The sequence below is a fragment of the Henckelia pumila genome, chromosome 2 (assembly GCF_033568475.1).
Source record: "Henckelia pumila isolate YLH828 chromosome 2, ASM3356847v2, whole genome shotgun sequence".
In the NCBI taxonomy this organism is placed as follows: domain Eukaryota; kingdom Viridiplantae; phylum Streptophyta; class Magnoliopsida; order Lamiales; family Gesneriaceae; genus Henckelia; species Henckelia pumila.
Window position 1 is genome coordinate 193827408 of NC_133121.1, and position 72089 is coordinate 193899496.

The 72089-nt window shown below is 36.7% G+C and overlaps 4 protein-coding genes across 4 annotated transcripts; 3 read left to right on the forward strand and 1 right to left on the reverse strand.

Moving 5' to 3' along the window:
- The first annotated feature begins 574 nt into the window (after positions 1 to 574).
- Positions 575 to 2275, forward strand: LOC140879288 (uncharacterized). The gene is made up of 4 exons (XM_073282966.1): positions 575 to 758; positions 861 to 937; positions 1049 to 1192; positions 1301 to 2275. The coding sequence occupies exons 1-4, from the start codon at positions 575 to 577 to the stop codon at positions 2273 to 2275; spliced, it is 1380 nt and encodes a 459-aa protein (XP_073139067.1).
- A 12403-nt stretch (positions 2276 to 14678) lies between these two features.
- LOC140879289 (uncharacterized) lies at positions 14679 to 15337 on the reverse strand. Its single transcript, XM_073282967.1, has 2 exons — positions 15332 to 15337; positions 14679 to 15203 (listed from the first exon to the last, which is right to left on the reverse strand). The coding sequence occupies exons 1-2, from the start codon at positions 15335 to 15337 to the stop codon at positions 14679 to 14681; spliced, it is 531 nt and encodes a 176-aa protein (XP_073139068.1).
- Positions 15338 to 19831: 4494 nt separating this feature from the next.
- LOC140879291 (bidirectional sugar transporter NEC1-like) lies at positions 19832 to 23508 on the forward strand. Its single transcript, XM_073282968.1, has 6 exons — positions 19832 to 19880; positions 20277 to 20313; positions 20460 to 20670; positions 21023 to 21181; positions 21535 to 21654; positions 23344 to 23508. The coding sequence occupies exons 1-6, from the start codon at positions 19832 to 19834 to the stop codon at positions 23506 to 23508; spliced, it is 741 nt and encodes a 246-aa protein (XP_073139069.1).
- A 22246-nt stretch (positions 23509 to 45754) lies between these two features.
- On the forward strand, positions 45755 to 51869 carry LOC140880265 (sugar transporter ERD6-like 6). The gene is made up of 18 exons (XM_073284563.1): positions 45755 to 46213; positions 46969 to 47031; positions 47119 to 47208; positions 47286 to 47345; positions 47436 to 47501; positions 47595 to 47660; positions 47742 to 47817; positions 47946 to 48010; positions 48080 to 48172; positions 48309 to 48389; positions 48493 to 48577; positions 48888 to 48934; positions 49049 to 49111; positions 49191 to 49250; positions 49389 to 49454; positions 49636 to 49695; positions 50352 to 50466; positions 51601 to 51869. The coding sequence occupies exons 1-18, from the start codon at positions 46019 to 46021 to the stop codon at positions 51711 to 51713; spliced, it is 1464 nt and encodes a 487-aa protein (XP_073140664.1). The 5' UTR covers positions 45755 to 46018; the 3' UTR covers positions 51714 to 51869.
- Positions 51870 to 72089: the final 20220 nt, after the last annotated feature.

Genomic DNA, 72089 nt, shown 5'->3' on the forward strand with positions numbered 1-72089 from the left:
AAATAGAGCCACGAGGGCGAAGGAGAGGAATTCGGTGCGCTTTGAAATGAAGCCCTCGCACCTATATTTATAGACAACGATCGGAAGTTCTGTTCCCTGATCGGAAGCTCCGAACGTGCAGATCGGAAGCTCCGTTCCTCCGATTGGAAGCTCCGATGCCACGTGTCAATCTTAACCACATGCAACCACACACCTGTCACCGACAGCCGATCGGAAGCTCCGATCGCTGATCGGAAGATCCGATCTCCTTGCTTCCGATGTGGTTTCGATTTGGTTCCGATGTCACCAAGATCGGAAGCTCCGATCCTGGATCAGTGGTTCCGATCCCACTCGAGTCTTGGGTCCTCTAAGCCATTTTCGAGTGTCCTGAATCCATTTCTGAACTCCGTTAATCCTTCTGGAATTTCCTTAATCATGTTTTACTTAATCTAAACATGATTACATGATTAATATACTCATAAATCATCAATTCTGGATACGGGTTACTACACAAAGCTTGGTCGATTGCTTAAAGAAGAACAAAGATGTTTTTGCTTGGTCTGTTTCAGAGCTTCAGGGGGTTAGTGCAGACATTATGGTTCATCGACTCAGCATTCTTGTGGGAGCAAGGCCGATAAAGCAGAAGAAGAGGCACTTTGGACCTGAAAAAGATAAAGTTATTAAGAAAGAGGTGGATGAGCTCCTTAGGGCAGGTCACATTAGGGAAGTGCAGTTCCCTACTTGGTTGTCGAATGTGGTCCTTTTCCATAAGAGTTCAGGCAAGTGGAGGATGTGTGTTGATTTCCGAGACTTAAATAAGGCGTGCCCAAAAGATTGTTATTCACTGCCTCGAATTGATCAGTTGGTTGACTCTATGGCAGGTCATCAATATTTGTGTTTCATGTATGCATATCAAGGGCACCACCAAATTCCTTTGGCAGAGGAAGATCAAGATAAAGTAAGTTTCACCACCTCTCATAGAACTTTCTGTTACAGAGTGATGCCTTTTGGTTTAAAGAATGCAGGGGCTACTTACTAGAGACTCATGGACAGAGTGTTCGCTTCTCAGATTGGGAGAAATGTGGAAGTTTATGTGGATGATATCCTGGTAAAGTCTCAAGATGATGAGGGATTGACGACCGACTTGAAGGAGACCTTTGCCATGCTTAGGTCTTACGGAATAAATCTCAATCCCGAGAAATTTGTGTTTGGAGTAAGAGGAAGCAAGTTTTTGGGATACATGGTTACTAAAAGGGGAATTGAGGCTAACCCGAAGAAAGTGCAAGTTCTCCGATCCATGTCTCATCCTTGAAATCTGCAGAAAGTTCAAAGGTTGGCAGGGAGGATAGCGGCTCTATCTCGGTTCATATCCAGATCAGCTCATAGAAGTTTATCTTTCTTCAGGGTTCTTCGGAGAGCTAAGAAGTTTGAGTGGGATGCTGAATGTAGGAAGGCGTTTAAGGATCTAAAAAATTATTTAGCCGAACTTCCCGTGTTGGCTAAGGCAGTTCCGGGTGAACCGTTGTACATCTACCTATCAGCTTTGGAAGGGGCTGTCAGTTCAGTTCTCATCAGACAGGAGGGTACAGTTCAGTACCCCATCTACTTCTTCTCACACGCTCTTAATGGTGTTGAGCTCCGGTATTCAGAGGTCGAAAAGTTGGCCCTTGCTCTTGTTATGACGGCCAGGAAGCTCAGACCTTATTTCCTATCACATCCTATTGTGGTGTTAACTAATAGTCCTATGGAAATGATATTAACTCATGTTGACATTTCGGGACGATTGGTGAAGTGGACTACTGAACTCAGCGAATATGATATTCAATATGAACCAAGAGCAGCGATTAAAGCTCAAGCATTGGCTGATTTCTTAGCTGAAACAAAACACATGGAAGAACAAGGCTTATGGAAGGTGTATGTTGATGGTTCTTCTAACAGTGATGGATGTGGAGTGGGGGTGCTGCTGATATCCCCTCATGGAGATGAGATCAGGTTAGTAGTTAGGCTGGATTTTTTAGCTTCCAATAATGAGGCAGAATATGAGGCCGTGTTAATTGGCCTCCGAGCAGCTAAGCAAGTTGGAGAAGCTAGGGTGCACCTCTACTCTGATTCACAATTAGTAGCTCAGCAGGTGAATGGAACATATGAAGTTAAAAATGAAAAGTTGAAGGAATACATGAGAGCGATAGAGGAAGCTTGGGGTCTCTTTGATGAGGTAATGTTTGAACAAATTCCAAGGGAATGTAATGAAAAAGCCGATTCTCTTGCCAATATGGCTAGCTCACTTCATAACTAAAAAAACAGAGAGGTATTCATGCAAGTGGAATTAACACCTTCTACTGAGCTCACACCATTAGCTCAGGAGGAGAGTGACTGGAGAAAGGAGCTCTTGGAATACATGGAGAAGGGTGAGTTACCAAAGGATCCAAAGAAGGCATACCGGTTGAAGCAGAAGAGTCTCCGCTTTGTGATGATGGAGGGAGTTCTTTATAAGAGGTCATTTTCTAGACCTCTTCTCAAATGTTTGAGCCCTAAGGAAGCTCGTTATGTCCTGAAAGAGATACACGAGGGGTGTTGCGGAAATCACTTGGGTTCGTATTCTTTAGACCGTAAAGTGCTCTTAGCAGGATATTTTTGGCCTACTATTCTAAAAGAGGCTCTATCCTTGGTGGCTTCCTGTGATAGTTGTCAGCGACATAGCAGACTTCAGCACCAGCCAGTGGCATTAATGAAAGGGATAGTGGCAGCATGTCCCTTTGATCAGTGGGAAATTGATATTGTGGGTCCTTTTCCTCCAGCCCCAGCTCAGAAAAAATTCTTATTGGTTGCCATTGATTATTTCTCCAAGTGGGTAGAGGCGGAGGCCTTGGCGCGAATTACTGAAGGGAAAGTTTTGAAATTTCTATGGAAAAATATCGTGTGCCTTTATGATTTTGTCTAGATTAAGCTAAATAATTAATTCTTGAGAATTGACTACAGTCCCAGTGGGATCGATACTTGGACTCTCAGTCCACTTTACTATTACTTGACCTGGTACGCTTGCCAGTAGATTCATATCACACCGATTTAGCCGGTCAAGTTTTTGGCGTCGTTGTCGGGGACTGTTTAGTTAATATTATGATAGATTATTTGCTTGAGACTAGACATTTTTTTTCTTGAATTTTTTTTATTTTTAATTATTAATAATTTTTTTTTCTTACTTGTGAGGTACCTGGAGATGGATCATCGACAGGTGTTCACAAGGTTTGGCCAACAATACTCAGAGTCATTCTTTGCTGCTTGAGAGAGATTCAATGATTTGGCTAACAGGTTTCGATGTCATGATTTTTCGAACTACACTCTAACTCAAATTTTCTATGTTGGTTTGGATGCGCCAACAAGAAGCTGGGTAGATTATGGAGCTTTGGCCACTGGCAGTCACTTGTTTCACAGAGATTACGACAGTGCTATGCAATTGTTAAATGATATGTCAGATTTCGACTAACATTGGCATTGTGATCCTTCATTGCAGGGTTGGAGTCACCAGTATCCTCCAGAATTCAGCTCCACAAACAAAGACCTGAACATCAAGAAGAGTGTATAGGGCGTTTTGAGGATCATGTGGCTCAGTTGGAGAGCTTTGTGCGACAGCAGACAGAGATAAATCAGAAGTTCTTAGAAAGCCACAACAACTCTTTGAGTTTCTTGGATGAGAAGATTGTGCTTCTCATGGAATCAGTTCCTGCTACTCGCCAAGGGAATGAAGTGATTTGTGTTGATCAATTAGTAGAAACTTCATGGAAAAGTGATCTTGCAGCAGAACTTGAGCTAGATCAAGAGAAAATATTTTTTGATGAATCTTCATGTGAAGATGAGCTAAAAGTGACAGTGGAGGAGGAAGAAACATTCAAGGCGGAGGACTTGAACTCATCAATGGTCTTTACATGCACACCATTAGAAGATCTGTTCTTGTCATTGACGCCAACTCCATATCATTACATTCTCTATGAGCTTCAGCCAGAATTCCGAATCCCTTTCCAAACTAATCAGTTCATGAAAGTATTGTTGGACCGACGAGCTTCCCATGTCAATATCACGCCAAGCTTGAGGGCATAGGAAATCAAGACTCATACGTAGAGTCGTATGATTCTTACTATGGGTGGCAGCCGCTCTTTGATGGTTACTTCTAAATAGTCGGGCTGTAGAGTATAAACTTAGCGCTGACTGGGAGGCAACCCAGTATTCTTTCACATGATCTTTTAGTTTAATTTTTTGTTTTTGTTTATTTCTATTTGATTTTTGTTCTTTCCCATGCCAGTTTGCCGTGAATGCCGCTATACCCAGTCTGCTATTGTCACCTCAAAAGATGTTGCTGCTAGAGTGTGAAGAGGAAGAGAATGATGGAGATGCCAACGAATTAACCAGGGGAGTTTCAGTTTTCAGTTTCATTCTGTTTTTGTTGTTCGTTTTGCATTTGTTCTTTGTTTTTGCATACTGTTTGTGTTTCTAGAGCATTGAGGGCAATGCTTTGGATAAGTATGGGGGGGTAGATTAGTTTTGTTTGTGTTGTTGTTTGCATTCATTTGGTCTAGTTTATTGCATATAGTCCGTAATCATGCATATCATTTTGTTTTGTGTTTGTGTTGTGTGAATAAGTAGAATGATGATTGTTGGCCGATGATGATAGAGTTAAAAAAAAATTTTAAAAAATGTTGTTTTTGATTGAACATGAGAAACTGTTGGTTGAATCGTGAATCTTTTTAAGCACGCATGTTAGACTAGTGTAGTGTAGCGATGTAATTGATGAAGTTCATGTTTGTTTGACCATTGCACGGCAATAGGTTCTTGTTGATCGTGATAGTATCTTTAGATTCTTTATGATTGTTAGACATTGTATGTATGATCTTGGGCATACCTATAAAATTTTTGAAAAAACTTTTGTTGAAAATTAAGTTAACTCCATTCGGGTTACGAGCAGAGATTGAAATCCTAATCTCTTGTTCTTGACTAAGTATGCGGATTTTATGGGGTTGAAAATTTGAAATTTTAAAATAACAATTCCATCCGGGCTTGGACAATGATTGAAATCCTAATCATTCTTTCATAGCTAAGTTTGCGGGTTAAATGGGATTGATGCTCCATCCGGGCTATAAACGAGGGGATTGATATCTGAATCCTATCATAGTTATAACTAAGTTTGCGGGTAATTATTGGGGCTTATTAAAAATATCGGGTGCAAAATCCAGAGGTACGTAATTAATCTCAAGAAAGTGCATGTTTTTGTTTGGGATTGTTGAGATGACGGAGTGCTGGATTGTGATACTTGCATTGAATTTTCATAGGTCGCTACGCATTCTTAGGACAGATTCTTTTGAAGTTGCACAAAACTGGAATGACATGACACACACATACGTTTATGTTAAACTGACAGTGTATTGTGGACAATCAAAAGTGTTAATGGTTTTAGTTGTTGAAGTTGAAACTTATCGGAGGCTATGTTGTTCATGATTCATTCTTACTTATGTCGTTGTTTGCATATTGTTTTTGCATGTCTTGCTCGAGGGCGAGCAAGAGTTAAGTATGGGGGTGTTGATAAGTGCATTTTGTATGCATTAGTTTGTGATATTTTTATGTCTATTTTGTGTGCATTCATATTATTTTTATGTGTTTTATGTGTTTTAGTGCATGTGTGTGTATTTCATTCTCCCGGTTGATTTTGTAGAAAAATGGATTTTTGAAGAGTGAATTACGGAGCAGCCTTGGTCAAAAAATTATTTTTAATTTTAGAGAAAACAAAATCCGATCTCTACTGTTCAGAATAAATTTCAAAATGTTTTGAAGCTTCTGTCCAAATTTTAGCACGATCCGACGGCTAGAACTCAAGGTATAAATTTTTCAAAATCATCGCTCGCAATAGAAATTGTGTGGCGCGCGAGCGAGATTTGAGCTCGCCTGCGCGCGAGTTGCATTTCCAGAATCCTGCTTTTCATTGCGCGCGCAAGCGAGAATTCCACTCGCCCGCGTGTGGGTTCCGGCATCAGACTGTTCCGAAAATTCCTTGTGTTGGAAGGAAATTAATTGGTATGAGTTATGGACCATATAAATAGAAGATATATCATATTTTTGAGGGTTCAGAAAGTCCAGAACGCAGACAACCCAAGGAGGTGGCTACAAGGCTTGGGAGAGAAGATTTCTCTTTTCTTTTCTTCTTCTTTTTTTTTTTTTTCTTCTAGTTTTAATTATAGAGTAGTTTTTCTTCAACCAAGATGGCGTGATTGGGCCGAACAAATTTATATAGAAAACTTGGATGTTTGTTTGGGATTTTTCAGAGTTGATTTTATTTTATTGATTGTCGAATTTATATTTGTCTTGTGAATAGCCTGATCAACTGTTTTCTTGCATGTTAATCGATTCCAAGTCGACAGAGGAGGTTTTGATTTTGATGAAAGAGTGGGTGCCCGGTGAGCCAACTTGTGGCTAAGGGCTTTTATGACTTTATGTATAAACAATCTTTTGTTTAATATAATTTACACTTTTATAATGGCATTTACTTTATCTTTTATCATATTATTATGTTGTGACATACTATAAGATGTTTAGATGAAGACCTTGAATATACTATAGTGTATGTAAGATGTGGTGGCACATGGGGATGGCTATCATGAAACACATCTTATAGTCACTGTATATTCTAAACAGTTCCTAGTCGATTGAGCCGTCCGTTAATAAGGATAAGGATCGCTCGAGATTGAGACTAGCATTTGCGATGCCGAGTACCACGTTTCATTGGTATGGAACATAGAGATGTTCAAAGCATGCAAATGGATATTCATACGATGAATGATCGAACTACCCTATCCGGACTTTCCAAGTGGTTATCACTTATCGAGTGGATAAAGTCCGCGGTTTTGGTTGTACACCATTAGTCCTTACTACTTGAAATATCATTGAGACTCTATATGCTAGTAATGTACTTTGACTCGTTTACCGACTCTATTGGGGTCATCAGGTGTCGGGATTGGGTACAGTTACGACACATATAGGAGTCGATGCTTTGTTGTCAAGGATTCACCACATGCTTGCTAGTGTGGATATCCTATGCAATCTGAGGAGATATTAGTGTGACGAATCTCTGGACAGAGTACATGATGTGTTTTAAGAAATGGTTTCTTAGTAGCACATGCGATGTCACTATTTGATCTTCAAGATGTATTGCATAGTTATCGAATCTCGAACGACTCTCGATTTACCAATAGTTGTTGATTCGATCGGGATATATGGATGAAGGGACCGTACTGTACGCTAACCAAAATCTATTGGTTCTTGCAGGCACTATCAGTGATACCTAGGGAATCATGGGGCGATGTTGCTAGGCGCTCTTACCATGATTCGATGGGCAAGTCGGAAATTGTTGTTCCGAGTCACAAGGAGTTGTGAGCCCAAGGCTAGCTGTATCCCTGAACCATTGAGGGTCACACAAGTAATGGATTTCTAATTCCCGTTGAGATAGTTAAATTTAAAGAGTTAAATTTAATGAACAAAGAAGTAGGACTTCTTATATCAGAGTAGAAGAGTAAGATTTCCTAAAATGACATAGGGATGGGCATTTTTGGAAATCACTGAATTCGGATTCAGAAAATTTATCTTGACTTTAAAAGATGCAGAAATGGTTTCTGTGCACATTGGTGAAATTGGTTTATCAATCTGAGTCACGATGAATTTTATATTAATTTCTGAACATGCGGGCTTTGCTTGTCAGGCTTGAATGACTAATGGGCCCTAAGCTGTTAGCAGCCCACATTATAAATAAGTTATTGCAGTACAGAAATTACACAACAGAGGTCACAAAAATTTTCGAAAACCCTAGCTGTTCTCTCTAGGTGTGGCCGCCCCCTCTCCTCTCTTTGATCGAAAATTCCAGCCTGTGAATTTCGAATTTGCAGTTTGGTTTAACGGATCAAATTCGTTAATTCTCTTCGTAGAAACTTCTGATAGATTTTCTAGTGCAATCTATCAGAGGGATTAAACTTCTGTTCGTGGACCTGATTGAAGAATTGTTCGTCCATCAGTTCCTGGGATATACAACAAGAGCAGAGTTATCTGTTGGTGTCCATAATCTCGTTTCGAGATTCAAGGTAAAAATTTAATTGTTATTTAATTTTTACACGCACAATTTAATCGTAAAGTTTTGATACCCATGATATGGAATCGTTCCATATAAAATTTTAAAACTTCCGCTGCACCGGGTATCAATTCTGATTGATCTGAACACCGTTTTCCAACAGTTGATCGCTTTGATAATCAACATATTTTAAAATCGACTAGAAATAGAATTCGGTTTCAGTGTGCGGTTTGGGTGTAAACTGAATTTTCACAAATATTTAATGCATTCAAATTTGATTAGAATTACGAAAGATTAATTCGTAAATATTTGAGTAGGTTTGATTGTTCTAAAAATAGACCTTTGAACAAGATAGGAGAATTCCCGTGATCTAAGACTAAATCTGAGTCCTGAATCAACTACATGGTACATGATTTATTTGGTACCTACGTGTGTCTTGGTTGTCGCGTTTTAATTAATTTTTCCTTTCAACTATTTTAATTCTTATTTTTAAGCAGTTTTTTTATTTTATATTCTTATTTTATTTAAATCAAATTGCTCTTTATGATTTTGTCTAGATTAAGCTAAATAATTAATTCTTGAGAATTGACTGCAGTCCCTTTGGGATCGATACTTGGACTCTCAGTCCACTTTACTATTACTTGACCTGGTACGCTTTCCATTAGATTCATATCACACTGATTTAGTCGGTCACTTGTCCACATGGCATTTAATTCATGAATCATTTTTCTCATTTTGCCGACATTTCTCCCACTTGGAGATTTGATTGAGAATCAAACACATCTCCATACATCTTTTCGATCTTGCCTTTCCATGTTGCTTACGTTTCTGCTATGCCACTTTGAGGATCTACACCATTCAAACTTCTCCGTGCTCACTGGCTTGATCAGAATATCAGCTATGTTATCCCTCGTATGGATCTTCTCTATATCCATACTTCTTTCCTCTACTACTTCTCGCACAAAGTGAAATTGAACTCCAATGTTTTTAGTCCTGAAATGAAAGGCTGGATTCCTTAAAATGTGCAAGGCACTCTGACTGTCACAAAACAGAGGAATATTTTCTTGTTTGTTCCGAAGCTCCTCCAATAACTTTTTAATCCATATTTCCTCCTTGCACGCTTGTAGTGACCCTCCAATGAATCACCTACTAATTGGTAACTATAGCATGCATTAAAATTAATTAAAACATAAGTACTTAACAGAGTAAAACGTGCGAAAACATAACTCATAATATTACAAAACCACTGAGTACAAAAGTTCAAGGCTTAATACTATAGTGATGCAACCATATCGAAATAACTTAAAGTAAACATTATACAACTATATCGAATCCTGCTGTATAAAATATCCCCTGTAGGCTCCTGCTCCCTAGTCCTGCCTCAAACTACCGGCTCCATCCATCCTACGACATGTCCCATGGAATGGGGTGTCCAAGATAACAACTAGGACGTGAGCGCTAACGCCCAGTACATATACATGAGTAAACATATATATATAATGCATGCAACCGTGATAACTGGTAAAGGGTCATCTGACAAGTCATGCTCAGTACAGGCACCATATGAGTGATGTAACCTCACGGATCAACCTCTGGGTACAACCACACTCGTCTAGAACACCAGAGTAGTCAGACAAACATGTCCCTGCCATCGCGGTACTCTCAATGACATACTATCAAGTATAGAGCTGAGCGGCTCTATAATCAGGGTATAACAAGGTACAAGCTCAACTGTATGTGCACATGACATATGAATATAGAAAGCGGTAAAACATATATCATGCCACATAATAATGCCAAGTAAATGCAACATATAAACATGTATTCTCGTTGACAATCTCTGTCAATGTGTACGTACCTCTAGGCTAGTTCAAGTATAGTAGGATCCTAGGTTCCAAGCCTATATTCAAAAGTTCACCATATCACTACACAAATTTTATAAGCCTTAACTAAGCTAATGAATACTCCCAAAACTTAAATAGATTATCGGACCATACCTTCGTCCAAAGTAAGCCCTTTGGAGTCGCTAGTCTCGAATGACTATAACCATGCCTTGGTTATTCCAGAACTTCTATAATAACTGATTGGGCCCTCAAGTGTATATCTCATACTATATAACTGAAGAAAGAAACTCGGGAATTTGTAATTCAAAATGAATTCTGAAGACCCCTATTTATAAGAAAAATTCCCGGTCAAGTTCGGATCGTCCGATCCAGCTCCATGCTTCCATGCATAACATGTCGAGTCCGGACCGTTCGATCGTCACTTCGGATCGTCCAAAGTGTTCAAATTCCGACACTTGTCAAAATCCATGGCTGAGTAATCCTGCCTGCTTGACCTAGGGGAGTTCGGACCGTCCGATCGTGGGTTCGGATCGTCCGAACGTGCCTTCACTCCGAAGTAAACAAGCCCTCTTAGGAGCCCCCGGACTGCTGAGTTCGGATCATCCGAAGTCCTCTTCGGACCGTCCAAACTGGCCCAAACATTAGAAGCCCAATTCAAAATTCTGAAGTCCGATTAAGCCCTGAAATTGGTTAATTATCAACCCTTAATCATGTTTAACATATTATTATTTTAAAATTGAATCTGGGTTACTACATTCTCCCCACCTTTAGATATTTCGTCCGCAAAATAAAATCTAAAGACAAATCAAGATAAAAATATGAAACATAAAACCGTGTTTTATTACAACAACTGTAATTACATCTTTACATGGTAATCAAAAGTGCAAAGCAAACAACTCAGGATATTCTGCTCGCATACGACTCTCTGTTTCCCAAGTTGCTTTATCGATGCCTTGGCGCTGCCACTGTACCATCACAAGTGGTATAGTCTTATTCCGAAGAACTTTATTTTTTCTGTCTAGGATCCGGAGTGGTCGTTCTACATACGAAAGATCTGGCTCTAGTTGAACATCAGTAGACTGGATAATATGAGATTCATCAGCTATGTATTGTCAAAGTAACGACACATAAAAAACATCATGTATACTGGAAATATATGGCGGTAATGCCAAACGATATGCAATATCTCCAATCTTCTTCAGTCTCTGGAAAGTCCCAATATAACGAGTGATAACTTGCCTTTCAGACCGAACCTTGTCACCTTCCTGAAAGGTGACACTTCCAAGAACACATATTCACCAGGCTCAAACAGAAGTGGTCTGGGATGAATATTCGCATAACTAGCTTGTATATCTTGAGCAGCTTTAATCCTCCTCTTGATCAAATCTACTTTATCTACAATCTACTATATCAGCTCGGGACCCTCAACTTGTTGTTCTCCTATCTCATCCCAGAATAACGGAGTACGACATCGTCGACCATACAATGCCTCGAAAGGTGTCATATCAATACTAAGATGATAACTGTTATTGTAAGCAAATTCGATCAAAGGTAACTGATCCTGCCAAGATGAACCGAAATCCATCGTAGAAGCATGCAATATATCTTCAAGAGTATGTATCGTCCATTCCGACTGACCAACAGTCTTCGGATGATATGCATTGCTCAGACTCAGAGTGGTATCCAATGCCTGTTGAAAACTACCCCAGAAACGTGAGGTAAACCGCGGATCCCTGTCACTGACTATGATCACCGAAATCCCATTTAATTGCACTATCTCCTGGATGCATAAGCGTGTCATGCGATCATAAAAGTACTCCCTGTCGTATATGCTGATTTCATCAAACGATCAACAACGACCCAGATATCATCAGACTGACGTTAAGTCAAAGGCAAGTGGGTGACAAAATCCATAGTCACATGCTCTCACTTCCATTCGGGAATCTCAAGATTCTGCAATAATCCACCTGGTCGTCGGTCTTCAGCCTTGCTGGTGACAAAATCCATAGTCACATGCTCTCACTTCCATTCGGGAATCTCAAGATTCTGCAATAATCCACCTGGTCGTCGGTCTTCAGCCTTGACCTGTTGACAAACAAGACATCTAGACACAAATTGATACACACTACGCTTCTTTCCTTTTCACCAAAATGTGGTTCACAAGTCCTTATACATTTTCATGCTTCCAGGATGAACTGATAATCGACTCCTGTGAGCTTGAGATAGAATATCATTTCTGAGCTTCGTATCATCAGGTACAACCACTCGATTCAATAAGCATAATAAACCATCTGTCTGATAATGGAATCCAGATATATTAACTCCATTGGCTAGACGTGCCAAATGCTGAGTTTTAACATCAGATATCTGAGCTTCTCTGATACGAAAGTACAATGCTGGCTCAGATAAAATAGTATATAAACGAATAACATTTCTCCTTTTCTTGTGCTTGAGTGTGAAACTCAGTGAACAACATTTCTGGATCATATGGGATAAATCACTAGTCTGAAGTTTAGAAAGTCTTACCTGCCGACTCAAGGCATCAGTAAGGTTAGCAAAACCTGGATGATATTAATCTCGTAATCATAGTCTTTCAATAAGTCCATCCAGCGTCTCTGTCGCATATTTAACTCCGCCTGAGTGAATAAATATTTCAGACTCTTGTGATATGTGAATATTTCAAACTTCTCGCCATAAAGATAATTCCTCCAAATCTTGAGAGCAAATACAATGGCGTCTAACTCGAGATCATGCACTGGATAATTCACCTCATGCATCTTCAACTGCCTAGCAGCATAGGCGATAACATGTCCATGCTGTGTCAAAATACATCCTAGCCCCTGACTAGAGGCATCAGTATAGACAATATAACCTCCTGATCCAGAAGGTAGAGCTAGCACAGGTGCAGTAGTAAGACGTCTACGCAGATCATGAAATGACTCCTCACAATCCGAGGACCATATGAAGGCAACATATTCCGTGTAAGCTGAGTCAAAGGCCTGACCAACTATGCAAAATTATCGATGAACTGACGGTAATAACCAGCGAGACCCAAGAAACTTCGAATCTCAGCAACCATCGTCGGACGAGACCAGTTCAGCACTACCTCAATCTTACTTGGATCCACAGATATTCCTTCACTAGAAATCACATGACCGAGAAACACTACCCGATCAAGCCAAAACTCTCACTTGCTTAATTTCGCATATAACTGCTTATCTTGTAACGTCTGCAGTACAATTCTCAGATATTGTGCATGCTCATCCCTGTCATGAGATTAGACAAGAAGACCATCAATGAAGACGATGACGAATCTATCCAGATATTCTCCAAATACTTGGTTCATCAGATTCATAAAGATTGCCGGTGCATTCGTCAAACCGAATGGCATCACCAGAAATTCATAATGCCCGTATCTGGTCCTAAAAGCACTCGTAGAAATATCTTAGTATCATACCCTCATCTGATGGTATCCAGATCTTAGATCAATCTTTGAATAGATAGAAGTACCCTGTAATGATCAAATAGATAATCAATTCGCCGCAAAGGATACTTATTCTTGATGGTGACACGATTCAACTGCCTGTATTCAATACATAATCTCATCGATCCATCCTTCTTCTTGACAAACAACACAGGTGCTCCCCACGGAGAAACACTCGGATGAATATGTCCCTTATCAAGAAGATCCTGAAACTGCTATTTCAATTCCCTCATCTCTGACAGTGCCAGACGATAAGGTGCTTGGGATATAGGCGTTGTTACTGGTACTAAATCAATACAAAATTCAACCTCTCGAACCGGAGGAAAATCAGGAATCTCATCAGGGAATACATCAGAAAACTCGCTGACAACCGGTAATTGATCAATACCCGGACTACTCGTGGACATATCAACTGCATAAATGAGGTAGTCCTCCCCACCTGACTCTAAGACATGACATGCCTTCAGAGCCGATACAAGTGGCATCGGAGGTCGTTCTCCCTTACCGTAGAAGTACCAGCTATCACCCTCATTCGGATAAAACTGTACCAGACGTTGATAATAGTCCACAGTAGCGTGATACAAAGTCAGCATACCTATTCCCAAAATACAGTCAAAATCTGACATCGCTAGAATCATCAGATTAGCAGACAACACGTTACCCTCAAACTCTAGAAGGCAACCCATCACTAGACGCTTAATTACTATCTCTTGCTCCAGCGGAGTAGATACAACTAAATCCAGGTCTAATGATACAAATGGTAATCTATGTCTCTTAACAAAGCGACTAGAAATAAAGGAATGCGATGCTCCAGTATCAATTAAAACAAGTGCAGGAATACCACATAACAGAAAGGTATCTGCCAACATGCGATCGCTTTCCTTAGTAGCCTGCTTCTGAGACAGAGCAAATACCTGATCCTGCGTGTGTGGACGGAAATTGGAAGAACTAGGTGGCACTGGCTGCTGACGTGGATGAGTAGAAGCCTGAGATCCCATTTGTGATCCTGATCCACTCGTAGCTCCCATACGCTGAGGACAATCTCTCTGCAGATTTCCCTGCTCACCGCAAATAAAACATGCACCAGAAGCCTTCCGACAAGAAGCTGCAGAATGTTTCCCACCACAGTGACTGCAAAATTCATCTTTCTTCTTCTTCTTTCCGAACCGGAACATACCTCGTGAACCATGAGATCCAAATGAAGTAGTAGTAGAAGACGTAGAACCAGATTGCACAACAAATTGAGCTCTAGGCCCAAGATGGAACTAGGCTATCCGAACATCATCAACTGTGCTCGCCTGTTTTTGTTCTCCACTTGACGGCACCGATTAACCAGAGTCTCGTAAGATGTCGGATCATCACAGACAACAAACTGTGAATAAATGTCCTGATTCAAGCCTTGAAAAAAGATATCATACTTGGATGTATCACTTTCATTGATATGGGGACTGTAAGGTGGCAGATCAATGAATCGCTGCTGATACTCATCAATAGTCATAGATCCCTGCCTTAGCGTAAGAAACTCCATAGATCGCACCTGATGGACAGCTGGAGGAAAATATAACTTCTGAAATTGCTGACGGAAATCCTCCCAAGTCACCCGTCCTCTCTCAGTACTCGCCTGAGCTGCCTTGGCATCCCACCATAAGCGTGCACGTCCATCAAAAAAAAACTCTAGAACCTCCATCTTTTTCTCCTCTATACATTCGAAAGCACGAAAAGCACTCTCAATTCTGAACATCCAGTTCCTCGCTTCCTCAGGATTCTCGCCTCCCAACAAGGGTTTCGGTGCTATCTGCAGAAGTTTATTGATCGTATAGCGACGTCTACCCTCGTGAGGACAATGTCAATCCTCATGATGATGACGATGGTGACGACGCTGATGACCACATCCCTGGCCAACACTACCATGACTCTCGTTACCTCCATCAGCCATTATCTGAAAAGATTTGCACATTTAAAATCCCAAATGCGCAAAATCACTCAAAACTAGGTTAAATCCCAAGTACTAATCCCAAAATCTAACCATGCTCTGATACCAAAAATTTAGTGACCTTGCAATGAATCACCTACTAACTGGCAACTATAGCATGCATTAAACTTAATTAAAACAAAAGTACTTAACAAAATAAAACGTGCGGAAATATAACCCATAATATTACAAAACCACTGAATACAAAAGTTCAAGGCTTAATACTGTAGTGATACAACCATATCGATATAACTTAAAGTAAACATTATACAGTTATATTGAATCCTGATGTATAAAATATCCCATGTAGGCTCCTGCTCTCTAGTCCTGCCTCAAACTACCGGCTCCATCCATCCTGCAACCTGCACCGTAGAATGGGATGTTCAAGATAACAACTAGGACGTGAGCGCTAACGCCCAGTACATATACATGAGTAAACATATATATATAAATATATATATATATATATATATATATAGAATGCATGCAACCGTGATGACTGGTAAAGGGTCATCTGACAAGTCATGCTCAGTACAGGCGCCATATGAGTGCTGTAACCTCACGGATCAACCTCTGGGTACAACCACACTCGTCTAGAACACTAGATTAGTCAGACAAACATGTCCCTGCCGTCGCGGTACTCTCAATGACAGACTATCAAGTATAGAGCTGAGCGGCTCTATAATCAGGGTATAACAAGATACAGGCTCAACGTGTCTGTGAACATGACATATGAATATAGAAAGCGGTAAAACATATATCATGCCACATAATAATGCCAAGTAAATGCAACATATAAACATGTATACTCGTTGGCAATCTCAGCCAATGTATACGTACCTCTAGGCTAGTTCAAGTCTAGTAGGATCCTAGGTTCCAAGCCTATATTCAAAAGTTTATCATATCACTACACAAATTCTATAAGTCTTAACTAAGCTAATAAATACTCCCAAAACTTAAATAGATTTTCGGACCATACCTACGTCCGAAGTAAGCCCTTTGGAGTCGCTAATCCCGAATGACTATAACCACGCCTTGGTTATTCCAAAACTTCTATAATAACCGATAGGGCCCTCAAGTGTATATCTCACACTATATAACTGAGAAAAAAACTCGGGAATTTGTAATTCAAAATGAATTCTGAAGACCCCTATTTATAGGAAAAATTCCCGGTCAACTTCGGATCCTCCGAACTCGTGTTCGGATCGTCCGATCCAGCTCAATGTCTGCATGCATAACACGTCGAGTTCGGACCGTCCGATCGTCACTTCGAATCGTTCGAAGTGTTCAAATTTCGACACTTGTCAAAATCCATGGCTGAGTAATCCTGCCTTCTTGGCCTAGGGGAGTTCGGATATAAATTTTAATGTCGAAACTTATATGATTCAATTTTATGTTATATATGTCAAACCGAACTGACAAAAAAAATCATTAGGTTGATAGTTTTTTTATATTTTTATTTAGATTGTGTATTTTATATATATAAGATGATATTTAGTGGATTACGAATATTTTGAATAATTTTTAGTTGTTGTTTATTTAATTTATTTAGACTTTAAAATTTTTACTAAAAAAAATTATGTACGTAATACCATAATATATTATATTTTAAAATATATTTCCATTTCTAATTAAATAACTATCAAAATCGATTAAAGCAAATCGAAATAACCAAACTCTTTGCTAAAAAAACCATATAGAATTGAAGGAAAACTATTAGGATACCGTAATTTATATATATATCTAAATCCTAAAACTGAAATAAATTATCCAAAATTGAAACGAAGCGACCAATGAAAACCTCTAGCGGATGACTACATCAATTTTCGGAAGAATGTGTCGTTATTTTTTTAGAATATCATTTGGAGAAAAATCTAGAACGGACTTTGGTAAAAAAAATGACAAAAAATAAAAAAAAAATATATGCAATTTATAGAATAAAAAATGTAAATTCTTCATTAATATGACCAAAATGAAAAAAAAAATTACTAGACTAAAAATACAAATATATTGTTAACATAACCAAATTTGATGTAACATAACCAAAATGAAAAAAAATGCAAGTTTCAAGATTAAAAAGTGCAAATTCACCTTTAACAGGATTCAAAATAAATAAATAAAAAAACATTTAAGTTACAAGACTAAAAATACGAATTCATTATTAATAGGATCAAAAAATAAAAAAAATTACAAGTTATAGGATTAAAAGTGCAAATTTATTATTAACATGAGAAAAGTACAAATGTGCAAATTACAGGATTCACAATGTAATTTTCCCAAAAACAATTCACCAACATACGAAAAGTTAGTCATTCTAAGACATATTTAATTAATAGTATAAATACAATATCATTTTGAAAATAAGAAGAACATCAAAACGTTGGCATAAAAAACATAAAGAGATATGGAAAAAAATTACACAGGTATAATTTGTTTATTTCTTTTTTAAAAGTTTTTGGTTCTCTTCATTTATCAAATTTCAATTTCAAACGTGCATATTTTAATTTATCGCATGTTTAATCACTTTTTCTGCAGAAATGTTAATTTGGCACTATATATGTAATATTTATGTTGATGTCACGTCAGTACCATTTTAATTTGAACCACATGAACGTTCCTTTAGAAAATGGCTAAGCATGTATATATTTTTTAAAAAACATATAGATAACACAATAAAAAAAATGGTACAGAAGTCTAAAATCGCAAATAAAAACCATAACTTTACCATATATTAATCATTAAAACAACCCGTGCAAGTATTGTGACAGTTAGTTCGTGCAAGTTTTTTCTGGATACCAACTTTGAAGCCTTTGACCTTTTACCATGATAACTAACATTGCTATTTTGTTGTTTTAGGTTGGTGAGAAACCTTAGTTGCCTCATAAAACTTGCATCCATGATTTGCGAAGAGCAGCACCTTACGATGTTCATGACCAATTGGATCCTGACGTTACTAGAGGAAATCGCTATGATGTAACGTGTGCAACGTGGCAAACCATGAAACTATTGTGGTCGTTCGCTCGCTCTTTTCATAGTCGATATGAAATAAAATCGTTATATTAGTTTTGTAATTGAGTGTTATCATGATCTTAGTCTTCTATAATGTCCTCATTCATTAATAGTTTATAACACTGCTTTATCTTTTTAAAACCCTTTTTCTCTTTGGGTTAATTGTATATATTAAACATGTGAAATCACGAGATTGCTAAAAACTCTTTATAACCGTTAAATCCTTGTGTTTTCAATTGAACACAAACACCTCTGAAAACACGTTCAGACAAGGAGGTAAATGTTCAAAATTTGAAAACATGAGGATCTATGTGCTCAAGATTTGAAAACATAATGAATTATTAATAGATATTTTTTTCTTAAGAGGTTTTTAACAAACTCGAAATTTAACAAGAACATTGTATGCAATTAACCATTTCCTTTTTTTTTGGTATAGGGACCATTCTATTGAATCAATGCTGAAAATTTGAGTAACATAGGTTAAGTACCCAATGTTAAAAAAAATAAATATCAATATGATAAGTACCTAGCTAGTGTTAAAAAAAACGAACAAACAAATTTCATGTTGACGCCATGTCGACGCCACATTGCAGCATAAAAAATGAATAAAATTATATATATATATATATATATATATATATATATATATATGAGTTTTGTTATGGTGCCCATCAACCATGGCCACCTCCGTGCCCACCATGTACAAGTCATGAGTTGACCCATACAATAGGTGAGTTGACTTGTACATGGTGGGCATAGAGTTGGGCATAGTTGGTGGGCAGCATAGCAGAACTATATATATATATATATATATATATATATATTATTTTGATCATCTGCACCTTGTGAGCGACGACTAAAACTTGGTAGTGGGTTTTAGTGGTTCAAAAAAATTAAAAAAAACCACTAAAATCTGGTACCGGGTTTTAATGATCGCTCACAGATTTCCTGCACTATAGAGTGAGGAGATCATTTATATTTATATATATATATATATATATATATATATATATATATATATATATATATATATATATATATATATAAACAAAGATTACATAATAAAACCGAAATTTGGAGAATCAAAATAGCTTGACGAAAAAATATATACGATACCAGAATACAACAAATAAATTTACTTGTTTAGGTCGGCCGATTTTTATTTTTATTTTTTGTTTGAACATAGGCCGATAAATCGTTTTAAAGATTAAAGGCCGCTCAAAGTGTTTGGCGATTGATTAACAACAAAGCATTGATACAAATGACCTCATTTTGCAATTATTATGGTCATATATTTAATACAAATCAATAATTCTACCCAACTATACATGTACTTCTTGTTAAATTTCAGCTATAAATATAAGTTTAATTAAAGTTTTATGTAGCAATCTCTTCAAATCTCTTCCCAAGTAATTAAGAACATTGTTTGCCCGTGTTCAACAATGGCAATTCCTTCTCCTGATCAGTTGGCTTTGGGTTTTGGCCTTCTGGGTAAGTATAAAAAATTAACGATTATAGGATATGAAAACGAGTGGTGTAAATAAATCAAGTCGGCTCTCAAGTTAATTTTTTTATGCGACTGTGTTATTGATTACTTGAAATTTAAACGAACAAGCCGAAAGTACGTGAACATTTACATAATAGTGCTCGATTGATAAAGTTTGAACCAAATGAAATGAGCTCGAATATGCTTATTTTTCGAGCTTCAAAGTGACTGAGAAAATCCATGCTCAAGCTCGAATATGGGAAAAAAAAAATGTCTACTGTTCACCTCGATTTGAATAATTTCACCCCTTAAACCTCATGTTTGCCTCTAGAACTTTTACTCTTAATTTTGGGAATAGTACTTCTGATATATATTTTTGGCTTCATTTTCCATTTCCACAGGGAATATTGTTTCTTTCCTCGTCTTCTTGGCACCGGTGTAAGACAATTTAATTTACAAGAAAATATGTTTTTCGTTGAATTTCTACATAATTTATGTGCCGTTATACATAATTAATTTTTACACGAGATTTTTATACTGTTGATCATGTTTTTTTAATGTTTGTATTGGTATATATATTATAGGCCTACATTTTACACGATTTGCAAGAGGAAATCATCGAAAGGGTTTCAAGCAATACCATATTCAGTGTCACTTTTTAGTGCATCGTTGTTGCTTTACTATGCCATTCTTAAGACAAATGCCATGTTGATTGTTACCATTAATTCCGTTGGATGTGTCATCGAGTCCATTTATCTCTTCTTGTATTTCGTATATGCACCAAAGAAGGCTAAGGTACGCCACCGATATACACTATGTTTTTCTACGATCGATTTCATATATATATATATAAAGCTTTTAGGAAACATTTTTCAGCTTTTTATTAATAAAATTTTCAAAATTTTGTTAATGAAAAACTTAAAAATGTTTTCTAGAAGCTCTATCAAATACTATCTTAGTCTCCTTAAAAGTGATGGGAAGCCATATATTGTTAAAATATCTGGCATGGTGTCATATGTTTTCTATAACAAAAATACCATATTAATTCAAAACACAAATATTTTAAAACGTACCAAATCCTATAGCTAGGGACACTTTTGTGAATCAAAATTTAGTTAATTATTAGAAAATAATAATGTATTTGCAGATGTTTACCGTATGGTTGATTATAGTGGATTTGGGAGCATTGGGGCTGGTGACGGTAATTTCTTTGTTTGCGTTTAAAGGATCGGATAGGGTCTCCCTTGTGGGATGGACTTGTGCCGCTGTTAATTTGGCCGTTTTTGCTGCTCCTTTGAGCATCATGGTAAAATTTACTATTCATTTCTATATATGTTATCATTTACATTTTCTTCAAATCTAAAAAAGAAAGAAATAATTGTCAGAAAATCGATCAAACGAATGTCGCACCTCGAGCCTTGGCCAGTACAAGCGCGACTGCACGATGTTATCTTATAGCAATTACTATGTTTTTATATATGCCCGCATTACGAAAATGGGTAACTCAAGTTGTTATAAAAATCATTTTAAATTTTATCTTCGCTTAATGTGGCACAAGACTACACATAAAAAAAACCATTAAGTAAGATATTTATTTAAAATTCAATTCTACCTAACATTTAATAATTTATAATATGTCGATTTATTTATTTTTGGCAGAAGCAAGTGATACGAACAAAAAGCGTAGAGTTCATGCCATTCAGTCTATCATTCTTCCTCACCCTTTGTGCAACAATGTGGTTCTTCTATGGATTTTTCATCAAGGATTACTTCATTGCTGTAAGTAAAATTACAATTCATTTATTTTTGTGCATTTAATTAATCGGGGTTAAACAAGTTAAAAATAATAATAATAATAAAAAAGAATACATCTATTTTAATTTAACACGGTTCAACCAAAACTAAGTAAGGGTAATATATCGTACCGTATAGTGTACTTAAAATCGTATATCGTATCAAAATTACGGTATAAGAAAATTGTATACCGATATTGTATCTAAACTTTCGATATATATCGAAAATTTTGGAACATATGACTAGCATATCCATTAAATATCTAATTGCAGTATAACGAGCGATTTCGGCTAGGTATCGATACATACCATTTTATACCCAAAAAAACCTTATATTTTTAAAAAATTTAAATTTAGGTTTTAAAATGTTTTTAAATATTTTAATATTTATATATTATTTTGGTATTTCGATATTCTGCTAGATATCGAAATTTTCAAATTCATACCGTTACTGTACCAAAATCTTCGATATCGTTATCGTATTTTACCGAAAATCATCGATATACCGAAATTCGATAAATTAAATATTTTTTAAATGATAACCTCGGTATACTGAAATTTTTCACCTCTAATTAGATGCGTAGAGGTACGTAATATTCACGTGGTCACACAGTTATCGAAATATCCATTATGTCAACTAGCAATACAAACACAAAGAACTTACACAATTAAATAGTCTCTTTTAGCTAGTGATGTGTAGCTCATGTAGCATCAAGATCTCAAATTGAACGAAATTTCAGATTCGAGACTCAATTATAATAATCTCTCACCTACAACTATTAAAATATTCTCTCTTAACTTTTGATGTTTCAGTTTTGAAGACATTTAGCAAATTTTTTGTTCGACGAGCACCACTCGACTTTCGAACAAATTATCTCAATTTTAAATCTTCAAACTAATGTCTTATTCAAAAATTCTAAATTCTTTAAAAATCTTTCAAAGCATAAAATTCAATATATACATGTATAGAGAAGTTTTCAACTGCTCAACAAATGTTTTTCACTTCATCCTCGATCACTAAAACCCGGTGGTATGATCGGGCATGAAGTGAGCAGCATTTATTGGGTAGCTGAAAATTTCTATACATGTATATATATCTCTTCTATCTCTTCTATTATATTAACTATTAAGTGTAAGGCCATATCAAGTTGGTACGTTGGTGTGGCCTATTTGTTTTTAATTTACAATGATTTAACATTTTTTTATTTTCTACAATTATCTAATAAAAAGACGGACTGTACATGAACGCAAACGTGTACGTAAAAACGAATCATATAAACACGCAACACATGCAATTCGGTGCTAGTATATATATATATATATATATATATATATATATATATATATATATATATATATATATATATATAATTTTTTTCAACAAAATACAAGCCATGAAACATAAAATTTAACTGCATAAACAACAAATACTTACTTATTCTTTTAGTTAAAAATTAAATAAGGTGTAATTTAATAAAATCAATTAAAAATTATTTAATACAGGACGTAACATTAATTTATTTATTGTCTACATTTAAATATGTTTTATTCTTCTCGCATCAAAGTATATATAATTTAATTTATTAACCCCGTTTATTATATCTCTTTATCTCTATCTTTTATATTAAATTAAATCCCATAATTTATTGATTTTCTTTGTTTCTTCTGAATCTAGTGTCCAAATGTTGTGGGATTTTTACTCGGAGTCATTCAAATGATATTGTACTTAATTTACAAGAACATGCCCAAGGGTGTGCCAACCAAATCAAATCTCGAGGACTCTACTAAAACTCAAAATAAGGATGTCGAGATACCTGAGATGGTCGAAAATTGGCGATGAGTCCTTCGAAGATCGAGAATTGCAAGATGAGTCCTCCGAAAGATATCGAAATATGTTCAAAACGTAGGGATTTAAAGTAATTATATAAGATTTGAAATAATGATAGATAAAAATAAGATGTTTAATTTAGTTTGATTTATCATAATTAAGATTGATATTATGGTAAATGATGACGGTTAATTGTAACTTTTTTTTTTTTTACTATTTGATGATTATACGTTGTGTAACAAAATTAAATTATAATTTTAGTTGAAAAGTATTAATGTTTTCATAAAAATGTGCACATAAATATATGTAGGTGTTTGCACAAATTTTGTGATTGGGTGCAGGCTGGGGCATGCCATGTGTCGTAGCAACACGAAATAAGTTAATTTCTGAAAAATAAAATCTAACTTTTATATATATATATATATATATATATATATATATATATATATATACTTCTTTGTTATTACATATATGTACCCGTCTCAACAAAAACTATGAATTCAATCGTTGAACACATTTGATGTGTTTAACCAGTTAACTTCAAGTATAAATCGAGGCGGTTGAGTTTAGGTTTAAACAAATCGAGACGGCCGGGTATGGATCCATCGCGATTTCAAGGCATCAAACTCGGGTTCGAGTCCTATCTCTTAACAAATCCGATCAAAACCCGAACCAATGTTATTATTGAAACGACTCGATCCTACTACTACTATTTTTTTTTTTTTTTACAAATAAATAACTAAATAAAATATATTTAAAAACTATGCATCCATAAATGAATAAATAAATAACTAATACTTAATATAATATATATATACTTGAAACGTGTAAATATATATATATTAAATAATTACTTTCTAAAATAATTATAAACATAAACAATTTCCCATAAAAATATTTCAACTAAAAGAAAAAACCATAATAAGAATTTGCATGCAAATAAAATAAGTATAACCCATGCAATAAAATCATCATCAACCTCTCAATAAAAATTCCCACCTAAAATCCATAAACCCCATAATTAAATCATAAAACATGTGCGGAAAACATAATAATATTCAATTCACTGAAAACATGACTAGAGCGATGGTCACTTGCTAGCCGGCCGCCGGGAGCTCATACGTCTTCACCACCAGTCGGAGCAACATTCTCTAGATCTATTTCTTGCTCACCTGCACCATTTAAGTCTAGTGAGCCTAGAGGCTCAGCACGTTCTATCTCATAGTAACAACATGAATAAAAATGATGCACCACATAATACATGCAAGATACATAATAAATAATATATATATCCATGCATGTCCTTATAATACATGTATCATAATCATCATGTAACATAGCATACATAATCATACGTAATCATCATGCATCATAATAAGGGTCTATCATCATTTAAAAATCTGAAGGTTATATCCATGCTGTGTGACGTGTCATGTCGATTGATCAATCTAAAACCAACGTACGTGGCGGTGGGATCTCCACCTCTTGGCCCTTTCATCAGGCAAACATAATCATAATCGCATGGAAAGGCAATCGGGCCCCAGTATCCCGACCCACAGTCCCGTGTCATATGGAAAGGTCTTCAGGCCTAGGCATCCCATCTCCAATCCCGTAGGTTGTCACACACCCACTTCAACTCCCTTAAAATATTTTTCATTGCCCAGCATCACACATATACATATAGTATCATGCACATACATAAAATTTTTCATGATCCTATTTTCATAAAATATTGCCCTTAAATATATATTTAATTATTTAATAATAAATGTAAAAACAATACTTTTTCTTACTTAAAATATTCATGAAATAATTAAATATATATTTACGGACCATGCATAATTTTCATGGATTGGTTCAGGCTGCTGACTCCTTAGACTTAGGTCCATTAACTTCTAGACTGGCCCAAAAATTCACAGACTGGCCCAAAAATTCTCATGGGCCGCCAAGCCCATAAAAATTATTGGGCTAACTTAAATAAAATATTTGAGGCCTAATTAAAATTATTTGGAGGCCCAAATAATTTTTATTACTAATTAATTTAGCCCAAAAACACAATAAATCATTAAATACTTAAAAATAAAAATACCCGAGCCCGGATAACCTAACCCAGACCCGGACCAACCTGAAATGACCCATGACCCTACTGACCCGACCCAGGCCCCAGACCCAACCCGAATCTGCCCTAAAAACTAGAACCCGATCCCCCCTTTCTTCCCAAGCTGCTGCCGCAAGCAGCATCTAATTCCGGCATTTGGCCGGCCAACTCAGGCCACCAATGACCAAAGTACCACCACCCAAGTCTAGCCCACTCCCAGAAGTTTCTAACAAGTCAAAAATCAGACCAAACCATCGACTATGGAGTGAGAACGAAGCTCTGGAATCTTGCCCATCTGCAGCTCACGCACAGACGCGAGCAGTTGCGGCGTTTAATTATTATATAGTGTGTTTGGATTATGTGTTGCATTTCACATTTTTGAAAGAAATGAGCAAGTGCCCTGCTCGAACCTGTCTCTTCTTTTTTTTTTTTTTTATTTCGTTCCATAATTATGCTTGAAAGGTTATGATATTATGTTTCCTTATTAAGGATTGAATGGGTTATATCTTTGAAAGGATGATTTCAATGATGCCATAACATTTTCTAAATTTCAGATTTCGTCCCTAGCATGTGATTAAAAAATTTGTGTGTGATTTTTTGTGTTGGTTTGGATGGTGATTGAGGAGCTACCATGGGTGATATGTAGTTCACATGGTAGCTTCTATGTTGGCTTGAAGGTTAGGTTGGAGATGCATTAGAAATTGAGGATTTGGGGCTCGGTTTGATAGTGTTTGAGGGGCTGCCCTTGAGCTGGGCTTTATGGTGATTTAAGGTGAGTGGTAAGGGTTGGAAACGGGGTGATCGTTGGTCATGTTCCTAGGATTGGAGGCTCGGGAGATTGGGAGAGTTATAGTTAAGTCTTGGATTGAGTTTGGACTTGGTAACTTGAGCAGATATTCATGAGTATAGGGGGCTGTCCGGAAACATGTGGTTAAAACAGGGTTAAAAGTGAAATGCCGTGGTGGGATCGGGCCTGGAAATTGTCTTAAATGTCGGGGTTTGGTCGGTTCAAGCGGGAATTAATTCCGTTAAGTTTCGGTTGAGTTCTAGGCATTCGAAAAGAGAGGTGCAGATTTTTCTTAAAAACACCACTTCCTAGACCTATCCAACATCCATATGGTTCTAACCCAACAAACCATGCGCAAATCCATGGCTTGAGGAAGGAGAACGAACCCCCTTTCCTCAGAACATTGAACCTGCGCGAACCATGCACCAAAAACCAACAGCTTCATGTCTGACCATTCCAGCCCCAAACCGACTACACCACTCAACCCTAAGGACCCTAAGACACGTCCCTAACCCCCTGCCAATATCCTGATCCGAACCATATCAAAAAAGCAAAGAAAAAACGTGAGAAAATATGGGAAAAGAACATATACGGTTCAACATGGTTGCATATTCTTTATAAAAATCTAACACACATGCAATATCAATGGTTTTCATGCAAGAATCAGAATATAAAACTTAAACGGTGGCGGGACAAACGTTCTTCAAAACTTCGATTAAATCTTCAAAAACTTTTGTGTGCGAGTGAGTTTTCTGCTGATGAACGTGAGGAAGATGGGGTAGATGGAGGCTAGGGTATTCAACGTGAAGAAGGAATGAAAATATAGGCGATTTCATATATATCTATATATATAAAAACTATTATTTTCTAAAAAATGATACCTTAAAATAATATTTTAAGGCTCATAAAATTATCATAAAAATATTTGGAATAAAATTCATATATCCCGTTCATCCACGGTCCCGCCTACGCGATCGAAAAACGCAAATTCTAAAAATCTCATAAATAGCATAAATGCAGATTAAATGATAAAAATAATATTTAAATTATGCAAATAAATTCACATATTTCACATAAAGTCATTTAACCCATTTTCTAAATTTTAAAATAATTAATTTTCCTAATTATGCATGCGAATTTACGTAAATAAATTTCCGGGCGTTACAATACTCCCCCCCCCCCCCTTAAATAGAATTTCGTTCTCGAAATTCGACTGATCAAACTCTAATATTGGAGTCTCTCAAAAATTCAATTTACTAAATTCACGATTACCTATCTAGTTCCCAAGTTTCAGTATCCCAAAAGTCATGCTTCCGCTGCGCACTCTGATAAACAAAATATTTTATCCTTCCTAGGTGTTCTCTTCATCTCCATCAAACCTATTTATAAACTTTCGCTGCTGAAACACCTCGTAAAGAGAATCATTACAATTTTACTTAAATTCCACTGTAAACAAAATTTGACATTTTATACAAATCTTAATACTATAATGAAAGTACAACCACATACTTACCTCAACTTATACGTAAAACTCAAATATTAACTCTACTATTCATCTCACTAAACACAACAATCACACTATGCCAAAACTTGACTGATTGCATATGCTTATACACTCAATTTATCAATCCACCAACATTCGTGAGCCGAACTTTTGTTTCCAAATTTACTTATTAAAGCATAGGATTACAATATCAACTCCAATAAATTCAACTTGTAAAGCTTATCCACATACTAGCCTTCTATAACAAGTTTAACATCCTTGAGTCGAACATCTGTCATTCATCGCAATTTTCATCAACTTATCCATTTACAACTACACTTCCAACTATTGAACACTTGAAAGTCTTAAATCTCGAGTGCTATAAATCCATAAAATCCAAAAAGTGAATTTAGTGTCAAACTTCACATACAACGTAAATTCTCCTAACGTCAGGAATATTCTTAAAATATATGAATTCTAATTTTGTGGTTAGTTTAGGCTTAAGACACTTAAATTCTCCCATTGGAAGCGTGAAATTCACCGAACAGTATTTACATGTCATCGTCTCTAAATAGCGTAATCATATAGCATCCAGTAGTTAATTCCATATCATTTCCTAGTTGCCTCTACTTATAGTCCATGGAATCTAAACTCCTCAAAATCAAAATACAAAATCAATTACCTAATAAACTGAATAATTCGTTCACAAGTAACACATGTTGGTCTCATATACAGTCAAAACACAACTAGTACCTTTTTGCTCATGCATCACAAAAATCTTGGTGGAGACATTCCTATATCATGACCCCGTAATTCAAATTTATACAACCCAAGGATACTGAAAGAACATCAATACAAATATTTATATACAATTAACCCCAACGTAAAACGAAAGTATCGTGATAACTGTTATAATATCAAGCCACTACGCTGACTCGTGATTATTCCCAAGTGCCTCAAATACCAATACATGCGTAGAACCAACAACCCAAATTCTCAAAAGATTCAACTCTTAACAAAAGAACTCACTCCAAAATATATATATATATATATATATATCATTAACTCTTAGGTCATATCTAAAGCTTATATTATACTTGACATCGAAACCAAAATTTATAACAATTGTGTTATGCCACACCTAACCAATTACACGAGCCTATAAAAATTTACACCTTCATCATTTAGTCATCACAACATTTATGAGTCAGACTGTCAAGTTCCTAAATCTATTTATTTAAACGTAGTGACTTGAACGTCAAACCCAATACAACTTACTTGGTAACACCAACCACACGAACCCTTAAATATTATCAAAGATTATCCAAGTCTTTATCAAACTAACTCCATGATTATTCTTATTCTCAAAGATTCAAAAACCTAACGCAAAACATACATATCATCAATTTATGTCTCATATAATTAAAAGTACACACTTAAAACCACAAATCATCATACTATAACCTTATTGTACATGTGTCATCTCCAAGAAAATCTTGACTTCTTCGTCAAAGGAAAAAACCGTAATAGTTAAATGAATGACAATGTGATATCTTTGAACCCAACTAATAATTTGACATAATGTGGACTTAATTCCCAAAAATATATACTAGCCTCTATAAAGGAACGTTTTAAATTCATCAAAGCAGAAAAATGTTACAACCCTCGATTAATCTTTCTTGCGAGGAATCCTACTCTCGCCTCAAGCAACAATTCTAATGCTATACGTGTAAACCATAGTTCCCAGAAAATTTCTCATAAATCCCAAATTCACGAGTTAAATAATTACTTTATAATATATTATAAGTGCTAATCTCACAATCATTTTACCAATGATTCACTAATTAAATCATTCTAACTTAAAATCAATAAGTTACTACAAAAGTCCATATGTAAAACTTACATCTCATAATTTATCAAACTTAGTTTCCGAAAATATAATGTTCAGGTCATCCTCGCTTGTAACACGACTCGAGGCATACTGTAATTTTTATAAATTTCTAACGTAACCGTTATGCATAGCTAAGTATTTAAATTTAAAATTTTCCATAACATAAATCATTAAAGCATAAATCATAAGCCCCATAAACATAATTATTTAAAAAAAATATTAAAACTTACTGACTGGTAGTGCGACTTCTGAGCTCCACGTAGCAGGCTAGTACCCTCCAAGGACCGCGCTCTGATACCAAATGAAACGACTCGATCCTACTACTATTATTTTTTTTATTTAACAAATAAATAACTAAATATTTAATATAAAATATATTTAAAAACTATGCATCCATAAATGAATAAATAAATAACTAATACTTAATATAATATATATATATATATATATATATATATATATATATTATATATATATATATATATATATACTTGAAACGTGTAAATATATATATTAAATAATTACTTTCTAAAATAATTATAAACATAAACAATTTCCCATAAAAATATTCCAACTAAAAGAAAAAACCATAATAAGAATTTGCATGCAAATAAAATAAGTATAACCCATGCAATAAAATCATCATCAACCTCTCAATAAAAATTCTCACCTAAAATTCATAAACTCATAATTAAATCATAAAATATGTGCGAAAAACATAATAATATTTAATTCACTGAAAATATGACTAGAGCGATGGTCATGGGCTAGCCGACCGCTGGAAGCTCATACGTCTTCACCACCAGTCGGAGCAACATTCTCTAGATCTATTTCTTGCTCACCTGCACCATTTAAATCTAGTGAGCCTAGAGGCTCAGCACGTTCTATCTCATAGTAACAACATGAATAAAAATGATGCACCACATAATACATGCAAGATACATAATAAATAATATATATATCCATGCATGTCCTTATAATACATGTATCATAATCATCATGTAACATAGCATACATAATCATACGTAATCATCATGCATCATAATAAGGGCCTATCATCATTTAAAAATCTGAAGGTTATATCCATGCTGTGTGACGTGTCATGTCGATTGATCAATCTAAAACCAACGTACGTGGCGGTGGGATCTCCACCTCTTGGCCCTTTCATCAGGCAAACATAATCATAATCGTATGGAAAGGCAATCGGGCCCCAGTATCCCGACCCACAGTCCCGTGTCATATGGAAAGGTCTCCGGGCCTAGGCATCCCATCTCCAATCCCATAGGTTGTCACACACCCACTTCAACTCCCTTAAAATATTTTTCATTGCCCAGCATCACACATATACATATAGTATCATGCACATACATAAAATTTTTCATGATCTTATTTTCATAAAATATTGCCCGTAAATATATATTTAATTATTTAATAATAAATGTAAAAACAATAATTTTTCTTACTTAAAATATTCATGCAATAATTAAATATATATTTACGGACCATGCATAATTTTCATGGATTGGTTCAGGCTGCTGACTCCTTAGACTTAGTCCCATTAACTTCTAGACTGACCCAAAAATTCACAGACTGGTCCAAAAATTCTCATGGGCCGCCAAGCCCATAAAAATTATTGGGCTAACTTAAATAAAATATTTGAGGCCTAATTAAAATTATTTGGAGGCCCAAATAATTTTTATTACTAATTAATTTAGCCAAAAAACACAATAAATCATTAAATACTTAAAAATAAAAATACCCGAGCCCGGACCACCTAACCCAGACCCGAACCAACTTTACATGACCCATGACCCTACTGACCCGACCCAGGCCCCAGACCCGACCCGGATCTGCCATAAAACCTAGAACCCGATCCCCCTTTCTTCCCAAGCTGCTGCCGCAAGCAGCATCTAATTCCAGCATTCGGCCGGCCAACTCCGGCCACCAATGACCGAAGTACCACTTCCCAAGTCTAGCCCACTCCCAGAAGTTTCTAACAAGTCAAAAACCAGACCAAGCCATCGACTATGGAGTGAGAACAAAGCTCTGGAATCTTGCCCATCTGCAGCTCACGCGCAAACGCGAGCAGTTGCGGCGTTTTCCATCGTGCGGCTTGCGCAGACCACCAATGACCAAGAAACCACTTCCTAGACCTAGCCAACATCCATACGGTTCTAACCCAACAAACCATGCGCAAATTCATGGCCTGAGGAAGGAGAACGAACCCCCTTTCCTCAGAACACTAAACCTGCGTGAACCATGCACCAGAAACCAACAGCTTCATGTCTGACCATTCCAGCCCCAAACCGACTACACCACTCAACCCTAAGGACCCTAAGACACGTCCCTAACCCCCTGCCAACAGCCTGATCCAAACCATATCAGAAAAGCAAAGAAAAAACGTGAGAAAATATGGGAAAAGAACATATACGGTTCAACATGGTTGCATATTCTTTATAAAAATCTAACACACATGCAATATCAATGGTTTTCATGCAAGAATCAGAATATAAAACTTAAACGGTGGCCAAAAAGAGAATTCAAACGTGCCTTGATTGATTTTCAAATTAGAAACGTGAATAGGGCGCGTACGGCGATTACCGGGACGAACGTTCTTCAAAACTTCGATTAAATCTTCAAAAACTTTTGTGTGCGAGTGAGTTTTCTGCTGATGAACGTGAGGGAGATGGGGTAGATGGAGGCTAGGGTATTCAACGTGAAGAAGGAATGAAAATATAGGCTAAAATATTATTTGGTGATTATCACAATTATTTAGAATTTTGGGAAGATAATATATCATATTTAATACAGAAAAATATATAACTCTTAAAAGTTAAATAAATTATGATAGATTTTCGTAATATATATTTATATAATTTTAAAAGTCCTTCAAAAGCCTTTAAAATAATTTATTTTAGTGAAAATTGATTTCATATATATCTATATATATAAAAACTATTATTTTCTAAAAAATGATACCTTAAAATAATATTTTAAGGCTCATAAAATTATCATAAAAATATTTGGAATAAAATTCATATATCTCGTTCATCCACGGTCCCGTCTACGCGATCGAAAAACGCAAATTCTAAAAATCTCATAAATAGCATAAATGCAGGTTAAATGATAAAAATAATATTTAAATCATGCAAATAAATTCACATATTTCACATAAAGTCATTTAACCCATTTTTTAAATTTTAAAATAATTAATTTTCCTAAGAATGTATGCGAATTTACGTAAATAAATTTCCGGGCGTTACAATTATCACTAATGATCATCCATAAAAAATATTCAAAGATTTTCCGTGCGGGTCTCCAAATTTCAGAATTCATCTGTCGGGTCATATTCGTCCTATTAATTCATTCCATCTGTCACGTATTATTTCACCAATTATCCCTACAAGTACAATTAAAAAAAGGAATGAATTATAAATTTATAATGAAAACGATATGTTAATTAAATGGTGTTTTCATGATTGATTCCATATACTTATCAAAGAAAAAAATGATTGATTCCATATAGGAACCTGTTTTCTTTATTTCTAACTTTCTAGCATATCTAACCATATAAAAACCCATATTCTTGGCTATATTTCAAAATTCTCATTATATTCATATGTTTTTATCTTTTATTTTTATTATGTGAAATTAATTTTGATATACAGATTATTGATAAAATATCAAATTGTTATATAAATTATTGTAAATAACTTAATTGCTACATGGTCTAGCTAAAAATTCAATTTAACCATTTAATAATATTGCTTTTAAGTCAAATTTATTTTTAATAAATTAAACTAAATAAACATTGTATTTCTAAAATTTATTTTATTGATTAAAAATATAAACAAATTAAAAAATATAATAAATAAGTATCTCACTATTTTTCAAATTAATATTTATATCCTAATCATTAAAAAATTTACTAAAATATAATAAATGTTCAAAATATTAATAAATATTTAATAAAATGGTTTTTTTCTATCCATATTAAAGTAATTTTATTTTCTTTGTTTTAGATAAAATAAGTGGAAAAATTTTAGGTAATCAACATTATGCAAATCGAGATTCGAGATAATGAATGAGAGGTTTTGTATGACATTTCTTTTTTCATGATTTATAAATTTAATGTTGAACTTTTTTTCGATTTTCCAACATATAAATACCAAATTCGAAAAGCTAAAATGGATATTATTTTGGTTGTATAATTTGAGTTGATAATATTTTATCATATTATAATTTAAATAAATACAATATTTTTAAAATTAATCAATAAAATAACATTGAAAATAAAATTGTGTACATAATTCATTTTAATAATAGCAGTTGGACTTGAAAGTAATTTAGGTTAAGGATAAATTTAACTTTTTAATTTTATCATGTGCCAATTAACACATTAAATAATTCATATATCAATTTATCAATAATTCATATATCAAAATAAATTTTTCATTATTAATTAATTTATAAAAATATAGTACAAATCATGTTTACTCTGAATTCTAACTGGCGACTTGTGAATGTAAAAGTTTTAATATTTAATTAAAACTATATGTTTATTATAAAATAAGTTGTATAAAAATTAATGGTCACTTCTGGTATAAGAAATAGAGGTGTCAAAATGGGCTAGGTCCGTCGGGTTGGCTCGCCCTGCCATATAAAATTGGTGGGTTGGATTGACAATTTTTCAATCCGCCTAAAAGGTGGGCCGGCCCGCACCGCCCCACCTAATGATGGGTTGTAGTGGGTTGCGGGTTGACCCGCAAAAACCTGCAAATTTACACGTGAGCCTGTAGTAACCCAGATTTTATTTTAAGATAATAATATGTTAAACATGATTAAAGGATTAGTAATTTTGAGGCTTAATCGGACGTCAGAATCAAGAATTGAACTTTCAATATTTGAGACAGTTCGGACGGTCCGAACCAGGATCGGACAGCCCGAACACCCTTGTGCCAAGTAGGCAGGATTACTCAGCCATGGATTTTGACAAGTGACGTAATTAGAACACTTCGGACGGCCCGAAGTGGCGATCGGACGGTCCGAACTCGACGTGTCTCGCATGCAGGCAGTGAGTTGGATCGAACAACCCGAACTCGAGTTCGGAGGCTCCGAACTTGACCGGAAATTTGCCTATAAATAGGACTCATTCGATTTCATTTTGAATTAGGAATTCCCGAGTTTCCTTCTTCAGTTATATAGTGTGAGATATACACTTGAGGGCCCTATCAGTTATTATAGAGGTTCTGGAATAACCAAGGTGTGGTTATAGTAATCCGGGACTAGCGACTGCAAAGTGCTTACTATGGACGAAGATATGGTACGGGAATCTATTTAAGTTTTGGGAGTACTTATTAGCTTAGTTAAGGCTTATAGAACTTGTGTAGTTAAGACTATCGAGTATAGAGCTGAGCGGCTCTATAATCAGGTATAACAAGGTATAGGCTCAACGTGTATATGCACATGACATATGAGTATAGAAAACGGTAAATCATATATCATGCCATATAATAATGCCAAATAAATGCAACATATAAACATGTATACTCGCTGGCAATCTCAGTCAATGTATACGTACCTCTAGGCTAGTTCAAGTAAAGTAGATCCTAGGTTCCAAGCCTATATTCAAAAGTTCACCGTATCACTACACAAGTTCTATAAGCCTTAACTAAGCTAATAAGTACTCCCAAAACTTAAATCGATTCTCGGACCATACCTTCGTCCGAAGTAAGCCCTTTGAAGACGCTAGTCCCGGATGACTATAACCACAACTTGGTTATTCCAGAACTTCGATTATAACCGATAGGGCCCTCAATTGTATATCTCACACTATATAACTGAAGAAGGAAACTCGGGAATTCGTAATTGAAAATGAACTCTGAACGGCCCTATTTATAGCCAAATTTCTCGGCCAGGATCGGAACTTCCGATCTACGATCGGAGCTTCCGATCTGCTCTATGATCGACACTTGTCAAAACTCGCGACTGAGTCATCGATCATTGCTGGCAGCTGGGGATCGGAACTTCTGTTCCAGGATCGGAGCTTCCGTTCCGATCGGAGCTTACTATTTGGGATCGGAGCTTACTATCTGGGATCGGAGCTTACTATCCGGCCCAAAATTAAAAAGCCCAAATTTTACTTCTGAAGTCCAATAACACTCCGAAATTGGTTAAATACCAACCCTTAATCATGTTTAACATATTATTATCTTAAAATGGTTTTTGGGTTACTACATTCTCCCCACCTTTAGATATTTCGTCCGCGAAATAACATCTAAAGACAAATCAAGATAACAATATGAAACATCAAACCATGTCTTATTACAACAACGGTAATTACATCTTACATGGTAATCAAAAATACAAAGAAAATAACTCAGGATATTCTGCTCGCATACGACTTTCAGTTTCCCAAGTTGCTTCTTCAACGCCTCGACGCTGCCACTGTACCATCACAAGTGGTATAGTCTTGTTCCGAAGAACTTTCTCCTTCTTGTCTAGGATACAGATTGGTCGTTCAACAAAAGACAGATCTGGCTCTAGCTGAATATCAGTAGACTGAATCACATGAGATTCATCAGCTATGTACTGTCGAAGCAACGACACATGAAAAACATTGTGTATACTGGAAAGAGATGGCGGTAAAGCCAAACGATAAGCAACATCTCCGATCTTCTCCAGTATCTGGAAAGGCCCAATGTAACGAGGAGACAACTTGCCTTTCACACCGAATCTCATCACCTTCCTGAAAGGTGATACTCGCAGAAAAACATATTCACCAGGCTCAAACTGAAGTGGCCTGCGGCGAATATTCGCATAACTGGCTTGTCTATCTTGAGCAACTTTGATCCTATGCTTGATCAAATCTACCTTGTCTACAATCTGCTGCACCAATTCAGGACCCTCGACTTGCCGTTCCCCGACTTCATCCCAAAATAACGGAGTACGACACCGTTGACCATACAATGCCTCGAAAGGTGCCATATCAATACTACGATGATAACTATTATTGTAGGCAAATTCAATCAAAGGTAACTGATCCTGCCAAGATAAACCAAAGTCCATGACAGAAGAACATAGCATATCCTCCAGCGTACAAATAGTGCGCTCTGACTGCCCATCAGTCTCCGGATGATACGCCGTGCTCAAACTCAGAGTGGTACCCAACGCTTGCTGAAAACTACCCCAAAAACGTGAAGTAAATCGCGGATCTCTATCACTGACAATACTCACTGGAATCCCATGTAATCGCACAATCTCCTGGATATATAAGCGTGCCATGCGATCATAAGAATACTCCCGGTTATAAGGAATGAAATGTGCTGATTTTGTCAAACGGTCAACGACAACCCAGATAGCATCACACTGACGTGAAGTCATAGGCAAGTGGGTAACAAAATCCATAGTCACGTGCTCCCACTTCCATTCAGGAATCTCAAGATTCTGCAGTAATCCACCTGGTCGTCGATGTTCATCCTTGACCTGTTGACAAACCAAACATCTCGAAACAAACTGATAAACACTTCGCTTCATTCCCTTCTACCAGAATCTAGTTCGCAAGTCCTTATACATTTTCATACTTCTAGGATGAACTGATAATCGACTCCTGTGAGCTTGAGATAGAATATCATTCCTGAGCTCCGCAACATTAGGTACAACCACTCTATTGGAGAGGCACAATAAACCATCTGCCTGAAAATGGAATCCAGATGTATTAACTCCATTGGCTAGACGTGCCAATCGCTGAGTCTTAACATCAGATATCTGAGCATCTCTGATCCGAGAATACAATGCTGGCTCAGATAGAATAGTATACAAACAAATCCCATTCCTCCCTTTCTTGTGCTTGAGCGTAAAACTCAATGAACAGCACTCTTGAATCATATGAGATATTTCATTAGTCTGAAGTGCAGATAGTCTCACCTGCCGACTCAAGGCATCAGCAGTAAGATTAGCAGAACCTGGATGATATTTGATTTCACAATCATAATCCTTCAGGAGATCCATCCAGCGTCTCTGTCGCATATTCAACTCTGCCTGAGTGAATAAATACTTCAAACTCTTGTGATCCGTAAATATCTCAAATTTCTCGCCATAAAGATAATGTCTCCAAATCTTGAGCGCAAATACAATGGCGGCTAACTCGAGATCATGCACTGGATAGTTATTCTCATGCTTCTTCAACTGTCGAGAAGCATAGACAATAATATGTCCATGCTGTGTCAACACACATCCCAACCCCTGACCAGAGGCATCAGTATAAACAACATAACCTCCTGATCCAGAAGGTAGAGCTAGCACAGGTGCAGTAGTAAGACGTATACGCAGCTCGTGAAACGACTCCTCACAATCCGAGGACCAAATGAAGGTAACATCTTTCCGAGTAAGCTGAGTCAAAGGCCTGGCCAAATGTGAAAAATTCTCGATGAACTGACGGTAATATCCCGGTAGACCCAAGAAACTACGAATATCAGCAACCGTTGTCGGACGAGACCAGTTCAGCACTGCCTCTATCTTACTAGGATCAACAGATATCCCTTCTCTATAAATCACATGACCGAGAAACACTACCCGATCAAGCCAGAATTCACACTTGCTCAATTTTCGCATATAGCTGCTTATCTCGTAACGTCTGTAGAACAATCCTCAAATGTTGTGCATGCTCATCCTTTTCATGAGAATAAACAAGAATATCATCTATGAAGACGATGACAAATCTATCCAGATAATCTCGAAATACCTGATTCATCAGATTCATAAAGACTGTCGGTGCATTTGTCGAATGGCATCACCAGAAACTCATAATGCTCGTATCTGGTCCTGAAAGCAGTCGTAGATATATCTGAGTCTCTTACCCGCATCTGATGGTATCCAGATCTCAGATCTATCTTCGAATAAACAGAAGTACCCTGTAGTTGATCGAACAGATCATCAATCTGCGGCAAAGGATACTTATTCTTGATGGTGACACGATTCAACTGCCTGTAATCAATACATAATCGCATCGATCCATCCTTTTTCTTGACAAACAAAACAGGTGCTCCCCACGGAGAAACACTCGGACGAATATATCCCTTATCAAGCAGATCTTGCAACTTCTGTTTCAATTCCCTCATCTCTGATGGTGCCAGACGATAAGGTGCTCGGAATATAGGCGTAGTTCCTGGTACTAGATCAATACCAAATTCAACCTCTCGAACCGGAGGAAAACCAGGAATCTCATCAGGGAATACGTCAGGAAACTTGCTGACAATCGGTAGCTGATCAATACCCGTACTACTCGTGGACATATCAACTGCATAGATGAGGTAGCCCTCCCCACCTGACTCCAAGACATGACATGCCTTCAGAGCCGAAACAAGTGGCATCGGAGGTCGCGCACCCTCACCATAAAAGTACCAGCTATCACCCTCAACGGGATGAAACTGTACCAGACGCTGATAACAATCCACAGTAGCGTGATACAAAGTCAGCATATCTATTTCCAAAATACAATCAAAATCCGTCATCGCTAATATCATCAAATTAGCCGATAACACATTACCCTCAAATTCCAGAAGGCAACCCATCACTAGACGCTTAGTTACTACCTCCTGCTCCAACGGAGTAGATACAACTAAATCCATATCTAATGATACGTAAGGTAATCTATGTCTCTTAACGAAGCGACTAGAAATAAAGGAATGCGATGCTCCAGTATCAATTAATACAACTGCAGGAATACCACATAACAAGAAGTTACCTGCCAACATGCGATCGCTTCCCTCAGTAGCCTGCTCCTGAGACAGAGCAAACACCTGCCCTTGAGTCTGGGGACGAAAACCAGAAGAACTCTGTGGTGCTGGCTGCTGACGTGGAAAAATAGAAGCCTGAGATCCAACCTGGGATCGCGATCCACTAGCAGAACCCATACGCTGAGGAAAATCTCTCCGCAGATGTCCCTGCTGACCACAAATATAACACGCCCCAGTAGCTCTCCGACATGAAGCTGCAGGATGCTTCCCACCACAGTGGCTACAAAACTCCTCTTTCTTCTTCTTCTTTCCGAAACGGAACATACCTCGTGAACCACGAGATCCAGATGAAGTAGTAGGAGTAGAAGAAGACGTAGGTACAGATAACACAACAGATTGAGCTCGAGGCTCAATAAATCCACTAGGCTGTGCTGGCATCATCAACTGTCCACGCCTGTTGCTGGTCTCCACAAGATGGCAACGGTTCACCAAAGTCTCATAAGACACCGGGTCATCACAGACGACAACCTGTGCGTAGATATCTTGGTTCAGGCCTTGCAGAAAGATATCATACTTCGACGCATCACTCGCATTGATATGAGGACTGAAAGGTAGCAGATCAAGAAATCGCTGCTGATACTGATCAATAGTCATTGATCCTTGCCTCAAAGTAAGCAACTCCATAGATCGTGCTTGGCGAACAGCCGGAGGAAAATATAATTTCTGGAACTCCCGACAGAAATCCCCCCAAGTCACCTGTCCTCTCTCAGTACGTGCCTGAGCAACCTTGTCATCCCACCAAAAACGTGCTCTATCCTCTAGAACAAATTCTAGAACTTCCAATTTCTGCTCCTCAGTACACTCGAAAGCTCGGAACTTGCTCTCAAGTTTAGACATCCAGCTTCTAGCTTGTTCAGGATTCTTGCCTCCCACTAAGGGTTTCGGTCCTACCTGCATGAACTTATTAATAGTATAGCGACGTCGACCCTCATGAGGACGATGTTGATCATCCTGATGATGATGGCGACGATGATGATGACCACCTCCCTGGCCAACACTACCGTGACTCTCGTCAGCCATATCCTGAAAAGAATTACACATTAAAATCCCAAATACGCAAGAATTACTCAAGACTAAACTAAATCCCAAGTACTAATCCCAAAATCTATGCATGCTCTGATACCAAAAATGTAGTGACCCTGCATGGAATCACCTACTAACTGGCAACTAATAGCATGCATTAAACTTAATACAGCAAAATAACTTAACAGAGTAAAAACGTGCGGAAACTTAACCATAAATTACATATCAGCTTAGTAATATAATCCAGGCTTAAATCTGTAGTGATACAACCATATCGAAATTCTTAAAAGTAAACATTATACAGCTAATAAATCATGCTGTATAAAAAAAACTTTCAAAGCTCCTGCTCCCTAGTCCTGCCTTGAACTACCAGTTCCGTCCATCCTGCGACCTGCCCCATGGAATAGGGTGTCCAAGATAACAACTAGGACGTGAGCGCTACGCCCAGTACATAGACATGAGTAAACATATGTATAAAATGCATGCAACATGATGACTGGTACAGGGTCATCTGAAAAGTCATGCTCAGAACCGGCGCCATATGAGTGCTGCCACCGCACGGATCAACCTCTGGGTGCAACCACACTCGTCTAGTACACCAGAGTAGACAGACATAAATGCCCCCGCCGTCGCGGTACTCTCAGTGACAGACTATCGAGTATAGAGCTGAGCGGCTCTATAATCAGGTATAACAAGGTATAGGCTCAACGTGTATATGCACATGACATATGAGTATAAAAAACGGTAAATCATATATCATGCCATATAATAATGCTAAATAAATGCAACATATAAACATGTATACTCGCTGGCAATCTCAGTCAATGTGTACGTACCTCTAGGCTAGTTCAAGTAAAGTAGATCCTAGATTCCAAGCCTATATTCAAAAGTTCACCGTATCACTACACAAGTTCTATAAGCCTTAACTAAGCTAATAAGTACTCCCAAAAATTAAATCGATTCTCGGACCATACCTTCGTCCGAAGTAAGCCTTTTGAAGACGCTAGTCCCAGATGACTATAACCACAACTTGGTTATTCCAGAACTTTGATTATAACCGATAGGGCCCTCAAGTGTATATCTCACACTATATAACTGAAGAAGGAAACTCGGGAATTCGTAATTGAAAATGAACTCTGAACGGCCCTATTTATAGCCAAATTTCTCGGCCAGGATCGGAACTTCCGATTTCGGGATCGGAGCTTCCGATCCAGCTCATTGCGTGCATGTCTGCCATGCCAGGATCGGAACTTCCGATCTACGATCGGAGTTTCCGATCTGTTCTATGATCGACACTTGTCAAAACTCGCGACTGAGTCATCGATCATTGCTGGCAGCTGGGGATCGGAACTTCCGTTCCAGGATCGGAGCTTCCGTTCCGATCGGAGCTCACTATCTAGGATCGGAGCTTACTATCTGGGATCGGAGCTTACTATCCGGCCCAAAATTAAAAAGCCCAAATTTTACTTCTGAAGTCCAATAACACTCCGAAATTGGTTAAATACCAACCCTTAATCATATTTAACATATTATTATCTTAAAATGGTTTTTGGGTTACTACAGAAAATCCGAACCAAATTTAACGGTTCGGTTCGGTTAAAAACCAAAATTTTTTCGATTTTTCGGTTCGTTTTTCGGTTTAACCGAATTTATATTTATTTATTAATAAACACAAAATAAAAAATTAATTAAAATATTTAAAAATAAAAAAAATAAAAAAATCAGTTTTCGGTTCGGTTTGTTGAACCGATCGAAAAAAATCGAACTGAACCGAACCGAAAATCCAAAAACCGAACCAAATTTTCGGTTTGGTTTTTGGTTTCTGCTCGGTTCGGGCGGTTAACCAAACCGTGAACATCCCTAGTTTCCCAAATATTAATGGAGCATCATGATCTTCTTCCATATCTAAGATCACGAAATCTGCAAGGAAGATAAACTTGTCCACTTTTACCAAGATATCTTCTACAATCTCACGTGGATATGTGAGGCCCGTATCTGCCAACTGCAAAGTAATAGCGGTTGGTTTAACTTCTCCAAGCTCCAAGTCCCTGTAAATATAAAACGACATCATATTAGTACTTGCTCCCAAATCAAATAAGGCTCTACTACTTACATGATCTCCACCAATAAAATAAGGAATAGTAAAACTCTTTGGATCCTTTATTTTTTGTGGCAGCTTCTTTTGGAGGATAAAGCTGCAAGCCTGCAGTCTTATGTCAAGTTCACTACTTCATACTCTTGCAGCTTCATCTTCTTGGACATCACATTCTTGATGAATTTTACATATAGTTCGGCATTTGTTTCATTACATCAGCAAAAAGGATGTTGATGTGGATCTTCTTGAAAATTTCTTGGAATTTGGCGAACTGATCATCCAAGCTTTTTTTCTTGAATCTCTGCGGATAAGGGAGATTAGGCTTTGGCACAAATTTCTGTTAAGCCTTATTCTTTAACTCCATATGTGTTTTTCTCACTATCCTTGTTATCTCCAACTTCAGCATCTTCAACTGTCTTTTCTTTCTCAACTTCATCTTAAGGTCATAAACCCAATTTCTTTTCCACTTCTTAATGCGATGACTTTGCATTATTCTTTTGAATTTACCTCAATAGTGCTTGGAAAATGACCTATGTTTTGATCTTTTAATGCATTTTCCAGTTGCCCAATTTGTGTCTTCAATTATTTCATCGTGGCACCCATATTGCTCATGTGTTTCCTTTCTGTCAAGACGAGAATTAGTCTTTGACATCCTTGTACCATATTCCGCAACAAACGTTTCAACTAGGTATTCAAAAAAGGCTTCCCTTCACCTTTTTTGTGTCGAATCCTGGTGGAGGATTCAATACGTTCTTGTTATTCGCATAAGATAAGTTCTCGTGATTTTGCAGACCAGGATGATAAATATTCGGAACAAGGTTACCTCGATATCCTCCATAGCCTTTGTTGTTGATGTATTGGGTCTCATTAAGAGTGTGTGTTTCTTCAATTATGATAGCCATACTTTCGAAATTTGACGTACTCACTTTGTTCATAGCATCTATTTGTGTAGTCAATGCGGAGACTTGAGCGGAAAGAGATGTGATAGGATTCACAACATATACTCCAGCCGATTTCTTTACTCCAGATCTTTCACTAGGCCATTGAAAGCTATTGATAGTAATTTGTTTCAACATTTCATATGCTTGAGCAGGATCCTTTGCAAATATAGTGCTTCTAAGTCTTTTGCGATTCTTTCAATTTCAGGATCAAAAATAAATGAATCGAGGTTATGGGTTCTTCGCATAAACTGCAAAACAGAAGAAAAACAACGAATGAATGACTAATAAACATTAAAAGAAGTCTAAATTAAAATCAAGACTAATTGATAGCAATATTGATATAAATTCAAATAAAACACTCACCGAAATTGGCGTCAAAAACTTGTAGCAATAATTATTACTCGCAAGCGCACGCTGTCAAGTTTTGTATAAAGTGAATAAAGTATCGTTCTAATTAACGAGGAGTGTATATTCAAAAATGGAGCTCAATGCTTGTAATTATAATAGCCAAGACTTTATCTAGAAATTCAAGAATGATAATCTTTATTTTCAAAATAACTAACTAAAATATTTATTAAGCAAACACACACAATCGAGAGATATCAATGAGAAAAAATATCTAGAGGATTGATTTCACCTATTTTCCACGATAACCAATCCCTATCGAATTTACATTCATGAATTTCATTCATTTAATAGTTAAAACCACTTAATTGTTTTTATTCCCTTTTCCCAAGTGATAAATAGGGTATGTCATCAAGTTTTGATTCTTATATTCCTAGCTATTAATAGCTAAACAACACCCTTTCAAAATGATACACATCTTTATTCGTGACAGGACCAAAAATTCTTTCCGCTAGGCGTTCAAAAAAATAACTAGAAAAAAATTAGTCGATTGACACATCTCTATATTCTAGAAGTATTTTTATTTTTTAAATATAACGACAATAATTGAGATGTGGCATTTCCCAAATCAGGAAATACCTCTTTGAAAATGGCTTGTTTTTGTCTCAATCAATAATATTTTTATATACAAGACTTTCATTTACTTATTTCTCTTTAATATATATTTTTTAAAATATATTTAATGAGCAGGGTATCTTGTGCAATGATCCACAGATAAACGGACTAATATTCGTGATATCATTTGATCTTGTTCACACATAAAATAAAAAATATTATTTTTGACATAAAAATTATATTTTCGTACAAATCAACAAAAAAATATATTTTTTTTTACTCAAATTTGATATATTACATTGCATTCTTAATACCATATATAACTAACAAAATATAATTGAAGTGAAAAATTATAATCTGAACATAAAATAATATTTTTAATGGATCGGATTGAATATATATTTTTTTAATGGGTCTCATCCATTGGATGATTGCCACCTCATAGGTGGGCATGGAGGTGGGCACGGGAGGTGGACAGCATAGCAAAACGCTATATATATATATATATATATATATATATATATATTGTTTTGTTATCGTTCACACTAGGATGTCAGTTACTCACATCATTAATTTTTTTGGAAAAAAAAATTAAAATTTTTACTTAAATAAATTTGAAAATGTTTACATAAACATCTTGTGGAATATCACATCCATGTATTATCAGTATTTAATATTTGAAAATGCTCATATTCAGGTGAACATAGAATTTCTATTTTTTTTTTATAAATAAACACGGCAAGTTGGGCGTTAATCGAGTTATCCTGCAAAAACGCTATATCTACACTATACATAAAGAATCTCTCGTTATATAAAAGAGAAACCCATTTTTTTAAAAAAATTAACACGACAAATTTTTCGATTTTAGCTGTTTTGAATAAGAACGATGACGTGATGTTAATTTGTTGGAATAAAAATGACGCATCACTTGATATTATCGTTAACTACGTGTCTGATATTCCGAAAAAGAAAAAGAAAAAATAAGTTAATGATGAAACAATGGATAACAACTTGCGAATCAAAAGATTTTGGACTTCAAAATGACGAGCTATTTTGGATAATCCCGTATTAAATTTAATGATAATTTATGACCATGAATCCCAGTTGTCGTTTCAGTTTTATATTACACGTAGATTGATTTATATAAGCATGGGAAAGCAGCCAATAAATTTTGAGCACCTGTGTGAGCTACTGAGCTTTCGCACATTTTGATTTTATCGAGAAATTAAAAAATGCACATACGACACTTCTTTTGCGCCAGCACATCAAGCATCCATAGCTCCAACTACCACTTCCCTGACCAGGCTCTGGAGAAACTTCAAGATGCCCAATGTACTCCAATTCTTTATATATATACTTGGAGTAAAGGGACCAAGAATCAGTTTTTGGAACTGGGTTTTCGTTTTCCTGTATCCCACGTTTGTAGAGAGGAATATTAGTGGAAAAAATGAGTGGGAGAGATGATGGAGAAGATGGGAGGGGAGATTTGAGGAAGCCCTTTTTGCACACTGGGAGTTGGTATAGAATGGGTTCGAGGCAGTCTAGCTTGATGGGCTCTGCTCAGGCGATTCGGGACAATTCCGTCTCTGTGTTGGCTTGTGTCCTGATTGTGGCTTTGGGTCCTATCCAGACTGGTTTCACTGTACTCTACTCACTTATTTTTCATTCCATAGTTTCGTTTGCTGATATGGGTTTTCTCTGAGCTATTGTTTTGTGTTATGGATTTATAAGAGTAGACTGTTTCATTCGTAATGGTGGATGGGTGATGAAAACTTTGTGTTTTAGGAAAATTGCATGTATAAGTGGAGAGCTTTTGTTGTTGATAATGGTGCTTGATTGTGTTCTTTTGTTATTGCAAGTCTTTTAGCATATGGTTGTTGAGGGGTTATGAATTGGGCTCTTCTATTTGGGAAAAAAATATGCACAAAATGGAGTAGGCTACTTCATTTTCTGAAGGAATCCAAGCTTCGCCCGTTTACCTTGACATTTATAGTAGTGGAAGAAAAGAATAGGTTGAGGTGTATGAAATATAAATTACTTAGCTTTTGTATGTTTGTCACAATGTGTCTGTTAAGAATGTCACACGAGGGCCGAATGTAGCTTGGGATTAGTTGTTTTAATCATGCTAAAAAGTGGATGTATGATGGCAACACTTATTAACTTGTTCAACCATTCGTTTTTAGCAACATGTGGCTCGAATTTCGTAACTCGAACTCATGTAAGAAGTAAGAACTTTTACATGGATCTAGTTCTAATTCCAGTTCCTGTTCTTTGCTGCCAAATATGTGTTTAAGTTATATTTTTCATTTTCCTTCTTGTGACCTGTTGTGCTATTTGATTCTTTGTACATGTTTTCATAAGTACTAGCTAATTATTCTTTTTCATTTTGTTATGAAGTGTGGTTATTCTTCTCCAGCGCAGTATGATATCACCGAAGATCTTAAGCTCACTGTCTCACAGGTGAGGAATTACAAAATTTTCTTGTGTTAACTTCAATAATTTCTTTTGACATGATTATACTGTCATTTGTTTCTGTTATTGGAGCAGTTCTCCTTGTTCGGTTCATTATCGAATGTGGGTGCTATGGTTGGGGCACTAGCTAGCGGTCAAATTTCTGAGCACATTGGACGTAAAGGGGTACATTTTTTTTCCAACAATCAAGATGTTAGCATTTCGTGTTTTTGTTTCTTGACAATTTTTCATTGTTATTGCAGTCTCTAATGGTCGCTGCCATACCTAATATCATCGGTTGGCTTACTATATCATTTTCCACAGTGAGTTTTCAAAATTTGTAATACCATATACTTTTACTTCCAAAAATTAAAATTTTAACTTGCGACCGTTTTTGTTTACTTACAAATCAGGACTTCTCATTTCTTTATATGGGAAGATTGTTGGAAGGATTCGGTGTGGGTATGATCTCTTACACGGTAGATACACAAGCTTTTCATACGTTCATTTATGATGTCAAGTGGATCTGATAAACATTGATCCTGAATTATTCTTTGCTGATTCTGTTTTAGGTTCCTGTGTATCTCGTGGAAATAGCGCCTCAAAATCTGAGAGGAGCGCTTGGTTCTGTGAACCAGGTCTGATGAGAGTACTGTCATATTTCCCCTTGTTGTCACCAACACAAAGTGACTGAATTCTACTTTTGTTATATGATGTAGCTCTGTGTCACAATTGGAGTCTTACTGGCGTATGTACTTGGATTATTTGTTCATTGGAGAGTGCTTGCCATTCTTGGTAAACCCTTAACTCAAATTTTATGACCTTTGCCTCCTGTTCTTGAAATCATTTTTCGTATCACACTTTCTTTTGTTATTTCGCTAAAAGGCGTCCAAAGAAGTGACCAGTATTCTTTTTATTGACAGGAATACTGCCGTGCCTAGTGCTAATACCGGGCCTCTTTTTCATTCCAGAATCTCCTCGCTGGCTGGTAAGCATTATGAAAAGGTTTTTCAAAGACAAGCACTAGTACTAATATAACTATCATTTTGAAAATTAGGCTAAAGTGGGACTGACAGATGATTTCGAAGCTTCTCTGCAAGTTCTTCGAGGATTTGATACCGATATTACACTTGAAGTAAATGAAATAAAGGTGAGATTTTTAAGTTTGTCTTTTACAAGACATACTTCAGGAACATGAATACACCATCACAATTTCTCATAAGGTACTTATTTTCTTGGAAAAATACAATCAATCGGATTTCATACGACGATTTTTTGTTTGCCAGAGGTCTGTAGCTTCAACAAACCGAAGAACAACAATACGTTTCGCAGATTTCAAAATGAGAAAACTTTGGTTACCTCTGATGGTACTTTAAAGGGTTCTCTGTTTTCTGTGATAATGTTGTGTTACTTCTTTCATGGTTCGTCGTTTTTTACCGTGTTTTCTGTCCTTTTTAACATACATTGCAGATAGGAATTGGGTTACTTGTACTTCAACAGCTAACTGGGTTGAATGGCGTCATCTTCTATTCGACGACTATTTTTGCATCAGCTGGTGAGTGAACTTTACTTTGTTGAATAACCTAAAGAGCTGGTGAGTGACTTTTTCTTTGTTGAATGTGTATTTACTGTTTTGTACAAGATAAAGGCTTTTCTTTTCACGTAACTGCCTGGCAGATCAGAGCCCACAAGAAATTTAGTATAGATTTCTCTAGAAATTATTTCATATCTGTTGTCATTTAGTGGAAAAAACAGTTATAATAACTTGCTAGGTAATATGCAGTGTTGGAAAAAAAATCATTATGACATCTATCATAACTTGTGTGGAATTCAATGGTTTTTACACGGTAACCTCGATTGAACAGGTATCTCATCGACCAATGCTGCAACGGTTGGTGTTGGCGCTATCCAGGTTAAATTTCTTTCAATCTAGTTATTGACTTGTGGAATTTTTGTTCTTGTGCATTTTATCTATCAGAAAATGCCCGGACGGCTAATTACAAGCATTTCCGAGTTCCTTTTTCAGGTTATTGCTACTGCAGTTTCTGCATGGTTGGTAGACCGAAGTGGTCGCCGGATTTTGCTTTTAGTAAGTTAGAGAATATAACCGTTTTAAAGTCTATAGCTTATCCATATTAAATACATAAAACAGAAAATACTTGTCTCAGGTCTCCTCCCTTGGGATGGTCGCAAGTCTTATACTTGCTACAGTTTCGTTCTATTTAAAGGTAGTTTCTTAGAACATTCTGTTATTTTCTTGATAACAGAGTTAACGTAGATATTATTACACGTGCAAACCTATTTGATTTCATGTTCTTTTGTGTCTCGGGACTCCCGGTTCTTGGGCAATTGGAAAATGTTTCTAGGATTTGGTATCGGAGGATTCTTCTCTGTTTGGCATACTCGGAATCCTTTCAGTTATTGGAGTTTTGGTACGTATATTTAGTGCATTAAATACTAAAGAGAATTCGACAGACTCAAAATATGACGGTTGCCTGACGTATTTTATACATAAAAGCTAGCTTCAAACAAACCACATAGGAAATTTGATTTATTCCCTAATTAGCTTGTTCATTCTCTCAATACATTTTAATCAACTCTTTTGCATTGTAGTTGATGGTTGTTTTCTTTTCACTTGGGTTGGGTCCAATTCCATGGCTTATGATGTCCGAGGTACTCTTCTTCCCTTCTTCTGCAAAGTAATTTTTGTCTCGTTTCATATTCTAACCACTATGAATGTCATAAAAAAAATTTGGATATGAATGAACATTCCATATCAATAGATTGTATTACATCGCACCAGTTTTGCAATTCGTGCAAAAAGTTTGGTTTGGATATTGAATTCTCGTCTTAAGAAAGCATTTTTATAGAATTTAACGGACTTTTTCCAGTGTCCCTTCTGAAAGACAAGGCAGAAACAATTTTAGTATTAGCCTATTAAGATACAATAGTGAATTTTCTTTTCAAGGAATAGGTTAACAAGAAGCTTTGAAACCACATTTTCTTCATTTTGGGATCGAGTCCGCTTTTTAAGTGCTTGCTTAAAATAACTTTTATGTCCAAATATGGGGTTTTTTTTTTTTTTTTTTGGAAAAGAGTGTTATGAACGTTTTTGTATCCGAAAGCACTTGAAAAGGGCGATATAGAATCATTTCACACGGTCATACCGATAAGTAATCTTTGGCAAATATGATCATATATATGATTGAATATCTAATCTTTATTGGATGAGAAAAGGTAGACTTATCCATTCCAAAATATTTTGAATCATTGAAATATCAATGTACATTAGTAGATTATTGTGTGACATTAGTTACTTGAAATTTCAGATTCTTCCTGCTAAAATCAAAGGGCTGGGTGGAAGTGTAGCTACTTTAGCGAACTGGTTCTTTTGCTGGATTATTACAATGACTGCACCTTTATTACTGGCTTGGAGCATCGGAGGTTTGTGCACAGCTCTAAGACTTTCGGTTACTCTTATCTTCTGTTCCCTTTCGATTGCCTTTTTTTTTTTTTTTTCCAATTGGAGATTAGGAATAGATGGACTTACTCTAGGTCCCATTTTACTGACGGGAATAATCACGACTTTAGTGAACAATATGAGCTCGAACCCTCTTTCGTAACTCCCAGAAATTCTTCGTCTGCGTGCCTGTTGAAGAATAAGCCAGCAACTCAGGAAGTGGCTTGGTTGAGGATTCCGGTAGATAGCAGAATCATAGATAGGGAGCGATAGGACCTACCCAATTCATTGTAGAAATTTTCGGATCAATGATTAGACCATGCAAACTAGAACTACTCTTTCGTGGGTAAAGCAAAACGATAATAATCGGTGAAAAATAAAACAGAAAACATACATAAGACTTGCAGTAGTTCATCAATATCAATAGGAGATCTACGTCCACTTGCTACTGCCGGAAATTATATATCATTTCAATGAAACTGGAGATTAGAAAGAGAATTACAGGTAAGCATCCTCGTTTCCAAAAGATAGAACTTGTTAGGAACAATAATTCGTAACGACTCAAACACAAATACAACTCGAGATTCGATATAAAAATCTGAGTATTGCCACTAAGCCGAGGGTTTAATCCCTTTACAAGAGGAAGACTCTTGCCTCTAGCACAAGCTAGTCTAATTCAACCAAATAAACGTGAATGCCCTTCCATGCTTGGGCCTTACTGCGAAGATTGATCTGCATACACTTTTCGCGTAGGAACAATTCAAGTCAGAGTAATAGTTAGGCTTCACATGTATGTATTAACAGTTTCTTCTACTAAAACTAAGTCTCACGAGTGCGCGAACTTTGCCCTCCTGGATTACGTAATGAATGTTAGGAGTGTAAGATGTAACGAATATAAAAAACGTTTGGTAGTAAGACACAGCACCGAGTTTAAGCCTCTACAAAATTTGTTGGCATCAGGGCACGAGTGGACCCAATGTTGGTGGATGAATAAAATCGAATTGAATGCGTAACTTTTTTGAATGTAAATATCACTCAAGCCAATAATGCTTGTTTACATTTCCGCATCCTTTAGCATGTTTTACTTATGGAACGATGTTGTGTATGTTTTTCAACAGGAAGTTTCACCATTTACACGATTATGACCATCATCACTGTGGCATTTGTGGCAATTTGGGTACCCGAAACTAAAGGAAAAACATTAGAAGAAATCCATTCCTCTTTTAACTAAAAGGGTTTTTGTTTTATGCACTTCTTTTTTTTATTTTTTTTTATTTTTAAATTCATTCTGCTGATTTTTGTAATAGTACAATTTATTAATCAAGTCACCCTTTTATCGTTCTCTTCTCTATTATTTATCATCTATTGTTCCATTCCGAGTGATGTTTATTATGCCTCATTTATTATTAAATAAATATATACAAACTATTTTACGGAGAAAATCTCTATTATTATTATTATTATTATTATTATTATTATTGTGATTGTGATTGTGATTGTCGTCGTCCTCCTCTGATTGTAATTTGTATCTATTTTCTCCTAGATTGTGATGAGACGTACGGATGTACGTAGGCTTAATTGTATACATTATCCTAATAAAATCTCTAATTGTTTGAAACTTCTCATGAAAAAAATCTATTAAATCCAAGTGTTTTCAAATCCTAAAGTATGTCCCTACCTCTCCTTCTATTCCAATCTTGTGCACAAGTATTTTTGTCCGTACATGTTTTTTCAGGGGTAAGTGCTTAATATTTGAAAACACGGGGAGTTAATAGTCACGAAAGGCTTTCAACAATCTTAATATTTCACATGGTAACATATGTAATTAATCGTTTATTCTATCAATCTATTCAAGTATGACTTTGAATCAGTGCCGGCCCTAGGGGAGGCCCTAACTGCCTAGGGCCTCTCCTAGGGTGGGGTCTCAATTTTTTTTAAAAAAAATTACATTATATATATATATATATATATATATTTATTTATATTTTTTTCATTCAAAATTTAGATGGAACATGAAAATCTAAATATTTTGTAAAAAATTTGAAAAGCTAATTTTTTTGCTTTTGATTCTTTCTTTTCTTTGTGTAGAAGAGGGAAAAAAAAACTTTCTTTATAGGATACAAAACTCTTTTTTCGTTAAAATTTTCCATTCAAGTGAGTAAAGTTGCTCAAAGTGGGTCAATTATCGTGTCGTCTTTTATTGAATATGGTTTATCTTGTATGCTGGTAATTTTGTTTGGTTTTTAATTATATGATTTTGTGGACTTTGGTCTTTGAGATTTTAATTCTTTGTATATTTTAGTATTTAAATTATAATTCATTTTTGTTTTGTTAGTTTTTTTGTAACAAAAATAAATTGTTTATGTTTCTTTAGTACGATGATTCTTACTATGTTTGTATTATACATTTTTTTAGTTTTAGCTTCTTTTTTTTTAAATCTTTCGATACAATTATTTATGTCATTATATTTAGTTGCAAGAATTTTGAATTTTTTTATTATTATAAGAAATTATTGTATTGGTTCTTCTTGTTGGAAAATTTGACAGTAAATAAAAGAAGTTTTTAATCTTTTATTACGATCTATAATATGTTTTATATGCTGTGTTTATTTTAAATCTCATATCAACAATCAATCTTTGTTATTATTTAAATTAGTTTTGTATTTGTTTTGTTAGATTTGCATTGTGAATTATGATGTGTAAAAGAAAATTTGAATCTAGAAGTTCAAAGAGAAAAAATAGACAATAGATTTATTAAATTATATATTAGTGCTCATTATGTTTATTTTATTACCAGTTTTATTTGTAATATTTTTCTATTTAATAAAAAAATTATATACCTTAAATTAGCCTAGGACCTTTAATTTTTTGGATACGGCCTGCTTTGACTTGTGAATTTTCACATGTTATTTCTCTTAGGAATTTTTAGAGTCATCAAAATGGCTAGGCTTGTCGAATCCGTCTGTCTAATATAACTAAAAACTAACTTGGTCTACTCGTGTCGTCAAATAAGTGGGTCGGGCTGACAATTTTTTGACCCATCCAAATTGAGGGTTGGTCGGTCTCATAACCCTTTTTGAAAGTTTTCATGGTTTTATGGGGTTTATTGGTTTTTGTGTTGCTCTTTTAAGGTTTTTAGTTACAATTTAATACTAAGCGCAAACAAATAATTCTGTTATGTCATTTATTGCATAGCATGAAAATGAGATGTTATTCTAAGCAGTGTTTTTATAACCGAACTAGTAATCGAATCGATAAACTTTTAAATAACGGTCCGATCGGTCGGACCGAACGGTTCGACCGGAATACAATTAAATTATATAAAATAACAATATGATACAGTAATTGATATATTTTAAATTTTAAAAATCTTAAATGTGTATATGTATAATATAAATATATATATACTAAAGTTTAAAATATAAACATATATATAATAAAAATATCAAATATAATTATATATATATTTTTTTAAAAAATAAATCAAAATAAACTCAAATACTACTAAAATAGTGCTTTTAGAAAATTTTAAAACCAAATAATTATATCTACTACAGGTCATCAATCAATTGGCCAATCACTCCCAGATATATTAATTCGTAATTAATAAATTTTAAAATACTTGAACCGGTCAACCGGTTCAAAGCTGGTTCGACCGATTTTTGACCAAATTTGACCGGTTCTAGAGGGTTTAACCGTAGAAATGGTTTTTGAGCATACTCCAAACCAGACTGTGATCGGTTCGTGGTCGAACCGGTCGAACCAGCCAGTCCGGTTTTATAAACATGGATCCTAAGAGTATTTTTTAAGATTGGATCATAGAACGAATATTAATCATTACACGGGAGATTCATTTTCTTTCAATGGACCCCACATGTGAGAAGAAATATCCAATTTTAGATGCACCATCAGGGTATTTCGCTATGGAAAGCATGAAATTTTCGGTCATAATTAGTACTTAGTAATTAATCAATTAAAGGTCGTGCAGATTTCATGTATATAATAGTAAACATGTGCGTATGATGATCTTCCGCCCTAATTATTTAGCTAGGTTTACTTTCTGTTTTTATTTATCTCAAATATACAGTCAAGTTTTCACATTTAGTTGCATTTTTTATTGATGTTAATAATATATCTTATTAACAATATTTTGAAAAATACAAGAAATTTTCAAAATCTCAGTTCAGTTTGAACACTACTAATACACTCTTTACAAAATGAAAAATAACTCAGCAAAGAGAAGTCCTGTGATTCCAAGTGTCGAGGTTTCTCGAGTAGTTGTAACACTAAGATCAAAGATTGTTGCTCTGCAGTATAAGATCCTAGTGATTGGGAATCAACTAGTGGTTGCCTAACTTAATTGATCTTTCTAGGGCTAAGTGAAGGTCGCAGTGGATCTATGTTAGTAAATGATATTGTTAATCCTAATCTGTAAACGATTTGGATTATCATGGATTAAGAAGGGGATTAGTTCGGTAAGTGGATATGCTTAAGAACTGGGTCATGGCCTATACTCCGAAAATGAGAGGATTTAGGTATAATTGGAAACCAATTAAGGTTAAGGTAAACGTTTTTACCGTTGAGTTCATCGCTTGAAAGCAGCGATCCTTGACTTAGTCTTCAAAGATTGGATTGAGTAATGTTTCAGATTGATCTTAGATATCAGTGTTGTGGGCTGATAGATCAAGTGTTTTTCTCAGATGTTCAGCAGTATTCTCAGGAGTTGTCACGATTCTTGGAGCTAGCAAGTGCTACGGATTTTTCAAATGGCAGTAGCAGGATAGCATCGAGTGATGAGACGTGGGTATAGACAGTAGCTGAGACCTATGGTTTTCAGTTCTGGCGGGTTTATTTGTCATTATTTTTCTAGGATGTCTTTTAGATGCGCTATGCCGGTAATATAGTAGTTTCGATGGAATCGATCCGAAAAATTGCTAGTTGATGACAAGGTATTGAGAATTCCGCGGTTGTGCTTGGTGAACCAATTTTGTAAGCGAGTCAAGAATTTGATGTGACTTGTTGTTATCTGTGGCAAGATAACCATTAGTGTAAAATCAGATATTATCTCTAGTAGGGAGAAAAAATTATTAGAATTATTAGAATATGAGATGGTTTTAAATTATCCGAGTATTCTACGGATCAATGATCATTTCGCTAGGGATATAACCTGGATATTTCAGGTAGGAAGATTTGTGGACAACGATGTTTTCATAATACAAGTGAATTGGCAGGTATCAGCCATTTCTTCTCGCGATTGACATCCTTTCAGGGATAAGGATCTAACTTCAGTAAACTAGAGTACCTTGAGTATGCATTCTGAGAGAAGATCCTTAGAGATTTAACGAATGAATCCAAACTCGAGATGGACAGTTGCTAATCTGTGTTAAAAACTGAGATCGTAATGTCAGTACCAGATGCGATAGAAGGTACAGTGTAGATGTATCTTACTTTTGTCCGAGAACTGACTGATGTTGGTAAGATTAATGATGCGTATCCATAGTTAGTTGATATCTAGACTGAATTTTTTAGCAGAAATGTCATAACTAAGATTCGCAATTAGTAATTGCCATTCCAGTCAGAGTTCGTATGCGGTGAGTAGTTAGAAGACTACAGGAACTTTGGGTCTCTAGTATCATTTGATGATAAGACTGGCCTTAGTCGATAAGAACTAATGGGAATTGTTATGTTCAAAAAATGATTTCCTATTGAATTTTGAAAAAGGTTGTACCTAATTGATATTCGGAGTGGATATCAGAAGAATGTTATCAATAGTTAGTGAGAACTGTTGTGATAACCAACAACACTTGTAGATCTGTTGGTGCTTACTGATACCTATATCATCAAGGATCTGACTAGCTCTTATTGCAACAATAATTTCGTCACTTCTTATTTGTTCCCAAGTGATCTTATCCTCAAGGAAATTCTATTACTCCTCAAATTTACTTTTGATCTAAATTTACAAACTTAAAAACGTCATCCTACCGCAACTGATAAGTTTTACAACCTACAATTTTTTTAAATCTTTATGTTATTGCACAACCTACCTTTTGCTAACCTTAAGCCCCACGTCGGAATTCCGGGTAATAGAGTTCATGTAACCCAAAAATAATTTATGTCGACCTCGACCATAACTTAAAAAACTTTTCTCACAATGAAGCTATGCTTAATGTCTATTTACCAATTAAGCTTAACTCATATATGTTGAAAAACTGTGTTCAGATCAATTAGAATTGATACCCGGTGCAGCGGAAGTTTAAAAATTTATTTTATTAATATGAAACAATTCCATATCTGGGTATCAAAACTTTTACGATTAAATTTGTGTAAGTAAAATAAATAATCACAATTAAATATTTTACCTTAAAATCTCAAAGCGAGATTATGGACACCAACAGAATTTAATCTGCTCTTGTTGTATATCCCCGGAACTGATGAACGAACGTTTTTTCAATCAGGTCCACGAATAGAAAACAAAACCCTCTGATTGACTGCACTAGAAATCAATCAGAAGTTTGCGTAGAGAATAAACAGATATGATCTGTTAATTCAGATTGTAATTTTTCATAAAAATCACAAGCCGGATTTTCTCCGAAAGGGACAGAGGATTTCGAAAATCCTCTTGAATAATCTAGACTGATTTTCGAAAATTCAAGACTGAATACTTTTTGATTTTCGAACACTGCAGTCCTATTTATAGATAATTTCTAGACTGAATTAAGTTATAATTATATTTGGACTCTAACTCCTTATGGCCCATAATCCATAACTTAAGCCCAACAAGCCAAGCCCGTTGTTCTAAAAACTAATATAAAATTTATCGTGACTCCGATTGATAAACTGATTTTACCAATGTGCACAGAAACCATTTCTGCATCTTTTAAAGTCAAGATAATTTTTCCGAATCCGAATTCAGTGATTTTCAAAAATGCTCATCCCTATGTCATTTTAGGAAATCCCACTTCCTTTAGTTAAGAAGTCCAACTTCTCTTTCATTAAATTTAACTCTTTAAATTTAACTATCTCTACGGGGTTTTAGTAATCCATTACTTGTGTAACCCTCAATGGTTCAGGAATACAGCTAGCCGTGGGCTCACAACTCCTTGTGACTCGGAACAACAATTTCCGACTTACCCATCGAATCATGGTAAGAGCGCCTAGCAACATCGCCCCATGATTCCCTAGGTATTACTGATAGTGCCTGCAAGAACCAGTAGATTTTGGTTAGCATACAGTACGGTCCCTTCAACCAAATATCCCGATCGAATCAACAACCATTGGTGCATAGAGAGTCGTTCGAGATTCGATAACTATGCATAACATCTTGGAGATCTATTAGTGACATCGCATGTGTTACTAGGAACACCAAGTAACCTAAAACACATCATGTACTCTGGCCAGAGATTCGTCACACTAATATCTCCTCAGATCGCATAGGATATCCACACTCGCAAGTATGTGGTGAATCCTCGACAACAAAGCATCGACTCCTATATGTGTCGTAACTGTACCCAATCCCGATACCTGATGACCCCAATAGAGTCGGTAAACGAGTCAAAGTACAGTACTAGCATATAGAGTCTCAATGATGTTTCAAGTAATAAGGACTAATGGTGTACAACCAAAACTGCGGACTTTATCCACTCGATAAGTGATAACCACTTGGAAAGTCCGAATAGGGTAGTTCGATCATTCATAATATGAATATCCATTTGCATGCTTTGAACATCTCTATGTTCCATAACAATGAAACGTGGTACTCGGCATCGCAAATGCTAGTCTCAATCTCGAGCGATCCTTATCCTTATTTGCGGACGGCTCAATTGACTAGGAACTGTTTAAAATATACAGTGACTATAAGATGTGTTTCATGATAGCCATCCCCATGTGCTACCACATCTTACATACACTATAGTATATTCAAGGTCTTTATCAAAACAACAATAGTATATCATAATATAACAATATGAAGAAAGATAAAGTCAATGTCATTATAAAAGTGTAAATTATATTAAACAAAAGATTGTTTTACATAGAGTCATAAAAGCCCTTAGCCACAAGTTGGCTAACCGGGCACCCACTCTTTCAATCTCCCACTTGCCCTAAAGCCAACTAGTCATACTACGTAATCTCATTGCTTCGCGATGTTTGTCAAACAATGGTCCTGGCAAGGGCTTAGTAAGCGGATCAGCGATATTGTCTGTAGAGGCCACTCTCTCGACACTGATGTCTCCTCTTTCCACGATCTCCCGGATGATGTGGTATTTCCTCAGTACGTGTTTGGACTTCTGATGAGACCTTGGCTCCTTTGCCTGAGCAACGGCACCCGTGTTGTCACAGTACACCGGGACTGGACCAACAGCTTTAGGAATTACACCCAACTCTTGGATGAATTTCCTTATCCAAACCGCCTCTTTAGCAGCAGCTGATGCTGCAATGTATTCTGCCTCAGTGGTGGAATCCGCTGTGGTGTCCTGCTTGGAACTCTTCCAAGAGACAGCACCGCCATTGAGCACGAATACAAATCCAGAGGTTGATTTCGATTCATCCACGTCACATTGGAAGCTAGAGTCGGTATAGCCTTCCAACTTCAATTCTCTCCCTCCATAAACCATGAATAAATTCTTAGTCCTTCGCAAGTACTTAAGAATATCCTTCACGGCTTTCCAATGCATTTGACCGGGATTGCCTTGGTATCTGCTCGTGACGCTCAGAGCATAGGCCACATCCGGTCTGGTAGATATCATCCCATACATGATACTACCTATGGCTGACGCATATGGCACGTGTGTCATCTTCTCTATCTCTTCGTCAGTCTTGGGACACATAGACTTGGATGGAGAAACTCCATGACACATAGGTAGATGTCCTCTCTTGGACTCATCCATAGAAAACATTTTCAATATGGTGTCGATGTAGGTTGATTGAGTGAGTCCTATCATTCTTTTAGATCTATCTCTATAGATCTGAATTCCTAGAATATAGGATGCCTCACCTAAATCCTTCATCGAGAATCTACCTGATAACCATATCTTTGTTGACTGCAACATCCCTACATCATTCCCCATGATTAGGATGTCATCAACATAAAGTACTAAGAATGTTACCGCATTCTTAACTAATTTTTTGTACACGCATGGTTCCTCCGGGTTCTTGATAAAACCAAAATCCTTTATCGTTTCATCAAATTTCTGGTTCCAACTTCTTGATGCTTGTTTGAGACCATAGATTGATCTCTGAAGCTTGCATACCTTATGCTCGCTTCCCATGGATGTGTATCCCTCAGACTGCGTCATATAAATCTCTTCCTTAATGTTTCCATTAAGAAATGCAGTCTTTACATCCATTTGCCATATTTCATAGTCATACCATGCTGCTATGGCAATAAGGATTCTTATGGACTTGAACATTGCGACTGGTGAAAAGGTTTCATCATAGTCAACTCCTTGTCTTTGAGTATAACCTTTTGCCACCAATCGTGCCTTGTAGGTCAATACCTTTCCATCAGGCCCAAGCTTTCTCTTGTAGATCCATTTGCACCCAATTGGAACAATTCCATCGGGAGGATCTACTAAAGACCAAACTTGGTTAGAATGCATCGAGTCTATTTCCGATTGCATAGCTTCAAGCCATAAATTCGAATCCGCATCAGAAATTGCTTCCTTGAAGTTTCTTGGATCACATCCAATGTCGGGTTCACTTTGATCCCCTTCAAGAAGAAGACCATATCTAATATGAGGCATAGAAGTCCTCTCGGATCTCCTAGTAATAGGCGTGTCTTGTGATGATTCTTGAGGTGTAGGATCACTATTTTGTATCTCGGGTTCTTCTCGAATTTCTTCGAGTTCCATCATCTTGCCTTTCTTATCCAATAAGAACTCCTTCTCCAAGAAGGTGGCATTCCTTGAAACAAACACTTTTGTTTCAACAGGATGATAGAAATAATATCCAATTGAATTCTTTGGATACCCTACAAAATAACATAAGGTGGATCGACTATCCAACTTATCTCCCACTGTCTGCTTCACGTAAGCAGGACATCCCCAAATCCTCAAGTACGAATACTTAGGAGCTTTGCCATTCCATAACTCGTATGGTGTTTTATTTACTGCTTTAGTGTGGACGTTGTTTAACAACAATACCGCCGTTTCAAGCGCGTAGCCCAAAAACGAAGGTGGGAGCTCAGTGAAGCTCATCATGGATCGAACCATGTCCAAAAAAGTTCGATTGCGATGCTCCAAAACACCATTAAGCTGAGGTGTCATAGGAGGAGTCCACTGAGAGAGAATCCCATTCTCTTTTAGATAGTCCAAAAACTCGGTACTTAAGTATTCTCCACCTCGATCCGATCGAAGTGCCTTAATACTTTTACCTAGTTTGTTTTCTACTCCAGCCTTGAATTCTTTGAACCTTTCAAATGCTTCAGACTTATATTTCATTAAATATAAATACCCATACCTAGAATGATCATCAGTAAAGGTAATGAAGTAGGTGTTGCCACATTTGGTACCAATCCTAAATGGACCGCAAACATCTGTATGGATCAATCCAACAGATTTTGACTACGCTCAGGTTTCCCTTTGAAAGGAGATTTAGTCATTTTTCCCTTTAGGCAGGACTCACAAGTAGGTAGAGAGTTAATATCAGACATATCAAACATGCCCTCTCCCACTAGCTTGTTCATCCTCCTTGAGGAGATATGACCTAGCCTAGCATTCCAAAGGTTTGCCGGGTTTTGACTATCGTCCTTCCTTTTAATTGTTGTTACCGGTTTATCAACATAATTAATTGGAACGTCTTTTAATTTTAAGCTATATAGATCGTTTTCAAGTTGTCCATTTCCAATCAAACATTCATTCTTGTAAATATTGCAAATCTCATTTACAAAATTGCAAGAAAAACCATCTCTATCAAGCATAGAAATAGATATAGTGTTTTTGACCAAATCCGGAACATATAAAACATCTCTAAAAAATAACTTAAAATTGTTCTGCAAAACTAAATAAATGTCTCCTATAACTTTGGCTTCGACTCTAGAACCATTCCCGAGCCTTAGCTGGGTCTCACCCATCCTTAACTTATGACTTCTTGTCATCACCTGCAAATCATTGCAAATGTGAGATCCAAATCCGGTATCCAATACCCAAGAAGAAGTATTAAGCGAAACATTTATTTCAATGTAAAACATACCCTTTGCAGTTCGCAACTGTTCGAGGTATTCCTTGCAGTTATGTTTCCAATGACCGGATTTCTTGCAGTAATGGCAAACGTTTTCATCTTTTATCCCAATTGAAGCCTTGGCCTTTTCCTTCTTATTTGGTACAATCTTCTTAGGCGGGGCATAACGTTTCTTACCCTTTCCACTTGGTCCTTTCTTAGAGTTAGAAGAGGAGCCAACCAAGAGTACCAGTTTATCCTTCTTTAGTGTGGCTTCATATGTGACAAGCATATTGACCATCTCTTCAAGGGTGGCCTCTATCTTGTTCATATTGAAGTTCATCACAAAACCGTCAAACGATGAAGGAAGTGATAGAAGCAAAAAGTCCGCGCTAAGTTCATGCTCCAAAGTCAAGTCGAGTGTTACCAACTTTTCAATGAGCCCAATCATGTGCACCTCATGCTCACGGACCGAAGTCCCATCTCGCATGCGGCTCGTCATGAGCTCTCTGACAGTGGCATACCTCTCCGACCTTGACTGAGCTCCAAAGAGTTCCTTGAGGTTCTTGTGAATGTCAGCAGCATTCACGGCATCCTCGAATCTCCTTTGAAGCTCATCAGACATCGAAGCCTGCATGTAGCATTTGGCCTTGATATCATGGTCCCACCATAAATCAAGTTTGGCCAACTCTTCCGGACTTGTATTAGCCGGGGCTTCCTTCGGAGGCGGCTTCTCTAACACGTAGAAAGCTTTTTCTGAAGTAAGAATAATTTTCAACTTACGGAACCATTCCGTATAGTTTGCGCCAGTCAATTTGTTTTGTTCGAGAATTGAAAATAGTGGATTGCGAGGATTCATCGTAATATAATACTGAAGAGGAAACAGACAATAATCAGTGATTTGTTTAATTAATTTACTAAGACATAAAATATGGCAAATTTTATTTTATGAATTACACTCCCACTATTTTAACGATTTCACTACCCTCTAGTGAAAACGGGAAACTGTTTTTCTTAGTGAGAACATGGAGTCCAATTGACAAATCATGATCCCGAATAATATCAGCCAACCATAGTTTTCAAAAGGTAGAACCCAATTACTTCCAAAGTAACCCCCATGTTTTTACCTCATGTCCAATAAAGGCCCAATAATATGACGCCGTTTATTGTGACACGTCAAGATAACCCATCAATATTAAGTTGTGATGGACGGTCGCCATGTGGATCCCCCAATAATATGAGCCAATCCCATGGGAGTTCCACCCAACTTACAATATGTGTCGATCCAATGTACAGCTTTCCGACGAACGGGCCCCCCCAATAATATGAGCCGGACCATATCCGCGGGTAGCATCTCATACATTGATCGTTGATGGAAGGTAGGAATATTTAAACAATATTTAAATTCCCTTTTATTAATCTTGATATCAATTTTAAATCATATTTAAAATGAGGGATTTTTAATTTTGAAAATTTGTCTCATCATGCAATTTATGTATGCTTGCGGGATTCATACAATTTAGTCTAAACATGCATACATCAATAATATCATATATTATTTAAGGATGATCGATCCCATTAACTAATCGACCCGTGGTTGCCAATCACGAGTCTAAGTCCAATCCTAGGTGATATGCAAGTATGCAATGCAATCCTATTACATTGTGCTTCCAATTTACATTTCTTCGGTCTTCATTGTCTGCTGGGCTCACCATTTCTTCAAATCTTTGTCTCCCACTAAGTCTAATAAATTTAAAATAAATTTCGATGACAAATATGGGATACATTTTTAGGGGTGGGAACGGGCCATAAACCAGGCCCACTTTTATTACATATGACAATCATATTGGGCTATAAACCAAGTCCATTAATAAACACCAACAACAATAAGACAAATGTAAATCACCTAACAAACACCTAAAACATTGGTCATGGCAATCGATCATCCTTTTATCCAATAATTAATTCAATAATTAAAATAATTGGATAAACATGCAATGGCATCATAATTAAAATATAAAATCATATTTTATCTTATCCATCCATAAGATCATATCTTATCATCAATTGTACCAAAATAATTAATTTTATAAAATCTAATTTAACGGATAAAATTTATAAATTTTCCAAAAATTCAAATTTATCCAAAAATCAATTTTAAAATTTTTGGACTCGAACAATTCGATCCGATGCCTCGTGATCTAATCAAAAACAATTTTCGATCGGATCAAACACTAGAATTTCAAAAATTCAAAATTTTTTTAAAAAATAAAATTTTAATTTTTCGGGCTGCCCAGGACAATCCCGGGCAGCCCGTTCCCCGACCGGGGCTCGGGCTGGGCAGCCCGTCGCTGCCCATTGGGCAGTGACGATCGCTGCCCTGGGCAGAGATCCAATCGCTGCCCGTGTTTTGCCCGTAAAAATTTTGATTTTAAAAAATTTGTTTTGTTTCAAAAACCGAGGCTTAAAAATTTTGTACAATCGATTAATTTAATAGTTTGATCTGAGCAACCTGTCTCTGATACCACTGTTGAAAAACTGTGTTCAGATCAATTAGAATTGATACCCGTTGCAGCGGAAGTTTAAAAATTTATTTTATTAATATGAAACGATTCCATATCTGGGTATCAAAACTTTTACGATTAAATTTGTGTAAGTAAAATAAATAATCACAATTAAATATTTTTCCTTAAAATCTCGAAGCGAGATTATGGACACCAACAGAATTTAATCTGCTCTTGTTGTATATCCCCGGAACTGATGAACGAACGTTTCTTCAATCAGGTCCACGAATAGAAAACAAAACCCTCTGATTGACTGCAATAGAAATCAATCAGAAGTTTGCGTAGAGAATAAACAGATATGATCTGTTAATTCAGATTGTAATTTTTCATAAAAATCACAAGACGAATTTTCTCCGAAAGGGACAGAGGATTTCGAAAATCCTCTTGAATAATCTAGACTGATTTTCGAAAATTCAAGACTGAATACTTTTTGATTTTCGAACACTGCAGTCCTATTTATAGATAATTTCTAGACTGGATTAAGTTATAATTATATTTGGACTCTAACTCCTTAGGGCCCATAATCCATAACTTAAGCCCAACAAGCCAAGCCTGTTGTTCTAAAAATTAATATAAAATTCATCGTGACTCCGATTGATAAACTGATTTTACCAATGTGCACAGAAACCATTTCTGCATCTTTTAAAGTCAAGATAATTTTTCCGAATCCGAATTCAGTGATTTTCAAAAATGCCCATCCCTATGTCATTTTAGGAAATCCCACTCCCTTTAGTTAAGAAGTCCAACTTCTATTTCATTAAATTTAACTCTTTAAATTTAACTATCTCTACGGGGTTTTAGTAATCCATTACTTGTGTAACCCTCAATGGTTCAGGAATACAGCTAGCCGTGGGCTCAAAACTCCTTGTGACTCGGAACAACAATTTCCGACTTACCCATCAAATCATGGTAAGAGCGCCTAGCAACATCGCCCCATGATTCCCTAGGTATTACTGATAGTGCCTGCAAGTACCAGTAGATTTTGGTTAGCGTACAGTACGGTCCCTTCAACCAAATATCCCAATCGAATCAACAACCATTGGTGCATCGAGAGTCGTTCGAGATTCGATGACTATGCATAACATCTTGGAGATCTATTAGTGACATCGCATGTGTTACTAGGAACACCAAGTAACCTAAAACACATCATGTACTCTGGCCAGAGATTCGTCACACTAATATCTCCTCAGATCGCATAGGATATCTGTTGGAAAACTGGCGAGTTCCCAGACCAATTACGATTGATACCCGGTGCAGCGGAAGTTTAAAAATTTTTCATGGAACGTTTCCATGGTATGGGTATCAACCGTTCATCGATTGAATTACGTGTGTGTAAAATTTAAATAACAATTAAATAAATTTTACCTCAAATCTCGCAACGAGATTAATGGACACCAACAGAACAATTCTGCTCTTGTTGTCTCTCCCTGGAACCGATGAACGCCTTCAATCAGGTCCACGAACAGAGGTTTAATCCCTCTGATAGATTGCACTAGAAAATCTATCAGAAGTTTTCTGCGAAGAGAATACACGAATTTGATTCGTTATTCCTTACTGCGATTCAAAATCACAGACCGGAATTTCTCGGGCAGAGCAAGGAGGGGGCGGCCGAAATATGTTTGAGAGAGAGGGTAGGGTTTTCGAAAATTGCTCTCAAAATAATGACCTGTTGTGTGTAATTTCTGTACTGAAATAACTTATTTATAATGCAGGCCACTAACACCTTAGGGCCCATTAGTCATAAGCTGGGGCCCGACAAGCAAAGCCCGCTCGTTCAGAAATTAATATAAAATTCATCGTGACTCCGATTGATGAAACGATTTCACCAATGTGCACAGAAACCATTTCTGCACGTTTTAAAGTCAAAATAAATTTTCCTGAATCCGAATTCAGTGGTTTCCAAAAATGTCCATCCCTATGTCATTTTAGGAAATCCTACTCCCTTACTCTTATTTAAGAAGTCCAACTCCTTAGTTCATTAAATTTAACTCTTTAAATTTAACTATCTCAACGGGGATTAAAACTCCATTACACTGTGTGACCCTCAATGGTTCAGGGATACAGCTAGCCGTGGGCTCACAACTCCTTGTGACTCGGAACAACACTTTCCGACTTGCCCAACGAATCATGGTAAAGCGCCTAGCAACATCGCCCCATGATTCCCTAGGTATCACTGATAGTGCCTACAAGAACCAGTAGATTTTGGTTAACGTACAGTACGGTCCCTTCATCCATATATCCCGATCGAATCAACAACCATTGGTATATCGAGAGTCGCTCAAGATTCGATAACTATGCAATACATCTTGAAGATCAAATTAGTGACATCGCATGTGCTACTAAGAAACCATTTCTTAAATCACATCAAGTACTCTGGCCAGAGATTTGTCACACTAATATCTCCTCAGATCGCATAGGATATCCACACTCGCAAGTATGTGGTGAATCCTTGACAACAATGCATTGACTCCTATATGTGTCGTAACTGTACCCAATCTCGACACCTGATGACCCCCTCAGAGTCGGTAAACGAGTCAAAGCACAGTACTAGCATATAGAGTCTCCATGATGTTTCAAGTCGTAAGGACTAATGGTGTACAACCAAAACCGCGGACTTTATCCACTCGATAAGTGATAACCACTTGGAAAGTCCGGATAGGGTAGTTCGACTATTCATCCTATGAATATCCATTTGCATGCTTCGAACATCTCCATGTTCCCTACCAATGAAACGTGGTACTCCGCATCACAAATGCTAGTCTCAAACTCGAGCGATCCTTATCCTTATTATCGGACGGCTCAATCGACTAGGAACGGTTTTAGAATATACAGTGACTATAAGATGTATTTCATGATAGACATCTCCATGTTCTACCACATCTTACATACACTATAGTATATTCAAGGTCTTTATCAAAACAACAATAGTATATCACAATATAACAATATGAAGTAATATAAAGTCATTGCCATAAAAGTGTAAATAATATTAAACAAAAGATTGTTTATACAAAGAGTCAACAAAGCCCATAGCCACACAGTTGGCTCACTGGGCACCCACTCTTACAATCTCCCACTTGCCCTATAGCCAACTAGTCATACTACGTAGACCCATTGCTTCGCGATGTTTGTCAAACAATGGTCCTGGCAAAGGCTTAGTAAGTGGATCAGCGATATTGTCTGCAGAGGCCACTCGTTCGACACTGATGTCTCCTCTTTCCACAATCTCCCGGATTATGTGGTATTTCCTCAGTACGTGTTTGGATCTTTGATGAGACCTTGGTTCCTTTGCTTGAGCAACGGCACCCGTGTTGTCGCAGTACACCGGGACTGGACCAACAAATTCAGGAATGACGCCCAACTCTTGGATGAAATTCCTCATCCAAACGGCCTCTTTAGCAGCAGCTGATGCTGCAATGTATTCAGCCTCAGTGGTGGAATCCGCTGTGGTGTCCTGCTTGGAACTCTTCCAAGAGACAGCACCGCCATTGAGCATGAACACAAATCCAGAGGTTGACTTCGAGTCATCCACATCACTTTGGAAGCTAGAGTCGGTATAGCCTTCCAGTTTGAGTTCTCGTCCTCCATAAACCATGAACATATTCTTAGTCCTTCGCAAGTACTTAAGAATGTCCTTCACGGCTTTCCAATGCATCTGACCAGGATTAGACTGATATCTGCTCGTGACACTCAGAGCAAATGCTACATCCGGTCTGGTAGATATCATCCCATACATGATACTACCTATAGCTGACGCATATGGTACATGTGTCATATTCTCTATCTCTGCATCAGTCTTGGGACACATAGACTTGGATAGAGAAACTCCATGACACATGGGTAGATGTCCTCTCTTGGACCCATCCATTGAAAACCGTTTCAATATGGTATCGATGTAGGTTGATTGAGTGAGTCCTATCATTCTCTTAGATCTATCCCTATAGATCTGTATCCCAAGAATGTAGGATGCCTCACCCAAATCCTTCATCGAAAATCTACCTGATAACCATATCTTTGTTGACTGCAACATCCCTACATCATTCCCAATGAGTAGGATGTCATCAACATAAAGTACTAAGAATGTCACCGCATCCTTAACTACTTTCTTGTACACGCAAGGTTCCTCCGGGTTCTTGATGAAACCAAAGTCTTTAATTGTTTCATCAAATTTCTGGTTCCAACTTCTTGATGCTTGTTTTAGACCATAAATTGATCTCTGAAGCTTGCATACCTTATGCTCGCTTCCCATGGATGTGTACCCCTCAGGCTGCTTCATATAGATTTCTTCCTTAATGTCTCCATTAAGAAAAGCAGTCTTCACATCCATCTGCCATATCTCATAGTCATACCATGCAGCTATGGCAATTAGGATTCTTATGGACTTGAACATTGCGACTGGTGAAAAGGTTTCATCATAGTCAACTCCTTGCCTTTGAGTATAACCTTTCGCCACCAATCGCGCCTTGTAGGTCAATACCTTACCATCAGGCCCAAGCTTTCTTTTGTAGATCCATTTACACCCTATTGGAACAATTCCATCGGGAGGATCCACTAAAGTCCAGACTTGGTTAGTATGCATCGAATCCAATTCTGATTGCATAGCTTCAAGCCATAAATTCGAATCCGCATCAGAAATTGCTTCCTTGAAGCTTCTTGGATCACATCCAATGTCGGGTTCATCTTGACCCTCTTCAAGAAGAAGACCATATCGAACTGGAGGTCTAGAAGTCCTCTCGGATCTTCTAGGTGCAGGCGTGTCCAGCAATGGTTCCTGAGGTGTGGGATCGTTATTTTGTATTTCGGGTTCTTCTCGAACTTCTTCGAGTTCCATCATCTCGCCTTTCTTATCCAATAAGAACTCCTTCTCCAAGAAGGTGGCATTCCGTGAAACAAACACTTTTGTTTCAGCAGGATAATAGAAATAATATCCGATTGAATTCTTCGGATACCCCACAAAATAACACAAGCTGGATCGACTATCCAACTTATCTCCCACTGTCCGCTTCACGTAAGCAGGACATCCCCAAATCCTCAAGTACGAATACTTAGGAGCTTTGCCATTCCATAACTCGTATGGTGTTTTGTCCACTGCTTTAGTGTGGACGTTATTCAACAACAATACCGCCGTTTCAAGCGCATAGCCCCAAAACGACGGTGGAAGCTCAGTGAAGCTCATCATGGATCGAACCATGTCCAACAAAGTTCGATTACGACGCTCCGATACACCATTAAGCTGTGGTGTCATAGGAGGAGTCCACTGAGAGAGAATCCCATTCTCTTTTAGATAGTCCAAAAACTCGGTACTCAAGTATTCTCCACCTCGATCCGATCGAAGTGCTTTAATACTTTTACCTAGCTTGTTTTCTACTTCAGCCTTGAATTCTTTGAACTTTTCAAATGCTTCAGACTTATATTTCATTAAATATAAATACCCATACCTTGAATAATCGTCAGTAAAGGTAATGAAGTAGGTGTGGCCATATTGAGTCCCAACTCTAAATGGTCCACAAACATCTGTATGGATCAAATCCAACAGATTTTGACTACGTTCAGGCTTCCCCTTAAAAGGAGATTTAGTCATTTTCCCTTTTAGGCAGGATTCACAAGTAGGTAGAGAGTTAATATCAGACATATCAAACATGCCCTCTCCCACTAGCTTGTTCATCCTCCTTGAGGAAATATGACCTAGTCTAGCGTGCCAAAGGTTTGCCGGGTTTTGACTATCGATTTTCCTTTTGTTTGTTGTCGCCGGTTTGTCAATCCAATTCACTGGAACGTCTTTTAGTTTTAAATTATATAGATAGTTTTCAAGTTGTCCATTTCCAATTAAACATTCATTCTTGTAAATACTGCAAATCCCATTCACAAAATTACAAGAATAACCATCTCTATCAAGCATAGAAATAGAAATAATGTTTTTAATTAAATCTGGCACAAATAAAACATCTCTCAACAATAATTTAAAACCATTCTGCAAAATCAAACAAACATCTCCAATGGCCGTAGCTTCAACTCTGGAACCATTCCCGAGCCTTAGCTGGGTCTCACCCATTCTAAGCCTGCGACTTCTTGTCATCACCTGCAAATCATTGCAAATGTGAGAACCACATCCGGTATCCAATACCCAAGAAGTTGTATTAAGTGACATGTTTATTTCGATATAGAACATACCCTTTGCAGTTCCCAACTGCTCAAGATACTCCTTGCAGTTGCGCTTCCAATGACCCGGCTTCTTGCAGTAATGGCAAACATCCTTGGATTTTCCATCGTTTGAAGCCTTTGTCTTTTGCTTCTTCTCGGGTTCCACTTTCTTGGGTGGGGCAGAACGTTTCTTGCCCTTCATACTTGGCCCCTTCTTAGCAGAAGATGAGGAGCCCACCAAGAAAGCTGGCTTATCCTTCTTAAGTGTGGATTCATATGTAACGAGCATATTGACCATCTCTTCAAGGGTGGCCTCTATCTTGTTCATATTAAAATTTATCACGAATCCATCAAATGAAGAAGGAAGAGATAGAAGCAGCAAGTCCACATTGAGTTCATGCTCCAACACCAAATCAAGGGTCGCTAACTTCTGTATGAGCCAAATCACTCGTACCCCATGATCACGGACCGAAGTCCCTTCACGCATGCGGCACGTCATCAACTCCTTAACAGTAGAGAACCTTTCAGCCCTCGACTGAGCCCCAAAAAGTTCCTTGAGTTGCGTGTGAATGTCAGCAGCATTCACCGTGTCCTCAAATCGCCTCTGGAGTTCATCAGACATCGAGGCTTGCATATAGCATTTGGTCTTGATGTCATGGTCACACCATGCATCAAGTTTGGCCAATTCCTCCGGACTTATGTCAGCTGGTGCTTCCTTCGGAGGTGCTTTCTCTAACACGTAGAGCATTTTCTCCGAAGTTAAGACAATCTTCAACTTCCGGAACCATTCCGTATAGTTGGCGCCAGTCAGCTTGTTTTGTTCGAGGATCGAGAATAAAGGATTTCGCGAATTCATTGTATGAAATACTGAAAAGGAAAAACAGACATATATCAATGATTGTTTAACAATTTACTAAGACATAAAATAGGCGAATTTAATTTTATGAATCTCACTCCCACTATTTTAACGATTTCACCACCCTCTAGTGAAAACGGGAAACTTTTTCCTTAGTGAGAACATGGAGTCCAATTGACAAACTTATGGTCCCGAATAATATCAGCCAACCATAATTCTCAAAAGGTAGAGCCCAATTGCTTCCAAAGCAACCCCCATGTATTTACCTCATGTCCAATAAGGGCCCAATAATATGACGCCGTTTAAAGTGACATGTCAAGATGACCCATCAATATTAAGTTGTGATGGACGGTCGCCATGTGGATCCCCCAATAATATGAGCCGATCCCATGGGAGTTCCACCCAACTTACAACATTTGTCGATCCAATGTACAGCTTTCCGACGAACGGGCCCCCCCAATAATATGAGCCGGACCGTATCCGCGGGTAGCATCACATACATTGACCGTTGATGGAAGGTAGGAACATTTAAACAATATTTAAATTTCCTTTATTTATCTTGATATAAATTTTAAATCATATTTAAAATGAGGGATTTTATTTATAAAAATATTTGTCTCATCATTTTTAATTTATTGCATGCATTGCCGGATTCACGCAATTTATGTCTAAACATGCATACAATCATAATATCACATATTATATAGGATGATCGATTCCATTTCTAATTGACCCGTGGTTGCCAATCACGGGTCTTAGTCCAATCCTAGGTAATATGCAGTATGCAAATGCAATCCTATTACATATGCTTCCAATTTACATTTCTTCAGTCTTCATTGTCTGCTGGCCCACCATCTTCAAATCTTGATCTCCCACTAAATCTAATGTATTTA

Excerpts from the sequence above, each read along its gene's own strand:
- LOC140879288 (XM_073282966.1), top strand. The coding sequence starts at position 575 with ATGGTTCATCGACTCAGCATTCTTGTGGGAGCAAGGCCGATAAAGCAG. Across the intron at positions 759-860 it reads CCTTTTCCATAAGAGTTCAG|GTCATCAATATTTGTGTTTC; the intron begins GCAAGTGGAGGA and ends ACTCTATGGCAG. Across the intron at positions 938-1,048 it reads CAGAGGAAGATCAAGATAAA|ATTGGGAGAAATGTGGAAGT; the intron begins GTAAGTTTCACC and ends TTCGCTTCTCAG.
- LOC140880265 (XM_073284563.1), top strand. The coding sequence starts at position 46,019 with ATGAGTGGGAGAGATGATGGAGAAGATGGGAGGGGAGATTTGAGGAAG. Across the intron at positions 46,214-46,968 it reads CTATCCAGACTGGTTTCACT|TGTGGTTATTCTTCTCCAGC; the intron begins GTACTCTACTCA and ends TTTGTTATGAAG. Across the intron at positions 47,209-47,285 it reads AGCACATTGGACGTAAAGGG|TCTCTAATGGTCGCTGCCAT; the intron begins GTACATTTTTTT and ends TTGTTATTGCAG.
- LOC140879291 (XM_073282968.1), top strand. The coding sequence starts at position 19,832 with ATGGCAATTCCTTCTCCTGATCAGTTGGCTTTGGGTTTTGGCCTTCTG. Across the intron at positions 19,881-20,276 it reads TTTGGGTTTTGGCCTTCTGG|GGAATATTGTTTCTTTCCTC; the intron begins GTAAGTATAAAA and ends CCATTTCCACAG. Across the intron at positions 21,655-23,343 it reads TCAAGGATTACTTCATTGCT|TGTCCAAATGTTGTGGGATT; the intron begins GTAAGTAAAATT and ends TTCTGAATCTAG.